At 35.8% G+C, this 72,089-nt stretch overlaps 2 protein-coding genes and 3 long non-coding RNA genes across 7 annotated transcripts; 3 read left to right on the top strand and 2 right to left on the bottom strand.

Annotated features, from left to right (window-relative positions):
- Window positions 1-25,478: 25,478 nt before the first annotated feature.
- Window positions 25,479-28,409, bottom strand: LOC7461517 (cytochrome P450 734A1). The gene is made up of 4 exons (XM_002301840.4): window positions 27,733-28,409; window positions 26,909-27,153; window positions 26,445-26,814; window positions 25,479-26,128 (listed from the first exon to the last, which is right to left on the bottom strand). Exons 1-4 carry the CDS (start codon window positions 28,240-28,242, stop codon window positions 25,709-25,711), a joined length of 1,545 nt encoding a protein of 514 aa, XP_002301876.1. The 5' UTR covers window positions 28,243-28,409; the 3' UTR covers window positions 25,479-25,708.
- A 10,892-nt stretch (window positions 28,410-39,301) lies between these two features.
- LOC112326527 (uncharacterized) lies at window positions 39,302-44,553 on the top strand. The gene is made up of 3 exons (XR_002980206.2): window positions 39,302-39,586; window positions 40,947-41,003; window positions 44,221-44,553. It is a non-coding gene; the product is annotated as an uncharacterized LOC112326527 (long non-coding RNA).
- Window positions 44,554-47,360: 2,807 nt separating this feature from the next.
- On the bottom strand, window positions 47,361-51,533 carry LOC112326526 (uncharacterized). 3 transcript variants are annotated; one of them, XR_002980203.2, is made up of 6 exons: window positions 51,239-51,533; window positions 50,687-51,022; window positions 49,854-49,959; window positions 48,609-48,671; window positions 48,477-48,532; window positions 47,361-47,626 (listed from the first exon to the last, which is right to left on the bottom strand). It is a non-coding gene; the product is annotated as an uncharacterized LOC112326526 (long non-coding RNA). The 3 variants fall into 3 exon arrangements; XR_002980202.2 differs by lacking the exon at window positions 48,609-48,671 and having other exon boundaries at window positions 51,239-51,531; XR_002980205.2 differs by lacking the exons at window positions 48,477-48,532; window positions 48,609-48,671 and having other exon boundaries at window positions 51,239-51,530.
- A 1,829-nt stretch (window positions 51,534-53,362) lies between these two features.
- Window positions 53,363-54,283, top strand: LOC127904963 (uncharacterized). Its single transcript, XR_008058448.1, has 2 exons — window positions 53,363-53,463; window positions 53,587-54,283. It is a non-coding gene; the product is annotated as an uncharacterized LOC127904963 (long non-coding RNA).
- A 9,881-nt stretch (window positions 54,284-64,164) lies between these two features.
- LOC112323662 (uncharacterized) lies at window positions 64,165-71,105 on the top strand. Its single transcript, XM_052450404.1, is given in 3 exon segments — window positions 64,165-67,463; window positions 67,672-69,990; window positions 69,992-71,105. Coding segments are annotated over 3 exon segments (6,732 nt in total).
- The last annotated feature ends 984 nt before the right edge of the window (window positions 71,106-72,089 follow it).

The following is a 72,089-nucleotide window of genomic DNA, read 5'->3' as shown; positions in this document are numbered from 1 at the left end:
AGGAAAGTTAAACGCTTATTGACATTCTTTTGGAATTTAAAGGGGCAGGTCTCCCACAAAAATAAATCAGTGTTTGAGTTTCAAATTAGACAGGTCACCCGAGATAATAAGACTAATTTCAAAGAAGTTGAACGCTTGCTGAAATTCTTTAGGAATTTTAATGGGCAGGTCATCTGTGAAAACAAACCAGTGTGAGTGTGTATGGGCAGGTCACTTGTGAAAATAGACCAGTATTTGAATTTCAAAGTGAACAGGTCGCCCATAAAAATAGATTAGTCCGAGTGTGTGTGGGCAGGTCGCATGTGAGAATAGACTAGTTTTTAAACTTCAAGAAGGGCAAACCACCCATGATAATGAGATGATTTTCTTTTAAAATAGCAAAGTCTTTGGATGAGTGGATCACCAAGCATGCCGAGTAAACACTTTTCTTTACATGCTTAATATGCAAAACATTGATAAGGTTTTGATTTGTAAGCATTGTAAAGAGGAGGAATCTGTTGCTATCCAATTTTTAACCCAATCTTTGATACATTTTTTTTAAAAAAAACAAAAAATAGTAAAACACAACAACAACCCAAAAAATATGTTTTTGACATCTTTCCGTCATTTGCAACGATTTTCTCCTCTACGTTCAGTTGTTAATGTGCTTTTTAAGTCGACATTGAAGTTACTCTTTTTCAAAAAAAATCAAAATACAAAAAATAAGAAAAATCAAAATATATTAGGGACTAAATATGAAAAGAAAGAAGTTGAAGGATCAATTTATTTATTGGATTGCTTGGACACCAAGTTTGCTTAGGAACCAAACAATTAAAAATAACAAAATAGAGGGTGGTTACACACAAAATTTAGGGGGGCAGAAATTTAGGTGAAGGAGAAAATTAGTTAAAGCAAAAATTACACACCAAAGCACTCCCCTACCTTCCAGCTCTCAGCCAAAAAAAAAAAAAACTAAGAAAAAGCCAAACAAAAAATATAAACACACAAAAAACGGGACAGCTATCTCCTTCAAGCAAAAGAATTGCAAAAGAATTAACCCTTCTCCTCCACCATGCACAACCATCCTCTGCATTCAACATCTTTGGTTCCACCGTGATCTGCTCCATCAGTAGCTCTCTCCTCAGTTGCACAACAGAAGCAGCACTGGTTTTAGCACCATTTACACCATCAACAACAAACTCCCGTAGCCCCTCTCAGCAGTAGAGGCATGCCAGCAAGCTACAGTACTGTGAGCAGCAGAAGGCTTTCTCTCAAAAAAACTTTGACCGTGAGCAACGTCTCACAACCATACGAGCAGCGTAATCTTCAGCAGTAGCAATAAAAGATCTTTCAACAGCAGCCATGAAAGTTTCTCCATCACAGCAGCACCAGAAGCATTCTTCCTCATAGTCGTGGTTTTCCTCAGCAGCAGCAGCACCGTAGGCTCCTTCCAGCCAGACTAGTAGCTTCTGGTAGCAGCACCGTGAGCCTCTCAAGTGAAACTTCTTTCATCTCACAGCAGGTTCCACCGTAAGGCACCGTGAGCAGCAACTTCATCCTCCACAGCAAACTGCAACCGAAATGCCACTCAAGGCCAGTCATCGTGAGCAGCTCCTCATCAATTAATTCTTGTCTGCAACTGCACCAGCAGGCAGTGAAGATCTTCCTTCGTCTTCGTGCAGCGAACATAGCAGCTTTAACTGTGAACGACACAGCCAACATCCCTCACCAGCCGTTATTCCATATCATAGCTCCACCGCCTCTCTTTCTCCCTTCTCCAGCAGCTACAGCAAGCCACCAAGGACAGTAGTGCCACAAGCCTCCACCATGAATCGCCAGCAACCGCCATGATTTCAGTCTTTGCACCTGCCACCATGGACCTCTTCTCAACGTAGGAGAGCTCCCCCTACAGAGATCCAGATATCCGTTTGTGGCACTGCTAGTGTGGGAACCAAGAGGAGATGTATTAGTTTCATATGCTGTAAAACGTTCTCCCACCAGTAACAGCACCAAAAAGTAGTAGTAGAGAGAAGCGTCTCAAAAATAGGAGCAGATATCGAACTTCAATATAGCAGAGCTCCCTCTACAGAGGTGCGTTTCTAAATCTTCTAGTGGACATATTAGTTTCATACATGGTAAAACTTTCTCTCACCAGTAGCAGCACCTAAACGAAATAGTAGGGAGAAGAGACAGGCCTGGTCTGAAAAACAAGTGTAGCAGAGCTCCCTTTACAAATGTCTGTTTTTGGCTCTGCTAGTGAAGAATCTAAGAGAGGATGTATTATTTTCAGACCATCTATAATTCTCCACTACCAGTGTTAGCATTAAAACGCAGTAGTAGGGAGAAGAGACAAACCAAGACTGAAAAACAAGAAGAAGACTAAAACTTCAACAGAGCAGAGCTACAAGCATCTGTTTGCTGCACCGTTAGTGAGGAATTAAATAAGAGACAAGGGAGTTTCATATTCACCAGGTGCTCCTCCTCCAGCAGAGACAACGCGTGATTATACACGTCAGCAGTGGCGGTGCTTAATGATGATTTGTGATTGATTGAGCTATTAGGATAAAAATTATCAATTTATTTTTATTGCACACAACCAAGTCTTTTAAAAATACAAAATAAATTGTATTGTTTAATACTTTCATAGAAAAATTCAAAATACGTATTTGCATGTATTTTAGGATTTAATAACCAGTTTATTAAATTCATAAGAATTTAGCCAATATTTCAATAAATCATTTTTAAATTCATGAGAATTAATGGTTAAAAATTATGGTATAGAACGTTGGACCTATAAGTGAGGCTGGTATTTGAAATATCAGAGTTAACCGGAAAATTCTCAAAGTTATCCTAAATATTCATCAATTTTAATTTGGAGTATTTTTCACCATAATACACAAATTATGAAGAACATTTTCCTAAGAATTTATGTGGGTACATGAATCCATAATAAATTCTTAAACACTGAATTTATTCATATGAGTAAATCTCAATCCTAAACTACAAATAGACCACCGACCAAAAAACCATCAAAACCTCTGAAACCACATCAAATCACAAAGCAGCTTACCTTAAGTAGGATGCACTAGAGGTGCTAATACCTTCCCTAACTACAATCAGTCTCTTACCCTCAAATCTCTGACAAGACCAATACACCCAGGTTCCCTAGCGACCCTAAACCAAACAACTAGGTGACGACTCCCTCGACCCCTTTGACGTTGCGCGTCCACGTGCGATAAGAATTATCTTCAAAATCATTGGAAGTTGAACCCTTTATACAAACCTTACTATTATAGGTCTTTTTAACCTGTCATACTGTTCAGTATAAAAGATATATCCATTGACAAAAATACTTATTATAACACTAGACCTTATTTTTAGGACCCAAATATAAGAATTTCAATCTACCAACATTGGCTCCCATGTTGAACACCTGATTAAATTTAACAGCCATTAATGGTTGATGAAAAAAGATAGGAGTTAATCAAATCTAAACTTAGGAGTTGCAAATTTATTAAATACTAACATGTGTTTTAAGTCACATGGTAAATTGTTCATCTTGTAATTGAAAATTTTAAGATTCACTAACATTTGAATTTTGAGATAACAATAATTGATAATATTGCCTACAAGAAAGTTAAATGAATTTAGATTTTAAGAGAATATAAGAGAAAATGGTTTAAAAATATATAATTGTAATACTTACTAAACAAAAGGTATCAATTCATCACAATTAAATAACATATAATTATATACTTGCCTGAATTCGATGTCTATCAAATATCTTCTTCTCGTTGCATTCTTCGATAATGGTCGTCTATGATGGCCAAATATTGACAAATTCCAAGTCGAAGACAGTCCACCATCATCATCATTTTTGAAATGAAGTTGATTCTTGTTTTCAAATAAGGCTCAAAATAATATGAGGTAAATGTTGAAATTTCTTCAACAATATAAGCTTTCATATCCAAGCCTTAATATGCACTTTGTTTTTAATATATTTCTTAAGGTTCATAAGAAATAGAACTCAGAGAGGGAAATTGACACTACTAATAGATGTAACTTGATGCTATCGGGTTGAGTGATCGGATTTGTGAAGGGGGTAGCCAGATTCGCTAATTATTTTTTATATAAGGGATGATGTTTTGAAAAAGAAGGAAGAAGAAAGAATAGGGGAAGAGAGAACTGTCTGGTTTTAATTTATGTAAATTGCCTGACAAAATTTTCCATCGGCATTGTTGTGTCATGTGAAATTGCCAATGAATTTTTTATTGTTTTTTATCCCATTGCAATTTCCATCAGAAATTAGCAATGGAAAATATTTCATCATTGTTTACATTGAAATTACCTATAAAATATTTTTCTTCGGCATCTTCATTGGAAATTACTGACAGAATATTTTATTTCGATGTTTCCGTTGTTTTTTGGAAATTTTCTTGTAGTGAATATGAAAAGCAATCATTAATGTAAACATCTAAATTTTAGTATTCAATTAATTAAATATGGGCTATTGTCTTAGCCATCCAATTTTTCTAGAAAGGTTAGATTTTTTTAAAAAAATCGATAGTCATATTAAAGGAAATTAACTTGAGAGGATCCTAAGGGGAGGGTCATACCGATCCTATATTGCTATTGATATAAGCAATGTTAATTTGTATAATATTTTTTCTCAATTAACATTTTAGAAAAAATTAATATCTTATTCATTAAAAGAGAATCTCGAATTAGCATGTAATTAAGAAAATATCGTTTATTATTTTCCTTAGCCATCCAATTTCTTAGAAGGGTTAGATTTAAAGAAAATGATAATCATATGGAAGGAGATATGAGAGGATACTAATCCTACATTAATATAGATACAAGTAATGTCAATTTTATAGGATGCTCTTCTTGAAATGACTTTTAAGAAAATCTTATTCATTTAATGAGAATCCCGAATCTTTTAAATATATCCTATAAATCCAATTGTTGAAATCTTTTTAAGGATTGATTGAGATAGATTTACTACTATTAGTGGAAATTTCAATTACTAAGAAAAGAATGGATATGGTAATACGAGAATTCGAATGACTTTCTATACTTGAAGTATTTTCTATATTATATGTACTCTCTCTAAAGAAGGTATCTACTGCGTGTATTTTGATAAATAATACTTCACAAGTTAAAAAGAAAATTGTTTTTTTTCTTAATAGCATGGCCACTTGGATCCACTTTCTTCTCTTCTTTAATTTTGCACTATGTGTTTTGAGTGCAAGATCAATTGAAGATCAGGCCGAACAAAATCTACCAACTATTGAAATCATCAATTCTTTGCCAGCAAACTCGGAACCAGTGCGATTTTACTGTGCTTCCAATAATATCAGCTTGGGTATGCACTCACTTTCTGTGGGTGAAGTCTTCCAATGGAAAGTTGTGGAAAAGGATACATATTACTGCGCAGCTGAATGGAAACAATATTTTGCAGCGTGGTATGGGTTTGAAGTACCTAGAGATGAGAATCATGGAACTGTGTATTCGTTGATGAAGGAAGATGGGATCTATCTTAGTTGGGATAAAGCCAATTGGGTGCTGCAAAATACATGGAAAGCAATATAGATGGACAATATTTTGAAATTTTGTGTTCGGTTTTATGGTAATTATCGGACGAGTGCATTAGTTTACAACGCAACTCTTTCATCTAACAATAAATTGATTGTTACCAACCCTAAGGGTATAGCTCAACTGGTCATGTCCTTAGTTTGCTCCTTAGAGGTCACTAGTTCGAGTCCCATAAACCTCAGGGCCACGGGAGGCTTACATGGTCGTTAACTTCAGGGCCCGTGAGATTAATCGAGGTGCGCGCAAGCTGACCCAGACACACACGTTAATAAAAAAAATTGATTGTTACTGATATTGGTTGTTTAATAATATTATAATACATTGCAGGTTGGATACAAATTGACCGGAGTAAAATAATTAAGTATTTCTCATCTCAATTGCACAATAAAATAATCAAAATATCATTAGATGTAAAAAATAAAAAACAAATTTAAACAAGTGTCAAGAGGTGTTTTTACGTTCTTAGAATGGTTTTTTCGTTATGATAATGTCAGCTTAGGAAAAATTTAGTATTTGACCAAATATAAAAAATAAAAAACAATTAAAAAGTATAGAGAAATGACCAAAATGCTCTTAAAAGTAAAAATTTTAAAATTGGAGTCAAAGGGCTTTTTTATCTTTTCATAATAGTTTTTTTATTATTATTAAGCCAGCTTAGGGGTAATTTGGTATTTCACTAAATATAAAAAATAATTAAGAAAAAGGTGGGGAGCGTGAAGCACACTCTCCGGTGTGTGGGAGGCACCCGATCCCTTTGGGCAGCGCATGCGACACGTCTCCGCATCAAAAAATGCCTTCCTGTTGTATCATTAGATGCGTCGCAGCGTCCTCTTCCTGTTGAAGTGATGTGTGTCGGCGTTGGTGGGCCTTTCTTTTTTCTTCCTTCTTTTCTCTCTCTTCCCTAAAAAATTATAGCATGGCCATCTTTGTTGTTGTTATTTCAACTTTAGTCCTTATTCATTTGATTTCTAATTTTTGTTCTTGTCCCTTTTAGAGAAATTTTACTTGTTTTCAATTTCATTCTTCCATCCTAATTTTGTATATATTATTTTTTTCTAATTTGGTCCTCATTCTTTTGATTATTTTTTGGGCCTTTTGTTGAATTGATTTTTCTATTCAATTTCACCCTTCAATCAACAATTTGTTTATATTTTTATTTTTATTTTGATCCTCATTCTTTCGATTGTTTTTTTATTCTTTTTATTCAATTAATCTTATGTTCAATTTCACCCTTTAATAAAAAAAAAATTATTTTGTATTTCAATTTTGATCCCCATTATTTTAATTGTTATTTTTTGTTTTGGGTCCTTTTGTGTAATTGATATTTTTTTTCCAAGTTAATCATTCAATATTTTATTGGTTGGGAATTAGGCTTCATGTTTTTTTTATAGGGTATTTTCGGTTTAATGCCCAAGGTCATGGGTTTGAAAAGTTAACGTAGGTTAACATTGCTTTTTGTTTTTTCTTATTTTCTTTTCAGCTTTGTGATTTCTTACATTTTCTTTTCGACCAAGTTATCTTGATCTCATGATCTGGGCCGTATATTTGGCGGGTTAACCCGGGTTGGCTCGCATCTTGTTCCTAAAGTTAAATTTATAGGTTTGTCATGTTAACTCAGATTAACTCGAAATGATTTTTTTGTCTTTTTTATTCCAATTATTTTGTCCTTCCATATTTAATGATTAATATTTTAATTATGTTGAAGCGCTATTGATGATGATGATTATTTATTTTCATTATTAATATAATTTTGTGATGTTCACTCCATAAATCTTTCTATAGCAATATTGTATTGTAAAATTGTTTGTGTTTTGCTTGGATAGGAAATATATGTTGTCGGATGAGCATAAGTTCACCCGAGATTGTAATAAATAAAAAATCCATGCTACTTAAGTAGTAAAATATTGGTTATCTTGTGTGCCCACATAATGATTATGTAGGGGGGTGTTACAAATACCCACCAAAAAAGGCCTTGACGGGTCAAGACCTACCAGGCCAAAATCCAAGGCAAATACCATCAAAACAGCCTGAGAACTATCGGGCCTGAAATCCAACTAAATACCTACCAAAATGAACCCCAATGGGACACGACTTACCAAGCTTGAAATCCAAGGAAAATACCAACCAAAATGGACCCCAACAAGCTAGGACCAACTTGGCTCAAGATCTAAGGCAAATACCCATTGCAACGAGCCTTGGTGGGCTAGAACTAACCGAACCCAAAAAAATTGTGGGCCTCGAAAGAATGATACAAACAAGCTTGAAATCCAAGGAAAATACCCACTAAAACAAGCCCCAACGAGTTGGGACCTATCATGCTTGAAACCCAAGGAAAATACCCATTCAAACAGGCTCTGACAAGCCGTGACCAAGCATACTTGAAATCCAAGGAAAATACCTACCAAAAATAGTCCCCAACAAGCTAGAACCAACTGAACAAGAAAACTAAGGCAAATACCAATCAAAACGAGCCCCAATAGGCAAATCCAACTAGGCCCGAAATCAAAGGCAAATACGCACCAAATCAGGTCCAGAAGGGCCAGGACTAATTGAGCCTAAAATCTAAGGCAAATACCCACTGAAACAGGCCATGACAAGCGAGGACCTACCCGAACTAAAATCCAACGCAAATACTAATCAAAACAGGTCGAGACCAAGCAGACCCAAAACCCAAGGCAAAATACCCATCAAAATAGGAACCGATGGGCTTGCGCATACCGGTCCTTAAAATAATGGCAAAATACCTAGTGAAACGGTCATCGATGGGTCGAGACAAATCAAGCTTGAAATCCAAAGTGAATGCCCACCGAAAAGGGCCCCGATAGGTCATGAGCAACCGACCCCAAACTCCAAGGTGAATACCCACCAAAATGTGCCCTAACTGGTCATGACCAACCAACCCTAAAAACCAAGGCCAATACCCACTAAAATGAAGCTTGAAGGCCAATATCCAGGATTGTACGTGTTGGAAATGGGATCATACTTATGATGGAGTTGTCCATTGAATGCTCCATCAACTGCATTAGCTTGTTCAATGTAATCTTTTGGCATTGTTGGGCACATATCTGAAGTATGTCCTTGTAAGGAGCATATGCTACAAACTTTTACTTGTTGTACATTTCCACAAGCCAAAGAATGCACAAGAGAAGTTAGATCATTAACTTTATTCTCAAGGTTAGATATATTTGCCTCATTTACTCGTTTGCTTGGGAAATCTCCACGAGTGCCAAATTGTGTCGAATTGGCTGTCATATTTGAGATCAATTGGCGTGCAGCCTCAAGTGTCTTATCTATCAATGCCCCTCCACTTGCCTCATCAATGATACTACAGTCAGTAGGCATCAGTCCTTTATAGAAATATTGAATGAGCAGCTGATCGGGTATCTGATAATGAGGGCATTGAATGCACAGTTGCTCAAATCTTTCCCAATACTCGGAAAGTGTCTCCCCATGAGATTGCTCAATTTTACATATTTATTTCCTTATGTTGGCAACACGAGATGCTGAGAAATACTTTTCAATGAAAATCTTCTTCATGCCATTCCAAGTCCCAATGGAACCTAGGAGAATAGAGAAAAGTCAGCATTTTCTGCCCCTTTTAAAGAGAAAGGGAAAGCTTTCAACTTAACTTGTTCTTCGTCAACTTCGTTCGGTTTCATGCCAACATAAACCATATGGAACTCTTTGAGATGAGTATAAGGATCTTCTCCAGCAAATCCATTGAATATTGGCAGTAGATGTATAAAACCACACTTGAGCTCGAAGTTGGCATTGTTGTCGATCTTTATGCACAATGGTTGATTCTCCACGTTAGGAGCAGCAAACTCCTTGAGTGTTTGTTGTCGTGCAACAACTATGGTGTTGACGCAAGCTTCCTTTCGTAACCTGCGTAAAGTGTTTTCTATTTCAAGATCTACCTGCAATTGTCTTTGGTTAGTAGAATGGGTTATAGGTATAAATTGTCAAGAAAACTAAAAAGAAACCTAAAACACAAGAGATTTAAAGTTGTGCAAATTGAATGAAAATCTTACGCTATAACACAAAAACTGCCAAAAAACCCTAGAAAACAACGGAATTTGGCCTCAATAGGATGGGGCTAGTGGCCAAAGGCCACTAGTCCTATTCAAAACATCGTTTCCCTTCAGGAAATAAAAGGTCGAGACCTAATTCCACCAAAAAATCAGTTTTGAACAGTAATTGTACCATACTGTACAGTACCATCGCAAGCAAAAAAAATATGTTTCTTTTTTTTCAACAAAATAAATAACAATCACAGCAAATAAAAATCACAGCACAAGAATCAACTAAAATCATTTCCCCCGCAACGGCGCTAAAATTTGTTGCGATGTCGCGGTCTCACAAATTAATTATCCTAGCTTAAATAAACAAGATAGTATAGAGCAAGCAAATGATCGATCCCACGAGGAAGGTTTAGTTCAGATTTTTATTCTATACGATATGCAATTGGGGGGGGAATTGTGAAGTTATTTATGTTATGCTATAGTAAATAGAAAGAAACAATCAATGTTAAATCAAAGAAAACTGAAATTTATCAAGAAAACAAACCTTGGTCACAAGTAAACGTCCACCTACAGAAATTGGAACTGATCATGGAAACAAAACATCAATTTATACTCTGAATATTTATCTTTTCTTACATTGATTAGTTAACAATTCCACTGTATAACTAAGCCTAACCATCAAACAACCACAATGTCTGCACTAGTAATTTAATTCAATAGCAGCCTTAAGAACTAGATAAGTTGATTAATTAAGAAATCATAATTGTTTGTAGTCCATGTTTGATTTGATCGAATGTTCTCCCTAAGATTAATAACGTTGATCTGGCACAATTATTAAACTTAGTTGCTTCACAAGTTCATATATCACAACTCTGGTTCTGATAGCAAACTTAGTAATAGATTGTTCACAATAATAACTTAGAGTCTGCTCTAGCAGTTAAAATAAACAATCCTAAGAAATAAGCATAGGAAAACAAACATATTCATTCATCATATAAATTGAAAAGAAGAGGTAAACTAAATCTCATAGTTCTTAAAATTCAAAGGTTTTCGTGTCCCTGCAACCAAGAAAAAGAATTTAGACTTGCATGTTTGTTGAACAACTAATCAAAAAGAAAGAAGAATGCATGACTTCAGGTTTATGGAGGAAAGGGGTGTTTTTTCTCTCTTGGCTGGTTGTCCCCTCTTCCTTTCTCTTTCTTTTTATATCCTAGGAAACCCTAATCCCTTTTCTACAAAATAGTCCTTTCCTAAGTAGACAATTTACATTTAAATAACTATTTTTCTAAAAAAGGAGAAATAGCCTTGAATAAAATCTTCAAGCTTTGACTTTTGACTTAGAGGAGCTAAATTACTGATGTAACACCCCACCTCACTAGCAAGATATTGTCCACTTTGGGCCTCCTAGTCTACCCAAATCCAGGGCTTCCACCCAGGTTCCCCTCACGGTTTTGTTCTTGGCAGCCACGCATGACCCCAAAACGCGTCTTACTAGTCAAGGTGAGCATGCATTTATAAGGCCCTGGCTTTGGACGCTCGCTTCCGATGTGGGATCTTACAATCCCCCCACCTTAAGACGAGCTGTCCTCGGCTCTGATACCAAATGTAACACCCCATCTCACTAGCAAGATATTGTCCGCTTTGGGCCTCCCAGTCCACCCAAATCTAGGGCTTCTACCCAGGTTCCTCTCACGGTTTTGTTCTTGGAAGCTACGCATGACCCTAGAACGCATCTTACTAGTCAAAGTGAGCATGCACTTATAAGGCCCTGGCTTTCGACACTCGCTTCCGATGTGGGATCTTACAGCTGAAATAAAGACTTGGATGTCGGTTTGGATGCTTTGGGATGTAATTTGAACTTGTTTCTTCACAAAACCTATATACTGGAAGAATTCATGTGTCATCTTAGAAAAATCATATCTCTAAAATTTGGTAGGCTGATAGGTCTTCAAGTCAGGAATCCAACAAAATTGAGTTTGCATCAATTGGACTTCTGTAGCTCAAGATATTCAAGTCGGAATGGTTGAAGGTCAACACTGGCAAAATGCGAGATTTGACTTTGAAGGCTGCGATTTCCATGCTCTTTCTTGTTTTATTTTTCTTGCCATATATGTATAGAAATTTATGGATGTTAGCTTTCTAATGCCACTAGAATCACTTCATTTCGATCTCTAGAGCTCAAGCTCTGCACAAAACATCGAGTGGAGGTCAAATCTACCAATTATTTCCAATTTACTTCTTTTTGAATTTTACATCCAAAAGTGCCTTCAAAACATAAAACCAAGAATATCAACGCATTTTATATATAAAACATAGGCAAAATACTAGGTTAATGTGGGTAAAACTATCAAATAATATGGTTGCATCAGTCTCTTCTATACCAGAAGGTCTCAATTTATCGACAACAACCTGTTACACTTCTATTAACCATTATCCAATCACACCCAGTCATCTTGGGTCTCAATTCCAACAATCAACATCAATGGAATCACAATCTCTCAATCATTAATATAATAGAAATGAAGTATTAAGTGACTCTAAATAAGTAAACACATATACATGTAGATTATAAGTACATGAAAAAAAAAATTAAGTTCATACATTCAATTTAAAAGATATTATTACAATTCAAGTCATGACAATTTCTTAAGATACAAAATACATAAGTATTCACCTAAACCTAGATAACTAAAGGATAGAAAGATTTGAAAATCACTCTTGTCGTGAGTGTAACGGATCTGGAACAAATATAACATTGAAATATAAATATAATGGAAAACACTATTAATATTGGTAATCAAGCAATTTATTCAAGACTAATATTCATTCATATTTCCTTACAATTTCTACTTAGTCATTTTTAGGATTTCTTTCTCATGAATTCACTAACATTTTCCATACCATTCTCAATCTCCAACCAATATCATATATTTATACTGAAGAACAATTCCTTCAAGAAAGTGTTGATACCAATTTATTGATATCATTAACCATCCTTCACTAGAAAGTTAATGATATTTTTGTTTTTATTTCTTCCCAAAACCTTGGGATGGTAATGCCGATACTACTAAATATCATTAGTATCATTAGTCTCCTTCACTAGGATTGTCACGGGTGCAACGTCGGGGCGACGACGAGCTATTTGTGCCTCCTAAAGAGGTATTGTGTTGTTGAGAAGGAAAAGGTTTTAGGTTTACTCAATAAATTATGATTATGGTTTAGGAGTCGTCACCTTGTAATATGGTTACTAAAAACCTATGGTCCGCGAGAGTCTAGGTAAGGGACTGGTTGTGCAATGGGAAGATGCATCACCCCTAGTGCATTATCAAACAGGTCATCTATCTTCGAGAATACTCTCACACCTTTCAACTGATCAAACAGGTCATCTATCCGTGGTAGCGGATACTTGTTCTTTACCGTCACTTTGTTCAGTTGACGATAATCGATACATAACCTGAATGTACCATCCTTCTTCTTTACAAATAACATCGGGGCTCCCTAAGGTGAATTGCTCGGCCGTATGAATCCTTTGTCCAACAACTCCTGAAGATGGATCTTCAATTCAGCTAGTTCTATAGGGGCCATTCTATAAGGGGACTGTGCTTTAGGGTTGACTCCTGGAAGAGTCTCAATGGAAACCTCAATTTCCCTTATGGGAGGTAGTCCTGGTAATTCCTCTGGAAACACGTCTGGGAATTCTTTTACAATAGGAATATTTGTTAATTCTATGCTCGCCTTCTTTAATTCTCTCACATGAGATAACAAGGCAGGGCATCCCTTTCTAATCAGTTTTCTGGCTGTCATGACCGAGATTATGGAGTTCGGAATCACCCTCCTCTCTCCCCTGAATACTACCCCATTTCCACTTACATCTTGGAGGTTTACAGTCTTTGTGAAACAATCTACTTGTGCTCTATGTCTACTCAACCAATCCATTCCCAGTATCAAGTCAAAATCATCTAATGCTAAAGGCATGAGATCCGCCCTTAGCTCTGCCCCCTTAATGTTTAGTATCACTCCCTTGTATACCTCATCAATGGTTATATTTTTCCCCAAAGGTGTACTAACTACCATACCCACATTCAATCTACTTGATAACACATTTAAATTTCTAATAATTTGGTGGGCCACAAAAGAATGACTGGCCCCAGGATCAATTAAAGAATAAACTTGTATTAAACTCAATTGTAGTGTACCTGCTACGACATCTGGCATTGCCCCCATATCTTCCTGGGTCATATGTTATATCCTGCCCCGAGTCCTTTCCTCCTGGAATTTGGGTTGGCCTTTATTGGCACTTGTCCCTGACTAAGTAGGTCGTATAGGTCGATCAACTGTCACTGACTGTTGCTGGCTTTGGGTAGCCATCCCCTGTCCCTGTACTCCTTCAGTGACTCTATATGGACATTCTTTCTTTATATGACCTGTTTCTCCACAATGGAAACAACCTCTTCCCAAATACTAGCAATCCCTCAATCGATGCCCTTCCCCTCTACAAATATAGCATCTTCCTGGTGTGGTTGAACAATCCTCAGGGTGTTTCTGATTACATCTCATGCATATCGGGTAAACAAGTCCTCTTTGCTCTATGGACCCCCTTATAACACTTGCCCCTTTGCGAGTCTGACCTCCCACGAATCCCCCATCATTAACTCATCTAACTCCTCCTGAACTCCCACCATGAACAAAACTCCCCCTTTTTCTCGGTAATGGCCCGAATGATGACCCACTCTTTCCTTTCTTCGGAGGAGGATTCCTCCCTATAGGAGGTGTGAAATCCCTTCTTTTGAATCCCGTGGTCTGACTCTGTTCACTTGTTGGCCTTGGTGTGTCATTCATTACTCTTTCTATACCCTAAGCAGCTCGCACTAACTCTCGAACCGACTGAAACTGCATAGCCACCAAAATTAATTTCAGCTCCTGCCTGAGTCCATCCCAAAACCGTTCCACTCGATGATGCTCAGTGGAAAGATGGGTGGTGGCAAAGATAGATAAATCCTGGAACCTCCTTTCATACTCTAGGACAATCATATTCCCCTGTTTCAGATCTAGGAACTCCTGCTCTTTCTCTTTTTGGTGCTGCCAGGAGTAATACCATTCCTCGAATTCTTCTCCTGCCCTTCTTTCTCTAATGGTCTCCTACCAGGAGTGGGCACTCTTCGTTAACAGCTGGGTCGCACAATCTACCCGGGTTTCCTCTAGCACCTACATCTGATCTATAACCCTTTCTACCTTCCTCAACCAATGCCCTGCTACTTTGGCATCTTCTTCCCCTGAATAGGTCGTGCAACCCATTTCTCGCATGCCTTTCACCTATTGAACCAGGGTGATTACTCTTTCTGCCCGAGGAGTGGAATTGGATGCACCTGCGCCCATCCCTGTTGCTACTGCCTTGACCAATTGCTCGAGAAATATGGGGTCTAAATAGGGATTCGAGGTAACCGTCGATGTCACTGGTGGTGGCCTGTCTTCTGATCCTTGGCCACCCGGTGTTTTAGCCGGCGACACTTCTGTCCGAGAAGTGACATGGTCAACCTGATGTCCCCCTGAATCTCCCCTCTCTGAATGGGACGATGCCACAGATTGATGGGAGGCAGTGTCCATTAATGGATCCCCTTCTGTTTCATTTCCAGAAAGTGAGTCATACTCTCTTCTATGCACGAGGGACGGAATAGCCCTTGCGGCTTGCCGTGTATGAGCCATCCTGCAACATTTTTCCAAAATCACATTAGTATTTCAATCCCTAAAACAGCAACCAAATGCTCTGATACCAACTATAACAACCCTAATTTTACTATTAGTTTATCCGTTAATCTTTCCCCCTATAAAAGGGTAGATGAAGCATATATTTTTTTTTACTCGTCGAAATTTCTCCCCTATTCTGGGAGATCCTAAGTTATCGACATTGTACCCTGCACACATTTAGAATCACATCTCATCCACAATCACATCCATGTTTAGTACAATCAACTGCATAATTCATTCCAGATTATGCTCAGTACCATATTCATTCCCAAACTCCATCTTACATCACACATATAAGTTAATAATTAAAAGAGCCAATTTGAGCACAAAGATTTCATATATATATATATATATATATATATATAACACAACACAGTTTAATATTCTAACATAATCTAGTACATTCTAATATCCCAAGCATAGGTTGATACATTTAATATTTTAGAAACAAAATATTATGAATAGAATATTCTATACAGGTTACATGTTTACTGCATGACAAAATTTCACCATAAATCCCTAAGTTCCTAACTTATACAAAAAGGGATCAAAGAACTTAAAATCTATTCCTGACGTGAATGGGAGGGACCTGCAAAAATATAATTTTCCATATAATTAAAAATAAATGATTAAAATACAAGCAATTTACAGAAGAAAAATTAAACAGCATATCTATCTACTTAAATCATATGAGATTCTAAATACAACCATAAACCCTTTTTAATGGTTATACAAAAATTTGTTTCTGTTAACTACTTCTTCCCCTTCCACATCGAAAGACTATTGCCGACACCAATGACCTCCATTAGTGTCTTTAGTTACCCATCCCAGGAACAACTAATCAGTTTCATGAAAATACTGACACAAATGTAACCGTTTATGTCATTAACTATTTTTAAAACTAAAATAGTTAATCACTGATCCATATTACCTTGGGAGGTTCTCAGATATGCCGATGTCCAGAATTATTGACATCATTAGCTTTCACCTCAGAAAGCTAATCAAGTTTATAAATTTTATCAATATCAACGTCACTCGTCGATATCATTAACTATTCTGAAACCGAATAGTTAATCAAGTTTATAAATTTTGCCGATATCATTAACTATTATGAACCCGAATAGTTAATCAAGGTTTATATTTCTCCTCCCATGTACCGGTAATGCCGATGTTAACCAGCTTGGTTAACATCATTAGCCTCCCATATCAGGGACAAACAAATCAAATTCGAGATTCGTTGTTACTGTTCATTTCCTCCAAAAGAACCCATAAACTAAATCTAGTCCTCAATTTCTATTTATTTATTTTGTCATTTTACCTTTCCTTTCCCCCTTTTCTTTTCCTCATCAATAAGCACCAAATTTTTATAGTTCAATAGTTAGTTAAAAATAATTATTAACTAGAGGAGATATAGGCACCCAGTACTTACCTGCTGTAGACGCTCGACTTGCGTTCCCCTATTGTTGTTGTACTCCTCCCGCGGTTCCTCCTGAAACCACAAACATCCATCATTATTCCATATTAGTCCACATATCACACGCAACAACAACAATGGAAATAATATTCATTTCTCTTTTATCAATCTTTTCTTTCTCACTTACATTCCTCATTATTATCCTTTAACTTTTCAGCTCATTAGTAGTCCAAGTTAACATCATAAATTCAATTTTGATCATAGTTTATTCTTTTTTTTTTTTAAGATCAAGACACACTTTATGAAGGGCAAGAAAACAAATTCTATCCGTAATATGGCTAAATTTCACCGTTTTATCAACTTGGTCAAATCTGCCAACAGGGGTGGCAGCTTGACCTCTCCTCAGTTTTTTATTTGTATCTGGAGTTCCAGGACTCCAAATTAGGCGGGGTCAGACTCGTTGGAAAGCTAACACTCCTGGCTACAACTTCTATGGGGGGACCCTCCCTGAATTCGGTAGTTTTCATGTCCAAATTCCCCCATTAAACAGGGCAACAAATCTGCCTTGTTTTGCTAATGGAGAAAGTATCTCCAATTCTTCTTCAATCTCTGCTTCCTCATCAATCACAGCAATGCCTTCCATTTATTCATGGCAACCCATCTCATTTATTTCCCCTTAAGGTCATTTGCACTAAGTTAATTAATTAAGCAAATCATAAGTTCTCATTCCCTCTCTACAGAATCATAAGTAACCCAGCCGAGAACATGCCGAAGGGAACCAAGAGTTCCCTTCCTTTCTTTTATGCACTCATTTCTTCTTCTTCTTTAAGGGACTTAGATTATTCTAGTCCATTTAATCTCACTCATTTCTGCATTTTCCCAACATTCTATATTAAAGAACCCTAATTCCCAATTCAAGAAAATCATGAACTTCTAATCAAATTGAAGTTAATTTCATAGAAATTGGAATTAGAACTCTGATTAGTACTTAAAAGTGTATTTTTATCAAGGTTTTATATCATCATTTTGCACTTGAAGTATCAATAACTCCTTAACTAAAGCATGTTTTATAATAACATATCTAATAATATAAGATACCTTTAATATATGGTAAATGTTCATCTTAAATACAAGCCTATCACATAAATGAAAGAATTGATTGATGAGTTTAAGTACTGAAATTGAAAGGACAAAGAGATGGCCAAACTTAGAAAAGAGATGTTGGTGCAGTCCAAACTGGAACATTGTTCGGTAATCGGGTCATATCTTGAGCTGTAGATCTTGGATATAGGTCTACTTTATATGGATGGAAAGGTAAGACATAGGCCTACAACTTTCATGCAGAGTCCAAGATTTAACAAGGCCGTTTTCAAGTCCAAATTGTAGCAACAACGAAGAAGTCCGAATCTGTCTTGCAGCTCAGACACTGTTCAGTGTTCAGCCCATATCTCGAGTTCTAGAAGTCCAAATGATCTCAAATTTTTACCCTGGAAAGATGAGACAATTTCCTAGAACTTGCATTTAAGTCTGTTCAAATTATGACGTTATTAATGGCATTTTTAGCAGACAAGAAGATAAGAATTGTCACCAAGTCAAGATGTGGCCACCCATTCATCAATTAGTCAACAAATCAATAGTTTTGAATTTTGGCCTATAAAAGGAGGCATTTGCCATGTATTTAGGCATCTTGGTGTTCAGATCAAGATCATGCTCTTGCTCTCTCTTTTGTAATACTTAAGTTTTGTTTATGCCTTTCATTTCCTTTTCTTTACTTAGTTAACTTCTTTCTCATTTATGTTCTTATCTTGTTTATTTATGTTTCTTTCTTTCATTATGTTTAGTTAAGTTAATTATGTCAAGGTGAAAAGGGTACACTAATGGTGTAAGAATAAGTATAATATAAACTTAACATGGACCTTAATGTTGGATACTAACATGCTTTATATTTGTTATCTTATTCACTTTTAATACTTTGCTTGTTAAATGGTTAATCTAGATTTATGTTGTATAACACTTGGTACAACAAATACTTGGCACTTTCATAGCCCATACTGTATGGTATAACCGACACCTGAGCTATGAAAGGAACTTGATTTGTTGTTAACATAAGTTATAATCATGAATGTCTGACAACATTTACAAGTATTAACATTATTCGAATAAGATAACTAATGTAATCATGTTAACAATTTATAATCTGATTGGAACCTCCTTTATGTGTGGTTTCCAATTGAATAAAAAGAGTTTATACTATAATTGTTTGAAATACCATTAATGGATCCTCTAACCTTGACATTTGTTGTTATCATTGTTTAATCCTTACGTTAATCTTCCATCTTAAAGTTCTCATCAACTTCTTCTTCTTCTTCATCTTTATTATTATCATTATTAATAGTATTTTTGGTATCATTATTATTATTACTACTATTACTATTACTATTACTATTATTATTATTATTATTATTACTACTACTACTACTACTACTACTACTACTACTACTATTATTATTATTATTGTTATTGTTATTGTTATTGTTATTGTTATTGTTATTATTGTTACTATTGTTGTTGTATTATTGTTGTTTATAATTTATACAATTAACCTTCCTGTGGTTCGACCCCGGTCTTGCCGGGTTATTTATTACTTCGACACTCATGCACTTGGGAGAAGACATCAATCTTTTGGTCGTGTCAAACTCCTTACTTGGATGGAATCTAAACTTTACTTCACAAATTTTAGAAGAATCTTAGCCTTCTTCCCCTTGTATATAGCCGGCCACTCTTCCCCCTCTTTTCTTCACCAATTCTTCACTTTTCTTCTTGTTAAATTTCCACCCGATTGTGTTCCTCCAAGGCTTACTTGGGTTTACTAATTTTAGGTGTTTACTCCTAGTTTTGATGAAGGAAAAATCAAAAATTCTCCCCCCCTCCTTGTTATCAGCCGGCCATAGATGAGAGAAGGGATGGGTATTTATAGTCCTAGCTCTTCTTAATTCCATTTTGACCCCATCTTTCTCCCTTTTTTTATTTCAGCCCCCCCTTTTTTGTATTATAACAACATTTTGAATTATTATAAACCTCCCCCTCTTTGTATACTTTATTCTCGGGCTTCACAATTTTTATCAAGGTTTTATATCATCATTTTGCACTTGAAGTATCAATAACTCCTTAACTAGAGCATATTTTATAATAACAAATCTGATAATATAAGATACCTTTAATTTATGGTAAATGTTCATTTTAAATGCAGGCCTATCACATAAATCAAAGGATTGATTGATGAGTTTAACTACTGAAATTGAGAAGACAAAGAGAGGGCTAAGCTTAGAAAAGAGATGCTGGTTGAATTCAAATTGGAACACCATTCGGTTATTGGATCATAATTGAAGCTGTAGAACTTGGATTTAGGTCTGGTTTATATGGGTAGAAAGCTAAGATATAGGTCTAAAACTTTTATGAAGAGTCCAATATTTAAAAGGACCGTTTTCAAGTTCAAATTATAGCAACAACAAAGAAGTCAAAATCTGTCATGCAGCCCATACACTATTCAGTGTTCAGCCCATATCTCGAGTTCTAGAAGTCCAAATGACCTCATTCTTGTTTTATTGGAAAGTTGAGACAATTTACCAGAACTTTCATGGATACTATCTGTTCAAATTCTGATGTTAGCAATGACGTGTGCTGCAGACAAGAAGATAAGGATTGTTACCAAGTCAAGAGGTGGCCACCCACTCAACAATTAGTCATCAAATCAATAGTTTTGAATTTTGGCCTATAAAATAAGGCATTTGCCATGCATTTAGTCATCTTGGTTTTCAGATCAAGATCTTGCTCTTGCTCTCTTTCTTTATATTTTGTAATGTTCAAGTTTTACTCCATGTTATATTTTCCTTAATCTCTTGTTTATGCTTTTCATTTCCGTTACTATACTTATATAATTATGTTCTTATCTTGTTTATCTATGTTTCTTTTATTCATAATGTTCAGCTAAGTTTATTATGTCAAGGTGAAAAGGTTACACTAATGGTGTAAGAATAAGTATAGTATAAACTCAACATGGACTTTAATGTTTGATACTAACATGTTTTGTATTTATTATCTTACTCACTGTTAATACCTTGTTTGTTAAATGGTTAGTCTAAATTTGTGTTGAACAACCCTTGGTACAACAACTACTTGGCACTTTCATAGCCCAACTGTATGGTATAACCGACATATGTGCTATGAAAGGAACTTGATTTGTTGTTAACATAAGTTATCACCATGAATACCTGACAACATTTACAAGTATTGACATTACTCAAATACGATAATTAATATAATCATGTTAATAAATTATAATCTGATTGGAACCTCCTTTGTGTGTGGTTTCCAGTTTAATAATAAAAGGAGTTTATATTATACTTATTTGAAATACCATTAGTGGATCCTCTAACCTTGACATTTGTTTTATCCTTATTTAATCCTTACATCAATATCACATTTCAAAAGTTCTCTTCAACTCCTTTTCATATATTGTTTATAATTTTATATAGTTCACCTCCCTGTGGTTCGACTCCGGTCTTGCCAGGTTATTTATTACTTCGACACTCTTGTACTTGGAATAAGACATCAATCTTTTGATCATGTCACTAGACCCTAAAAAAATTTTTGGTAAAGATTTTTTGATATTTTGGCCAAACCCTAATGGATAATCATAAACTGGTTACGATATCCATTTTGCATTTTAAAACATGAGAAAGATGCAAATTTTTTATGAAAATATGCTTGAAAAACATTTTAGTATATGGTTGTATACCTGAAAACAAAATATTTTTTTTCTTTTTTGACAAGGGAAATTAATTTAAAAGTTTTGAAATCTTTTTTAATGGTTTTTTTTTTGAAATATTTCAGAGAAAACCAGGTATTTTAATACTAGATTTGTATCTTATAGTGTAAAAATGCAACCTAATATTAAGCAAAATTGGTAGAAAAGCACACGAGAAAGTCAGAAATATTTTGAAATCCCCATTGGAAGTTTTTTTGGAATTTTTTTTTATTAATTTTTTTGGTTGGCTAGGCTAGAAACGGGTCCAGCCCACTAAATTTAGAAAAAAAGTGCCACTTGCATGTAGAATTTCTACATGCAAATGGCTATTTGGCATGTTTCAAAGTGGCAAAAGGAAGAGCAACCTTGCTTGGTCGGAGGTGAAGAGAGGCTGGGGGCATTCCAGGTGTTGCAGGGAAGATCTTTTATGGTGGTTGGAGGTGGTGGCATCGACGGAGGTGGGAGAAAAAAAGGGGGAAAGTGGGGTCAGCAGAGGAGAAGAAAAAACTGGAAAAAAATAGTTTTTTTGCCAACTTTGCACACTGATTTCTTCCTCTTTAGGAAATGGAATCCACTTCTATTTATAAGGTATGGAATAAGGGCATGTTATCTTTACTAGTGTCAAATCTTAGCTCCTGATTCGACCTGGAAGGATCCCAATTATTGGTTCAAAATTGCTATCATTGCCTGAAAAAGTGGACTGCTAAAAAAGTGATCGGGTTGGCTATGGGGCACATTTTTAAGGAGCAAAAGGAAGAGCAACCTTGCTTGGCTGGAGGTGAAGAGAGACTAGAGGCATTACTTGTGTTGCAGGGAAGACTTGAGAGTGGTTGGTGGTGGAAATGGTGGCTGAGGCGTGGCGGTGGAGCTAGCCAAATTGGTGACCGAGAGGGGGAAAAGTAGAAGAAAAATGGTAGAAAAACTGGGCAGAGATGGTTTTTTCTGAACCTTTTCTTCTGATTTCTTGATGTTCAGGCCATAACATCCACCCCTATTTTCAGGGGATGGAAGAAGGTAATCTTGTCTTCACTGGAGAAACATTTCAACCCTTGATTCGGCTAGAAGAATCTCAATCGTTGGTTCAACGTAGGCACCTTGAACTGTCAAATCTGACACATCAAGGTTGTTTGAGTTGTCCACTTTAGGCCGGCCTTGCGGCCTCTATGGTGTTAATCAGCCTGAACGGACCACATGAGGTTGTAGAAAAATGTTAGGGGATCATTTTGGTTTAGATGTTGTCAAATTTGGTAGCCATATAAAGTATTAAATGCACCTAAAAAGTAACCACTCAGACAACTTTTTCAGGAAAAATCGGCATAGACAATGAATAGTAATTGCGTCGTTTTATGCTTGAGTTAGGGATTTTGGTCAAAGTTCAATTTAGACCTCCATTTGTCAATTGTATTTAATTGCACCCCTAATTGACCCAAAACTTCTGTTTTGGTGCAATTTAGCCCCCTAGAAAACTTCCATTTTATCCCCGAATTTCGGGTCTTTTTCACTATGGTCCTTGGTCTTCAATTTCTTCAATTTAGCCCTTAATTGACCATCAAACTTTCAATTTCTTCAATTTCACCCCTAGTTTTTGTCAATTAAGCCCCTATAGTTCGACGCCTTTGCAAAATGGTCCTTGGCTGTGAAATTTTTTAATTTGACCCCAAAACTTTAATTTTCTTGTAATTTTGCCCATGATTTTCTTAATTAATAAAATATAATTAAGTCCTTACACTTAATTAAATTCTTCAATTGGACCCAAATTAATTCTTAAACTGAATTAAACTTCAATTTAGCCCCTTATTAAATCCAATTGGCATATTAAAAATTTATTACATCATTGGACTTATTTCTCATGCAGATTCGTCCAATAATCATTTAATTTGACATTGAATCTGCATTGTTTCTCCTTTTTTGGGCATAATGGGGTACAATTAGGCCTTGAATTTCCTCTAAAATTGCAGCTTGATTTTTATGTATTTTTAAAATCCTTCTTCACTTGCTTTCTCCACAATCACCAGCTTTTATTTTATTTTTTATTTTTATTTTGAAAAGAAAAATATATAATTTTGGGGAATAACCTAGATATGGGTTATGACAGGGACCAACTAATTAAATTTATTGTGAATGTCGATATCAATACAACCTCTTGATATCATTAACTATTCCTAACCCGAAATAGCTAATCAAGTCCCAACAATACTTTGAAATATCCTCGGAAATGTTGATGTCAAGAACCATTGACATCATTAGCCTCCATGCCAGGAATAGCTAATCAAGTTGCATGGAAATGCTGATATCGATGTAGCCCATCGATATCATTAACTTTTCCTAACCCGGAATAATTAATCAAGTTCAATATCCCTCATGTTACGAGATGATCATATTGATGTTAGTAAACCCTATTGACATCACTAGCTTCTAGTTCTCGGAACTGACTAATCGAATCCAGGAAAATATTGATATTAATGGAACCCATTTGTATGATTAACTATTCCCCGCCAGAATAGTTAATCATGTGTGTTTTCATTTCTCATTTATTTCATTAGATGCTTTCCTTTTGGCAACATTTATATATATAGTCTAAAAATGAAACAAGCTTTCATAATTATGTACATTTAAGAAAGATATGGGTGTAGAACACCTACCTGCTGTAGAAGCTCGGCTCGCGCTCCCTTCTTCTTCTTGTTGTTGTTCTTGTTCTTGTTCTTGTTCTTATGCCCCTTCTATGATCCCTCCTGAATCTACATGTATACCACATCATTTCTTACTTAGTTACATTTCTCACAACAACAACAACAACAATAATAATAACGACAATGTTGACTTCTTTTTAACAATTATTTCCTTTACATTTATGTTTCCCATTATATCTCTTTAGATCATTACTCTTTATTAAATTATAATTATCATCTCCAATTCGGTTTTGAATACGGCTTATATCCTTTGAACCCTAAGACATGGAACCACACATTTCCCAAGTGAAAGAAGTTTGATTCTTCCCTTAATGCAACTAAGTTTCCCCATTTTGTCAATTGGTTGAATCTACCAGTAGAGGTGACAACTCGACCTCTTCTCAAATATTTATCTATATCTGGAGTTCCAAAGCTCCAAATTAAAAGAGGTTGGATTCGTTGGAAAGCCAACATCCCTGGCTATAACTTCTATGCAGAACCCTTCCCTGAATTATATCATTTTTAGGCCCGAATCCTCTCTAGAATCAAGGTTATGAATCTGTCTAGTTTTCATCAACCGTTTTTTAGATGAACTTTCCATTATCCCCATTTTTCTTTTTCTCTCAAGACACCCATTCCTTTGTTTTTTCTACATTTTGCGACTCTTCCTAAGCCGAACCATAAGCTATACTCGTTGTTAATAATTTCATTTCCATCTCATGTAACACACGCATTTGACTCACAAAGTTTCCTATTATCAAGTTCTCATGTTTTTCCTATTAGTAAGCTTCCTACTCCAACTAATTCATGCATCACATATAACATGCCAAACATTGTCCTCCCTCCCCTCAATCTATTCTTAGCCGAACTTGGCCTAAGAGGATTAAGGGTCCCCTTTTCCTTTCTATGCAATGATTTGTCTCATTTACTCATTGTTCACATCATAACACATATTACAAGGTTTATCGGGTACAAATTCAGAATTTCTTTTCCTTCCATTCAACCCTCACATGGTCGGCCACTCATGTCCCTTGGGCGTTGATTTTTCTCTGATAATTTTGCATGATTTTTATGTTAAAAAAAACTTATAGTAGTTTAATTAACTTTATTCTAACAAATTCTGCAATTCCCTCAATTTTCACTCAATAACCTTAATTTACAAAATCTGAAATTGATGCACAATTAGTAATCAAATTTCAAATTGAATTTCACAATTAGGTCTAGGTTGTGTAGTAATGCAGTGGTTTATAGTAGTAAATATATTTATATATTAGATGCTTGTCTTCAATCGAAATCGAAAGTACACACTTAAGAATACTGCAACTCCGGTGATTTACAAGCCACGACATTACCAAGTTCATCCTAAACGATGTTCTGAGCTTATGTAACAATAAAATTCGATCCGTATTATTAAGATAATACATGATCCAAATATCCTTTCTTCAACATACCAGATCCACCAGCTGATCGATGTTTAATTTAAGATTTTCCTAAAAAGGATCTGCGCTCCATATTGAGGCTGAACGGTTAGAAATTCGGCCGGAGCATGAACATATTTTGGGGATACCACAAACGAAAATTGTCTAATGATCACAGCTAGAACAAGTTTGATCTCAACAAGGGCTAATTTCTGTCCAACACACGTTCTAGGGCCTAAACCCCATGGGAAAAAGGAGCTTGAATGCTTCCGAGGCTCGCAAAACCTTAGAGGATTGAACTTGTCAGCGTCTTCTCCCCAGACCTTTGTGTCATGGTGAGCTGCAATCACGGCTAAAATGAGTGGTGTGTTAGCAGGAATGTGGAGGCCCTGAAGCTTAACATCTTTGCATGTCTCCCTCACCAACATTGTGACCGGAGTGTAAAGTCGAATTGCTTCGTGTAGTATCATATTTATCTGTTCAGACAATGAGAACCAACAACAGACTAATAAGAGAATGAATGTTTCAAAAACAAACCATTGGACAAATCCAGAGCTTCGTAAATATTGTTCATAAAAAGGAAATTATATATATGTATCACCCTTTGGAGTAGTTAACATTGGATAATTCCATCATTTTGCTCCCCTCTTAATTAGGAAATTATATATATGTATCACTCTTTAGAGTAGTTAACATTGGATAATTCCATCATTTTGCTCCCCTCTTAATTATATAAGATTCAATTAGCAAATTAATTAAGAGCGGTGCATTATAGTACGAAATTGAACTCACAATCTTAAGTTCACCAAGAATATCTGCAGTTGGATGCTCCTTGTCTTTGCAAACAGCAACTACTTCTTCACGGGCCTTGATTTGCCATTCTTGATGGATTGCTAGAAGGATAAATGTCCAAGTTAAGACAGTAGCGCTTGTCTCCTTTCCTGCGAAGTAAAATGTCTTGCATTCGTCTATAATTTCCTCAACCTCCAATTTCTCTTCTTCACCATCATGATTCTTATAGGAAGAAGTTAACAAGCTAAGTAAGTTTCGAGATTTCTCCTCTCTCCTGTTGTTAGCAGCCTCCTCAATTAGCTTCTCTATTGATCCGCGAATTTCCTGGTCTAGTCTCCACTGCTCTTTATTCTTTTCTGTTGGCAAAAACCTGTGTCATCAATCATCATTAACAACCTGACAATTAATCATTAGAAACCATCTCATGATTAATTAATATTTTGGTTTGTTTCTTGGTATTTAACCTGAACCCTGGAATAGGGACATGCGAGTAATACAGGGAGGCAAGGTGCATTTGCTTTTCTTGTAGCTCAAAAATACGCTTTCCTTCTTCAAAACTACTTCCAAAAATTGTCCTGGAAACAATATCTGCTGAGAGGTTTTGTATTTCTTTGTGCACATCCATCTCGAATTCTTCTCTTCCTGCTCTTTTTCCCTCCCAATTCTCAAGCATGTCCGTTATGCTAGCCACAATTTTTGGCACCCACCCCTGTTGAAAGGAAAAGAAAGATCAGGTCGTTGTGTCCATGGCAAATTACTTATTTTGGCTTGTCACTTTGAAGTTTGAACTTTGACCAGCGAGCTCATTCAATTATCTCGCATGATTATAAACCTTCGATTATTGCCCATTGTGATTTGAAGCAATCGGCATAACAAGGCATATTATACAATGGTTTCTAATAATTTCAGTGGTCCAAGAGAGGACAGAAAAGTTTAACGGTCCAATTTTCCTCATCTTTCCAAACAGATTCTTCTTCTAAATTAGGGTACGTTTGGTTTTGTTGAAAATCAAAGCACACTAATGCTTTACCTATCAATCCGCTATAAACTTTGATATAGTCAGGCTTTGCTTCTGTTTGAAAAAATCTCAACTTTTAAAAGCAAGAAATTACCTATCAAAGTTATAAAAAACTTCAACGCAGAGCCCTGGTAAGATTTGTTTTTTAAAAAAGTTGTAATTTCTTAAACTTGGATAAATAAAAATATGATCAGTATTATTTGCCAGTAAAAAAAAGCTCAAGTAGACCTTTTTTTTTTTTTTTCCTAAACTGAAAGAAAGATGGGTCACCTTAACTTGCTCCATGTTCAAGGCCAAGCTACTGATCCTCCTGTGAACAGCCCACTTCTCACCCGTGAGCTCCATAAGTCCCTTGTCTCCCAAGAGCTGCTTTGTCACAGGGTCGAACTTCATCCTCTCAAATGGTCCGCCAGTATTTATCAGAACCTCTTTAATTGTGGCTGGGTCGGATAGAACCAACCTGGGCTTGGCTCCAAACCAGTATAAGTAGGTCTTACCGTGCATTTTAGACCACACGCTGTAAGTTGGAAAAACACGATGAAGAATATTGTGGTGAAATGGTGGAGCTATTGGCTTTGATAGAGCTTCTTTCACTAATCGACGCCTCTCAGCCGTGTTACCAAATATGGGACGGTAGCCAGGGCCACCTATGCCTTGTTTGTAGAAGTGGTGTTGGATTTTGTAAGGAACCCATAATATTGAGTAGACAAATTTGGTCAGGACAGCTACCAGAATAACCAAGATGGTTGTAGAAACCGAAACTAATATGAGATCATACATGGTGTTGATGGGACCTCAGAAGAGAGAGCTTAGGTAATATTGCTGAATCTTTTGATGAAGATCTCTACAGGGAGAGTGTTGATAATTAAGTCCATGTTCACTGCTTGGTTAATGCTTGCTCAATCAATCCACGCCATTCCTTTTTGAGATCCCCTAGGTAGCGGATGCCAGTGGCTTTATCTTTCTTTAATTTTCTTTGTTTATAGATTAATGCGTGCCATAAGACCGTACACCTCAGCAATCAGAACGTGATTTGGGGAGTTTTACAGATGGCCAAGTGCATCTTTTCTGAGCCAAAAATCATTTAAATACTAAGCACGGGAGAGAATCTTGTTCGATAATAATCAGCATGTGATTTGTGTAAGATAAACAAAAGGATGAATACAAAAGATGTTTTTGTTATGGCTAACACACTTAAGCCATGTAGTTTCCATTATATTTATAGATGTACAATGAAACTGCAATACGTATAATAATAAAACTAATCTGAGCATAATAAGGATGTAAATAGATATATGAAAGTCACTCTAAATAGCAGGATTATTTTGAATTGACAACAGAATGGATAGGATGAAGAATTGGTGCAGATGCTCCAGGATTTTCTGCTGAAGATTCTGATAGTCTAACACCCCCACTCAAACTTAAGCCATGTAGTTTCCATTATATTTATAGATGTACAATGAAACTGCAATGCGTATAATAATGAAACTAATCTGAGCGCGCATAATAAGGAAGTAAACAGATATACAAAAGTCACTCTAAATAGCAGGATTATTTTGAATTGACAACAGAATGGATAGGATGAAGAATTGGTGCAGATGCTCGTGGATTTTCTACTGAAGATTCTGATAGTCTAACACCCCCCTCGAATTAATGGGGTTTTGACAGACGATTAATTTGCTCGTGAGATATTGAAACCGTTGTGCAGTTTGCACTTTGGTGAAGACATCCGCTATTTGATTGACATTGGAGACATGTTGGACTTTAACATCATTGTTGCAAACTTTCTCTCGAATAAAATGGTAGTCAATTTCCACATGCTTCGTCCTTGCATGGAACACCGAATTTGAAGCAAGTGCAATGGCCCCAATGTTATCGCACCATATAGTCGGTGTGTGTACGAGACCAATAGCCAATTCTTTGAAGAGCATTCTAAGCCAGTAGACTTCAGCCGTAATGAGTGCCATTGAACGATATTCTGCTTCTATACTCGAACAGGAGACCACATTATGTTTCTTGGAGCTCCAAGAAACTAGGTTGTGGCCAAGAAAAACACCATAGCCACTAGTAGAACTTCTGTCATCTAGGTTGCCAGCCTAATCTGAGTCGCAGTAAGCGTGTAATTGTAGAGGAGATGGTGTATAGAACAAGCCATGGTTAACAGTGCCCTTTAAGTAGTGAAGGACTCGTTTCATGGCTTGCCAGTGTGGAGTTCCTGGCTAATGCATATACTAACATAGCTGGTTGACAGCATAAGAAATATCAGGACGAGTGATGGTGCAGTATTGAAGTGCCCGAATGATTTGGCAATAAGTAGAAAGGATCATAGATGAGTTCGCCTTCTGTACTGGACAGTTTGGTAGTGGCTACTGTAGGTGATGCAAGTGGTTTAACACCAGCCATGTGAGACTTGTCTAAGAGATCACAAATGTATTTTGTTTGACGTAAATGCAATCCTTCGAAACTTCTATCAGCCTCCACACCTAAAAAATAAGACAAAGAACCAAGATCCTTGACATGAAAAATGCTTTACAAATGATGAATGAGCTAGTGTAGAAATAGCTGAAGTATCAGAACCGGTCACCAAAATATCATCGACATAGATCAATACAAAAATTTTGATTTTTGCAGTATGCAGAACAAAAAGAGAGTAGTCATTAATGGATTCCTGGAAACCAAGCTCAAGAAGCTGTTGTGACAACCTGCGAAACCAGGCTCTTGGGCTTGTTTGTGACCATAAAAAGACTTGTGTAGTTTGCAAACATAATCCGGTTTGGTGTCATCAACAAACCCTTTCGGTTGTTCCATGAAAACTTCTTCCTCTAGAAACCCATGGAGAAATGCATTCGACACATCTAATTGTCAGACGGGCCAGTGAAAATGAACTGCAATTGCAAAATAAGATGAATGGTAGTTGGCTTAATCACGGGGGGGGGGGAAGTTTCATGGTAGTCCACCCACTCCTTTGATCATAGCTTTTGGCCACAAGTCTGGCCTTAAAATGTTCAATACTGTCATCTGGTCTTTTCTTAACTTTGTATACCCATTTATTCCTGACAATGTGTTTATCAAGCGGGCGAGGACAGAGGGACCAAGTGCCATTTATCATCAAAGCATCAAATTCCCTTCCCATGGCAGCACACCATTGTGGATCCGAAACTGCCTGAGTGTAGGATGTTGGCTCAGGAGTATTGAAGACTGTAGAAAAGGCTCGTAAAGGATGTCGAGTATTGTAGAACAATTTATAATCAGGAAAAGATTTGGGGCTAGAATGACCTGTCCTTGACCGGGTTTGAATGTGAGTGAATGTTGGCTGGACAATGGGATTGGGGGAGGTATTATCGGGGTCTTGCGGCAAAAGTGGAGAAGGAGATATTGATGAAGTGTCAATATCTATGTCAGTGGGATTTTCAGAATTTAAAATGGGAGGAGGAGGAGAATTATAATTGGATGCAGTAGCTGAGTAGGAGTGGGCAGAGTTTGATGCCGCAAGATTTAAAATTTCAGTTGAGTGGAAAGAAGGATTAGCTTGAGAAGTTATAGCTGCAGAAACGTTAGATAATAAAGTACTAGATATAACTGAACTGGGAATTATCAGAGGTTTACCTGCAGCAGGAGTCGTACTTCGAGATGTGGTGTGGTTGGCTAGTTCCTGAGCTAGAAAAGACTGCTCATCGAATATGACATGTCGGGATATGTATACCCGTTTAGTTCTTAAGTCAAGACACCGATATCCTTTTTGACAGTTAGAATAGCCTAGGAAGAGACATTTTTTACTTCGGAAGGCCAGCTTATGTTCAGTATAAGGCGGGAGAAGTGGATAGCAAGCGCATCAAAAAACATGTAAGTCCTTATAAAATGGCTCGGTTTTATGAAGTAAAAAGTAAGGCGTTTTATTATCTAAGACTTTTGAAGGTAATCTATTTATTAAGAACACTGAAGTGAGGAACGCATCAACCCAATATTGGGGAGATAGACTTGATTGGGCTAGAAGTGTTAGTCCCATTTCTTGGATGTGCCTATGTTTTCTCTCGGCAATCCCATTTTGTTGAGAAGTGTGTGGGCAAGTCAATCTATGGTATATCCCTTGTGTAGTTAGAAAATTTTAAAACTGGTTGGAAGTAAGCCACCATTATCAGTTTAGATTTGTTTGATTGAGGTAGAGAAAAAATTTTCAGCAATGGTTTTAAACTGAACAAAAGTTCTGAACACATCAGATTTTCTTTGCAAAGGATATAACCAAGAATATCGTGAATAATCATCAACAAAAAAAACATAGAAGGAACAACCACCTGTGGATTGTATAGGGGAAACCCATACATTAGAATTGATTAAAGCAAGAGGAATAGAAGATTGACGACTAGATGCTGGGAAAGGTAGTTTCTTAGCTTTGCCAAGTTGACAAGCTGAGCAAAAATCTACTTTATTTGAAGGACTGGTGACATAGAGTTTATTGGAATGGAATAAATTATCAAAAACAGAAGTAGCAGGATGTCATAGTTTGGAGTGCCAAGTGTCTGCAGTAGCTCGAACTCCTACTGTTGCCGAAAGACATATGAGATTTTGAAGGGAATTTTGGCACCCAGCTAGTGGATACAGCCCGGTATCAACCACACCTCGAAATAGGATTTTTCCTATCAGGATCTCCTTTACGAGAAAATCAGTAGCAGTTAATATAAAGTAACAATTGTTATCTAAACAAAATTGATTGATAGAGATAAGATTGGTGGCTTCTTGTGGGCAATAGAAAATGTTGTTTAGATGAAAATTGGATTTGCCAAGGTTAAATGTTGTAGAACCAGTATGTAGAATTTGCAGACCTGAACCATTTCCTACAATCACAGTGCCGGAGTCATGATAGGAGTTCTGATGAGTGAGATTTGATGCATTTGATGTAATATGGGCATTGGCACCACTATCCATGTACCAAACTTGATGATAAGTGTGGCATTAGCTTCAGCCACCATAGTTGCGAGATCTTGAGGAGGGAACTGACCCTGATATGAATAATCAAAATGATCAAAACAATCAATAATAGAATGACCAATTTTACCACAAATTTGACAAACCAGGCGGTTGGATGGAAGTTGAGGAGGAGTTGATCTGGTCTGCTAGTATGGCCGAGAAGCAGATGAAACTGTAGGCTATATTTTTGTGGAAGGTAGAGGAAGGCCTTTCTTTTTGCCATAGATAGGAGCTGATGCGAACCTCGTGATCACATGGTCCCTTAGATTTGTGGGCAGCAAAGGCAAAATGAGTATGATCAGTGTCGCAAGAAGAGTGATTGAAATCCAGAAGATTTTCATAGCCCAATAATTCGGCTTGAAAGTCTTCAAAAGTGAAATTAATGTCACGGGATGCAAAATTAAAGGAGGTGACAAATGGTGTATATGTAGATGACAGGCCACTCAGAAGAAAGGAGATCAAGTCTTGATCGTCCACAGGCTTACCAGCCGCTACTAATTGATCTGCAAGATGTTTAGCATTTTCAAGATACTCAAAACAAGATTTGGTACCTTGAGTCAATGTTTGTAATTGGCGTTTAAGATGAGAAATGTGAGAGCGAGATCGAGAAGAAAAACGAGTCTGCAGGGCAGTCCAGACTTGCTGAGATGTTTCCATTCCATAAACAGTGGAAACAAGTTTTTCAGAAAGAGATGCAAGGATCCATCCAAGGAGACAAACATCTTTCTTCTGCCAAACAACATAGGCAGAATTTAATGAACCAGAGACAAGATGTTTTGGAGGACAGACTTCAGTGTCATCAATGAAGCCAACTAAGTCGTGTCCTCGGGGGAGATTAAGGAATTGCATTTTCCAAGCCAAATAATTTTGAGAGCCATCTAGCTTAACGGAAATAGTGGTTGTAGATGGTGGAAGAATAGGGGCAGGGGTGGGGGTGTCATTGGTGCTGGCCATATGGATGATGTGGAAACAGGAGAAAGGATCGTATAAAAAAGCATGAGCTTGTAGTCAGTCTGATACCATGTAAGATAAACAAAAGGCTGAATACACAAGATTGCTTTGTTATGGCTAACACACTTAAGCCATGTAGTTTCCATTATATTTATAGTTGTACAATGAAACTGCAATGCGTATAATAATGAAACTAATCTGAGCATAATAAGGAAGTAAACAGATATACGGAAGTCACTCTAAATAGCAGGATTATTTTGAATTGACAACAAAATGGATAGGATGAAGAATTGGTGCAGATGCTCCTAGATTTTCTGTTGAAGATTCTGATAGTCTAACAATTTGGGGAGCGATAGTTTTTTTACCTGCGGCGTAACGTGATTCGGGGAGTAATAGTTTTTTTTAGCGGAATGGATTATTTTTTTCAATTTTAAAAAATATATAAATATATTATAAAGTTAAAAATTTAATGCATGTCAGATAAAAATAATTTTAAAATACTAAAATATTGAAATATTGGACAACATATTATTTTTTAAAAAAATATTGAGAATGCACCATATTGGATTGACCTCGGATAATCATGAAAATGCGGCATATTGGCTTGCACGATTGGATCCTTAGTTTTTTTTTATAATTGGGATAGACGACATGTCGTCCGTCTCAAATTGTTTTGAAAAAAAATGAAACAACGCGTAATGTGACACCCTCCATAAATACATGTAATCATTCCTTAGTTTCTCATGACTTTTACAACTTTTAGAGAGATATTTTAAAAATCTACTGAAATATTGGCAGTCTTCTTTGTACCGGGAGATCCCAAGTTATCGACTAAGAACTGTTATACTTCATTATTAAACCAATTCTCATTTCATTTATTGTCCAACTATCCTGGACTTATCTCATGACATCCATCACATTTCATTATGGTTCATGGTATGCATACAATTTTCAATATAAACTTTCAAATCTTCATAAGATTTAGGAAATACAAACACATAATAATTATATGAGACACAATAACATAAGTATACATGATTAAGTTAAATTTATAATGCATAAACCTCATGATAATTAACACTTAAGCATTGGACCATTACAATGCATAAGGGGTATTTAATATAAGTTTTGAACAAAATTATCAAGAGATTACTATACATATCTAACATCCCACTCGAGGTTAGGTTATGAGTTACCTGTAAATAATTTATAAATATCAATTAACTCAATAACATGCAATTTACATTAAAAAAAAATTATACAAAAGAAGTATTGTCTTTAAGTTATATCTCATCATTGTTAATTATACCAATTTATTTATCAACACAATCTCTCTTTTTATCTATGTTGTTCACTTGTCATATCGAGATTTCTTGTATGACATAAGTTTAATAAATCATATTTTTTCCTAACAATTTGTTTTCTAAAACTCAATCTTTCCCCATATTATCTAGCACTAGATTTTTTTTTATTTTCCTATGTAATGATATTATTTCAGTTCCTGGGAAACTAACTCATTCCCCCATTACCAGATATTAATTTCAATTTCCAGAAATCTAGTCTCATCTCTCAATGTCGGGCGCTAGTTCCAATACCTAGGAAAAACTAATCCTTTATGCCTTTTACCGTCATTAGTCTCATCATCAAGAAACTAATTCCTTCACCCATTATTGGGCATTAGTCTCATCGTTGGAAAGCTAATCCCTCCGCCTATTATAGGGCATCAGTCCCATCATTAAGATAATTTGGGTATTAATTTCCCCATTACCAGGTATTAATTTCAATTTCCAGAAATCTAGTCTCATCTAATTCCTTTACTATAAACTATAATTTAAGTATGGAATATCAGGGTATTTCCAACATAATACAATGATAGTTAATGGAGAAAATGACAAGGTGTATTACACATATCTGTTGCTGGAGCTCGAGTAGTATCTCCTTGTTGTGGCATAGCTCTCATGGCCTCTCATGTATCAACAAGTATACCACATTGCAGGCTCATCTTACATAATATTAATTTAAGTTTACTTTCATCAATTTAGCTCTTTTCTTCAATTAAATTCTTGTTTTACTAATATTTTCAACTTGTATTTAACATTAAGGTTTGCATTTTCTTATATTATTTTGCATTCAAAATATATTTCTCAAACATATGGAATGTATTAAATCCAAATCATTTTCTTTTCAATTATTCCAATTTCTAACTTTTCATCAATGATCTCTAATGTCCAATATTTTGTCAACAATGTTTTATGTCTTGCCTTTTATTAAACACTTGTGAGCACTAAATTCAACTCATCAATATCATAGAAATTTTGCATATGCCTCCTCCCAGACACACCAACAAGAATTCATACATCAACACTCAACTTAAATGGTCATAATCCAACTTAAACATACTAACGATAATCATATTATACATAATTAAAATTTCAACACCAAAACACGTCTAAATTCCAAAACTTCCCCAATTACATCAACATGGTTGGCCGCCCATGGTTTAAAAATTCATGGTTGGCCTTAAATTTGTCAATTAAAATACTAATAATACCACTACTACTATAAAATTCCCCAAAAGTTTTAATCAATCCAAAAATTTACACCACTAAGTTTTAAACAACATAATCTCACATTTTCCTGTTCTTCCAAAACATGTCAACAATACTCATAAATAAAACAACCCAATTTACTTTAATCATATTAAAATAGCTAACACACCAATTCATAACACAACAATTAACACAATTCTAGCATATGCACTTTGATCCCTTATTGGCCGGCCATTGAACCCTTGAAAACACTAGGATATTTTTCATTATTTCTTTCCTATTTAACACCCAACACAACCTAATATAACTCAATTTGATCAATTCATAGTCAATTATATTTTCCTTGAAATTCCACTATGAACCCTAACATTAATCTCATGATTTCTATCTCAATTGTTATTAGTTTCATATGAAATTGTTAGATTAGGTTTTGAACTCCTTACCAAACATTAAATAGTCTTTGAATCCCAACTAGTCAAAAATTTATGGATCCCTCTTTAAAAACTCTTGTTTTCATGATTGTGCATTGATTTCCCCTTGGTTTCCTTCACTTTTCTATCTTGTTTAGGTACTTAAAGATGTGGTGGTGAGTGTTTCTCTTAACCCCCCTTTAATTCCGTATATTATTTTGTGCTTTCTCTAAGAATTTTGAATAAAAAACTCAATATTTGTCCCCCTTCCTCTTTTGTTCCAATTGTTGCCAACTTGAGGGGGGGGGGGGAGATGGCTTTTACATGTTTTTTTTTATTATTTACATTTTAATCTCTTTTTTATACATAATCTTAATTTGTCCCAAAATTTCTAATTTATTCTCTCCCTTTTACTTGGTGTCACACACCCCTCTCCTTTTCTTTTCTTTTTTTATACTTGACATTAATTCTCAATTTCCTTAATTTATTTTATTTTATCTCTGGGTTAAAATTTTAATATTTCAAGACATCTAGCTGGGAGTTTACACGTCATCTGATTTACCCAAATTCCAGCCACTACGGTTGCTGGAAAATCGGGGCTTCAGTTTTTTACCTAAAACTCATTTTTCAACCCATTTCTGACCCAAAACATCGTAGGAACAGTAATAAATCTATCTATGACCTCAAAAAACCACCTCAAAAATTGAAATAAAGCCAAATCCAAAAATCAATCTAAGCTCAGATTTATTTATTTTTATGAACTTTAAAGGTACAAAAACACCTAATATGAAAAACCGAGGCTTAAGTTTTTTACCTAACACTCATTTTTCAACCCGTTTCTGACCCAAAACATCGTAGGAACAGTAATAAATCTATCTATGACCTCAAAAAACCACCTCAAAAATTAAAATCAAGTCAAATCCAAAAATCAATCTAAGCTCAGATCTATTTTTCATGAACTTTAAAGATACAAAAACATCTAATATGAAATCTTCTCATCAAATGGAACTATTTGACACAAATATAGTCCATTTTGGTAGTCTAAATCGGTGTCAACGACACTTTTCTCTCTCTACCATTGGAATCCGACAACCTCTTTCTCTCTTTTCTCAACCAGGGACTAAAAAATAACAAAATAAAATTTTCTGACAAAATTGAATTGAAAAAATATTGAGGTACTGAAATTGTATATTTTGCGTGATTTTAAAGTTTAAGGACCAAAGTGCATCTTTTGAGAAACTTATGGCATGCCACCTATATATGGTGCCTTTTTCATTTCGGTCCCTCTTCTTTCTATCCCATCTTTTCATGAGAAATCAAAATTAATTGGTCTTCAATTAGGATCAAATCGCCAGAAAAAATGTTGGAGGACTAAATTAAAAAAACATAAAATTTTGCACAACTCATCCACAATAATTTGTGAGAGGATAATCAATGAAGTCTTGCGTAGTGAATAATCCATGCCTTTTAGAGTAAAACTTAATTATAGATGGCTAAGTTTCTAAGCCAAAAATCATATAAAAAGTAAGCAACGGAGAGAATCTTGTTGGAAAATAATTGTTTTTCTTCTGTAAGATTTACGGGCATCGGATCTTTGTCTTCTAAAAAATAAAGAATCATATATATAAATAGTAAGCACGAGAGAGAATCTTGTTGGAAAATAATTGTTTTTCTTCTGCAAGACTTACGGAAATCTCGGATCTTTGTCTTCCAAAAAATAAAAAATACAAAAAATTGAGAGTCTATACTGAAGGATGATGGTCTCCACTATATAAAATTTTCATATCACAAACATAATTAATGTCCCTTCAACCACACATCACACTTATTTTGGCTAGTAGTAGAACATATAATTAGCTGAATGTGTCAAGAATAGCTGAATGTGTAAAGACTAGTGAATGATGAAAAATGCTTTCTGTTTTCTTTTTTTTCTTCTTCTTCTAACTAGATGATATGTTAAAACCAGCAGGAATTTTTGCATGTATAAGGGTATCTAATCTATATTTTTTTTAAAAGGAGCTCTTACGATAAAAAAAGAGAGACAGCTCTTGACGTGCATTGCCATATTCCGTGTCTTGAGAAAAATTAGGTAAGACGAAACCTACATATGACTCGACTCAAATGACTAATTAAATTGACAACAAAAATCACTGGCGAGTACCATGCATCTATCAAAAACCTTATTTATAAAAATTCAATGAGTCTTCCATAGACCAACCAATCAAGTTCTCATGTCTTAAGAAATACCAAATCTTGGAACTTAAAAGTTTTGGTATGTGGAAAGAAAAGAATTTCTTTATGTACAATCGTTCACGTTTTGTAATTATTTTATATACAGGAGCATCAAATAATATAGCTAACAATCTTCAATTGGAAATCCTACGTAAAAGGTGTTGGGTTTTGAAATGCATTCACATAGTGAAACAAAAATTACTTGAAAATCAAATATTTTTTTTCATAACTTTTTTATGATAGAGGGATTGTTATGCCTTTGAGAACTAGCTCTTTTCTTTTGTATTTTTCAGGTATTTTGTACTCCACTATTTACTTTACAGAAAATAAGAGGCATAACATTTTTTTTAAAGGAAAATCTAGAAACCCTGTAAATAAATAAAATATCAATTTTTCTCCTGAATAATATCACACATATTATGTAAAGACCTAAAAAAAAGATAATAACTGGTGATGAAAAATTAGTTGAATTATATGTGAGCTAATTAGTTAAATAATTAGATAGAAAAGAAGAATAAAACTAAACAAGTGGAAGGTAGATAAAGACCAAATAAGTAACAAAATAAATAAATATGGAGAGACCAAATTGAAATTTTACCTATTGTGGAAATATGAAAAATGAAGTGGGACTAATTGATTTAAAAGAATGAAGGATTGATTAATTAATGGTAAACTTATAAAGATGAACAAGTCTTGGGGACTTAAATTAGAAATTGCAAAGAGAGAGGAGTATAAATACCCCTCTTTTCTCTCCCAAATTGATGGAAAAAAGAGAGCAGAAAGGGATGGAGAGTTCTTAACCTTCAACCCCATTTTTCTCTATACAAACACCAAAAAGAGATATAAATAAGGTGATTAGGAAGAAGAGTGAGCATTTGTATAGAAGAAATTGAGTGAACTTGGAGACTTACACTACTAGGAAGTTAAAACCACAAGAATATTGGAGAAAAGAAAACGAATAGAAGTGCAAGGAACTCCAAATCTTGAATATTATGTTAGTTCATCCATCTTAACAAGGTAAGCAAGCTATTACTAACCCAAGATTAAGTTATTAATTGTTACATGCATGTTGAGAATGCTTAGTGTAAACTAAGAGCTAGAGTTTTGCTAATTATTATGGAAAGTTTATGTTTATGAACATGAGATGTTTGTGAAAATGTTAGAATGATGAGTAGAGTATTAAACATGAAGAATTGAAAAAGAAATCCACTTCCCCTTTTAGTTTAAGTTTCGGCCAAGAAAGGGATAAAATGATGGGAGTGGATTTCTTGTATTGTGATAAAAATTAAATTGAGTAAAGTGAGGAAATCTCAAACATGAATATGAAAAGTCAAGGAATTGAAAAGAAAAATACACAATCCATGTTTCTCCCCACTTGATAAATTGGTAACCATGGCTGAATTGTTGGCAATATTATTAGTTATGCCCTTGAAACTATGTCAATGTGACTTGATAATAAGAGTTAGGAAAAAAAAAACCATTTATGTTGAGTAAGTAAGAATTAAGGAAGGTAGGTTAAATGTGTTAGTTTCTTAATAAGAAATCATTGTAAGAAAATTCATTTTAAGAAATAAAACTCAAGGTGTGCTGCTGAAATTGTATGTGTTAGTGATGAGTTATATGTGCAAAAATTTGAATGATTGATGGGAAATACTAGCAGCAAATGAGAAATGCTCTAACTAATCATGCAAGTGTCCTTGTTTAATTTGTGTACTTGAAAAGTAACATGAATGATAATAATTTTTAGTGTTGACAACTTGGAAGATGTTGGTGTCTAAGTTCTAGAAATGGATGGTGAATGGCTGGAAAATGCAATTTGCAAATCTGGATAGCCTTGTTATGAAATCTATGACTGAGTTTAGACTAGAAATTTATAGAATTTGGAATGTGCTCTTTCATGAAAGTTGTAAATATATGTGTTAAGTTTCCATTTCAAAACCTATTTTGATATGTTCCTTAATAAAAAATGTGCACATGAATGTTAAAGTTCATTAGAAATTGACCTTACTTGATTTGGATCTACGAAACCCCAATTATGGTTGAAAAACCACGAAAAAGTCAAACTGTGAATTGAAAAATAGATACCCCAATTATGGTTGAAAAACCACGAAAAAGTCAAACTGTGAATTGAAAAATAGATTTACATGAATGTGTGAACTATATTTTATATGGGATTTTGAATGAAGAATTATGAAAATGAAACTAAGGATACACACATGTATATGTTTATTCATGGAAATGTAAGTGTATGTATATGCAAGAATTTGAGACACTCTTTCTACTAATAAGTATATGAAATGAATTAAATGAACATTCTATTGAAATTTCTTGTTGTAAACAAGAATATTAATTGAGAATTGAACTCCCTTTGATACAGGAAAGGGTGTTAGCATCGTGCAGCAGTCAAGTACTAGCTCTCGACAGCAGGCCCCAAGTAGGTAACCTATGCCTCAGGAAACATTGTTTAACATTATATCTTTTATTATGGTATTGCTGAATTAAATTTGAAAAATACTCGAGCATCAATAAGGAATTGAGAGTAAATGATATCGGGATGAGATATCAGGTAAATGTTGGCTTTTACAAGAAAAGCTGAAATTACATAATGATAGGCATTCGATTGGGAATGCTGGAATTGATGATATCCAAAGAAGATATCGAATGGATGTTGGCTTTGATAAGAAAAGCCAGAATTAAATAACGATAGGCATTCGGTTGGGAATGCAGGAATCGATGATATCCAAAAGAGATATTGGATGGATGTTAGCTTTTACAAGAAAAGTTTAAATTAAATAACGATGGACATTCAGCTGGGAATGCCAGAATGAATGATATCCAAATGAGATGCCGGAAAGATAATGGCTTATATAAAAAGATCTATAATGAACAATATGGGACACTCGATTAGAGTATTAGAATTATTGGCAATTAGTCTAGAGAATTGTCAGATTATGTGGTAATCAAAAAAGATTACTGAAAAGGATAGCATCCGAGGGAAGGATCGTTGATGGAATAATTGATAAATAAGTTAAATAGAATAAATAATTGTCCGGTCTGGGTAGTCAGAATGATGTGAATTATAGATGAGAAATTAGCTGAACATGAAAATGTAGTAATTGTATTGCCACACATCAAATAAGTAGACAATACGCTTATAAAAATAAAATTAATTGAATGGTTATGAAAGAATCCTTATAGTTTGTGTTGTGTGTATATATATATATATATATAGTAAAACTATTTTTGAACTATGTTAGGCAGATGCCATTTTTTATATAGAAACTATTGAAACTAAAAGTAGTGTTACAATGATAAGTAAATATCATGTTTTCTTATATGATAGATGTTAATATAAGTTAAGACATGTTAATAACAAACTTTTCTAAATATAAACATTGAAGTCCATGTTGAGTTTATATTATACTTATTCTAACACCATTAGTGAAACCTTTTCACCTTTATATAATAAACTTAGCTAAACATTATGAATAAGAGAAACATAAATAAACTAGTTAAGAACATAGTTATGATGAAAGTTAAATAAGTATAGTAAATGAAATGAAAAACATAAACAAGAGATTAATATAACATAAAATAAAACTTGAACATTACAAAATACAAAGAAAGAGAGTGATCTTGATCTGAACACCAAGATGTCTAAATGTATTGCAAATGCCTGCTTTTATAGGCTAAAATTCGGAACTATTGATTTGATGACTAATTATTGAGTGGGTGACCACCTCTTGACTTGGTGACAACCATTATCTTTTTGTCTGAACAAAACGTCATTGCTAACATCATAATTTGAATAGATCGTCTTCATGAAAGTTATGGGCATTTGTCTCAGCTTTCCAACAAAATAAGAATGAGTTCATTTGGACTTCTAGAACTCGTGATATGGGCTGAACACTGAATAGTGTCAAGGCTATAGGACAGATTCTAACTTCTCTTTTGTTGCTACAATTTGAACTTGCAAACAACCGTTTTGAATCTTGGACTCCTCATAAAAGTTTTAGGCCTATATCTTAGCTTTCCATCCATATAAACCAAACCTAAATCCAAGTTCTACAGCTCCAGTTATGATCCAATAACTGAATGATGTTCCAGTTTGAATTGAACCAACATCTCTTCTTTAAGCTTAGCCCTCTCTTTGTCTTCTCAATTTCAATAGTCAAACAAATCAATCAAACCTTTGAACTGTGAAACATGCCTGTATTTGAAATGAGCATTTACCATAAATTAACGATATCTTATATTATCGTACTTGTTATTATAAAACATACTTAAGTTAGGGAATTTAATGACATTTTAAGTGCAATATGATGATATAAAATCTTGATAAAAATGCACTTTTAAGTACTAATCACCCCCCAACCAGCTTATTACTGATCCCTAGTAATTAAAGCGTCAAAGTAGAAAAACAATGTACAAAATCCAAAAAGCAATGCATTCATCATTCATCTTCCATTAATCTATCTAAATAAATAAACTCTCATTAGATTTATTTATCTGCTTCATACTTCTTAAACAAGATATTAATAAATCTTTCTTTTGTACTCAATATATCAACACATAGTTATGGGGCTTTGCTTGGATGAAAACATAATTTTGTTGTAATGTTTTTCTAAGGTTAACTTTCTTGGGCTGGGATTTATTATCTTTTTTTTCTTTTATTTTTTTTTATTTTTTTATTCTATTTTTTTTAATATATATACATATAACTTAAAATACAATGCATCTTTAACCCATGTAATGAGCTTTAGGCTAATGACTCCTAGACCAGTTGGTTTTAGGGTATTATGTTTTGAGACACCCCTACGAGCTTAGTAACTCTGGTTGCAGATACTGATACGTAGATAGTACAATGTTTGATTCCCTTAGGCTTTTCTCCTCAACCCATGTAACAAGCACTGGGCCAATAGCTTCCAAGTTAGTTGACTTTAGGGTATTAGGTGTTAAAACACCCATTCGGGCTTAATTGCTTAGGTTAAGGAGGCTACGAAACCAAACTTATCTACGTTTTTATTATCATCAATATTATATTTAATTTTTTTTTTTTACAAATTATATCTTATCCCTTTCCCTTAGTTGTTACCTTTAACAAAAGAACATAATTAATGTAATAATCCAATGTGCAACCCACAATCATATGTTATAGTGTGTGTGTGAAAATGAAGGTTTAAGAATACTTGTTAAATGAGTATATGAGCAAAATCAAGTGATAACAATGTGAGAGTTTGTAAACCTTAATATTTCAAGAAGTGTTATGATAGACCTTGATAAAAATGTTTACTAAGATGCGTCTCAAGAGTCAATAAAATTCCTCCTTACTCTGTCATCCTAACAATAACAGTTTTTTCAAATGGTTTTAATAACAACAAAAGGTTAGTTTTTTTTTAACTTACGACTACTACCCTCTCCCCCCAACCAAAATGAGACGTTGTCCTCAATGTTTTAAGGTAGAAATGTAGAGTATAGAAGACATCACCTAAAGCAGCGACTACTGATAAGCTTGAAACACACTTAAACAAATATAAGAGATAACAAAACAAAAAAATATTATGCTATTAATAAAACCAAAAGGCACAAGTTTTTACAAAGTAAGGTTCAAATCCAATCTAAACTTTTTATGGCTTTCCTTGTTTGACCAGTTTATTCGACTCATGGAGGAATCAATTACAGGAATGAAAGATAGTCTATTCGACTCATGGAGGAATCAATTACAGGAGTGAAAGATTGCAATTGATCAATCAGTTGTTCAGCAATAGCAACAGAGATTATGATTTGTCGTGCCGAAGATGTTAGAAAATTCTGTTCCACAACATGATCAAGAAAAGACAATAAATTATCATAAAAACCATTAACATTTTGCAAACCTATAGGTTTCTGGTGAATGTTTAGTTGGGCCCAAGAGAAAATACAAAATATCTCTTATAATGTGCCCAGACCACCTGTAAGGCAATGAAGGCGTCAGCATGATCAAACATTGCATTCATTCATTTAGACATTGTGGAGACCTGTAGTTCCTCTCCAACTGTTTTTTCGATGATATCCACTTTGGCTAAAGCTTTGGGAATGATACCCAAAACTTGACTACCTCCTAAAAATGCAACAGTTGACACACTCCTCATTAACCCAAGGCTGCCTTTCCCATACACTAAATGAATCTTTCTCTCAGCTAGTACCCGATCAAGATGATTTACTGATTCTAAAAACTCATTTTCTTTCCCAGGACTGGATTCACCAAAAACACAAATATTTTTTATTTGATGACTTGAGGAACCTGCCATTTCTACACACTTCTATATCTGTTGAATGTATGGGTTGAGTAGAAATGAAGGGAAGGAAGAGAAGATTTTATAGATGAGAAATTGAAAATGTAATCACACCACCTATATGTAGGCCAGCTGGAGTCTCACTCACTCTCTCACTCTCTCTTTTCAGAACATGTGTATGTACAAATAGTTGTGATTGTGGCTCATATCTTCCCTTGGTTTTACGTCCAAGAATGGCTTTAACGCAATCTATGGGTCGGGGATAAGCTTCCCATCCAGTTTTCTTAAAAACTGACAAACATGGTCTTTTTTAGTTAGATTCCCAAGACTAAGTCGATCATGTTTTTTTATGAAAATAGGGTCATAAATCATGAATTACACGATGCATATCTCCACTAGGATGCGTCTCAAGAGTTAATAGAAGATTATCTAAAGACTCCTTACTCAGGCCATCCTTAATGAAATGTATTTTATCTTCACGGTTTATAGATACCATTCCTAAAGAACGACATTGTGCATTACAAGTCCATCTGGCAAATTGGTGACAGACTTACAGTCGTTTTGCATGATGTTTCTTTGCAAAAGTGCTTTTACTTGTCCCAGGCATGTATGAAATAAAAGAATTTGAAGACTCACTTGATAATTGGACCTTTGCTTCAATCATCCAATGAATATCTTTAGGAATTCCATGGTTCATTAATAACCTTAATTTTTCACACCTAGCACGGTAAATTTTTACATGAAAATACTTTTTTAGTTTTTCAAGAGTGGTGTCCATTTTTTTAGATGAGAAATGGAAAAGAGATGCAAAGAAAAGAGAAGGAATAAAGAATTGAACAAATATATACACAGATATGAAAGAACCGACATAAGAGTCACGAAGTTCCGTTATCTGCCATTTGACCAAGGTTGGAGAAAGACTAGGAAAACAAGAGTCGCACCAAAAAGAAACACAAAAACAATGTGAGGAAAAAAAATCAACCTTTATATACAGGATCATTCAAACCAATGGATTCATTTTAACTAGGAAAACTATCAAAGTAAGCTTTCAAACGATGTCCATTTACCTTAAAAACATTGTCATTCTTTGGATTCTCAATATCAAAGGCCCTATAAGGATACACATGTTTCACAATAAATAGACCACTCCATCTTGATCTTAGCTTTCCAGGAAATAAATGGAGTCGAGAATTATAAAGCAAAACTTTTTGACCAACATCAAAGGTTTTTCTCAAGATTCTCTTGTCATGAAACTCTTTGATTCTTGCTTTATGAATTTTTGAATTCTCATATGCATCATTTCTTATTTCTTTTAGCTCATTTATTTGTAACTTACGCAGCTGGCTAGCATCATCAAGGTTTGAATTGAAAGCTTTGATAGCCCAATAAGCTTTATATTCAAGTTCCACAAGCAAGTGACAAGATTTTCCATAAACCAACCTATAAGATGACATACCTAATGATATTTTAAAAGCAGTTCGATAAGCCTAAAGTGCATCATTAAGTTTTAAAGACCAGTCCTTCTGATTAGGGTTCACCATTTTTTCCAAGATTTGTTTGATCTCCCTATTAGCAAGTTCTACTTGTTCACTTGTCTGAGGGTAATAAAGGGTGGCAACTTTGTGTGTGATTCCATATTTCTTCATTAAAGACTCAAATGGCTTGTTGCAGAAATATGTTCCACCATCACTTATCATGGCCCGAAGGATTCCAAACCGACTCAAAATATTTTCTTTCAAAAACTTGATCATTGTTTTATGATCATTGTTTCGACTTGGAATTGCCTCTATCCATTTTGAAACATAATCCACTGCGACTAATATGTACACAAAACCAAATGATGGAGGAAATGGACCCATGAAATCTATACCTCAACAGTCAAAGATTTCAATCACAAGAATAGGATTTAAAGGCATCCTGTGACGTTTTGAAATCGATCCTAACTTTTGACAATTTTCACAAGTTTTGTAGAATGCATGCGTGTCCTTAAACATGGTGGGCCAATAATATCCACATTGTAAGATTTTTGCAGTCATCTTCTTTGATGAGAAATGACCCCCACATGCCTCAGAATAACAAAATTTAATGACACTACTTACATTATTGTCGGGAATGCATCTTTGAAAATATTTGATCAGGAAAATATTTGAATAAGCAAGGGTCATCCCAATAAAAGTTCTTTACTTCGTTCAAAAACTATCTTTTGTCTTGGGTACTCCAATGAGTTGGCAAATCTCCTGTTGCAAGAAAATTAACAATATTAGCAAACCAAGGCATTGTATGTAACACCCTGTAATTTAGTACATTCATAAAAGAACTTTGAGCCTTAACTTTTAAAAAAATGGGTATTTTTTTTTTCATCCACCGAACTTATCCGAGAGTTGCCGAAATTTCCATTGAAATTTCGGCAGAGTTTCCTTTATACCTGGAGGTCCCAAGTTATCGACAATCATCCTGTATAGTTATACTCATTTCTCAATCATATCATAATCATGTAGAACCTTAACAACACATCATTCATGGTACATGCCTCACATTTCGCATGCTCATTTCTTTCCTATTAACACACATAATTCATAACAATTGCAAGTAAACAAACTAAGATTACAAATACAGAATAATACATTTTTATGTCCGACACTTAATGTAAAAGGAGTACTATTACATATTAAGTCATTTAGTTCCTTAAAGACAAAATACATTAATGTTCATCTTCTTATTCAATCATACAAAAGGAGACTAGAGGACCTAAAACGCTACTCTTGGCGTGAATCTGAAGGACCTGCAATTTCATAATGTATATAATAAATATAGCATAAAAGGAAAATCACACAATACATGCACAAGTAATTAAACATATATTCAACGATATGCAATCATAGTTCCTTGAAATTCTCATTTATCCTTCCATTATTACGTCTTTATTCATCCTTCCTAGAATCATTCAACATTTTCATTTTGTGTCTTGTTTCACCTCACGAGCGCATTTAATCCATTATAATATCTACCATGTGATTTCTCTCCCTCTTACTCTATCTCTTTATATCAATTTCAATCCCAACATCTATTATACCCATTATGGCTTTTCCATATAAGTTGTCAAACTCGTCATGATTTCGGTCCAATTTTAGTTTATAAATATATTCAACTTACAAATTTCTTGTGCCCATTTCGACACATTCCAATGTTTCTTTAGATTTTCAGTAAAATCTCTCATTATCATGGAACCTGCAATCATTTTCACAATATTCACATCCGATCCATCTTCAAATAATATGAATACCATACATACATCATTCTATTTAATTCATCAACCTAATCTCATTTGACCACTATAATTAAGGCCAAATTTCATTATCTATCACTATTATTGGCATTTTATTACACTAGTATAATTATCACCAAATTCTTATCATGCCAGCAACAACACGAAACCTTACTACAACATATTTACATTATTAGTCATAATTTCTTTGACATCCTCCATGTGCGCAGGACATGATTCTCAAATTATATCAATTACAATTCATTAATTAATTCAAAATACATTTTATATATATATATATATATATATATATATATATATATATATATATATATAGCATTGCATTCCTTAAGTGTATAACACCTACCATGGTTAATGAACTTCTATTCTCACGTCCCAAGCGATACGATATTTGCCTCCATCCTTCACAAGAATTAGATCTTCATCAGTTTCTCTCTTTTTTTTTTCTTCAATAATCCATAACATAAACATAAATTACCATTTTTGTTTAACAATTAGGTATCGTCCAACATTCCATTTATAATCTGACAAGTCAGTCATCCTGACAATATTAACACCACACAAGTAAGTTTAACTCAAGTTGTATATTCCGGTCATTAGAAAACAAAACTAATGCCACTAGCCCATCACCGGGTTACTAGTTCCTCCGCCCATCTTATTCCATAATTTCCAATCAATATCCGCCTCTTCAAGGCCGAATGAATAATCCTATCAAGATGTCAATCCCCATTTCATTAATATTTTTAATTATTCCCTATCGAAAATATCATTATAATACCTCTCCCCTAAAACTTGGAAGGGAATGCTGACACTAATAAATTTTCATTAGTGTTATTAGTCTCCCATATCAGGATCGGCTAATCAAGTTCATTGTAAACATCAAAATTAATACCACTGATTGATGTTGTCGACTATTTCTAACATGAAATAGCCAATCAGATTTTTCTTTCCATAATATCTAGGAATACTTCCGGAAATATTGATGTCAAGATTCTTGACACCATTAGCTTTCACTTCAGGAATAGCTAGTCAGGTTTCATGTGACCGGTCGATATCATTAACTATTCTCACCCAAATAGTTAATCAAATTCAGTATCCCTCATTTTCAGGGATGATTATGCTGATGGATGATTATGCCGATGTTAGTAAACCTTACTAACATCATTAGCCTCCGCATTCGGGACCGGCTAATCAAGTTTCGTGTGATTGCCGATATTGACAGCACCGGTCAATATCATTAACTATTCTCACCCGAATAGTTAATCAAGTTTAGCATCCCTCATTTTCAGGGATGATTATGCCGATGTTAGCAAACCTTACTAACATCATTAGCCTCCGCATTCGGGACCGGCTAATCAAGTTTCGTGTGATTGCCGATATTGACAGCACCGGTCAATATCATTAACTATTCTCACCTGAATAGTTAATCAAGTTCAGTATCCCTCGTTTTCAGGGATGATTATGCCGATGTTAGCAAACCTTACTAACATCATTAGCCTCCGCATTCGGGACCGGCTAATCAAGTTCGAGGAATGATCATCAACGAAGTCTATTAGTGTAATCCATATTCTTAACCCAGTCAAGTACTCAAATCCATTTTTAATTTCTCGTTTATTTCACTTTATCCTCTCTCTTTGTGGTTTCACTCATAGACGCAAAGACCAAGAATTTAATAAGTTAGTAAATTAATGCTACGTAAAAAGTGTAGGTATAGAACACCTACCAGCTGTAGAAGCTCAACTCGCTCTTCCTTGTTGTTGTGCCCCTCTTGCAGTCCCTCCTTAAGCTCCTACTAAACGAGCTCCTGAGAAGTCGAGTGAATGCTTCTCCTACATTTTTAATATAACATCCTGAATCATTATTGAATCTTCCTGATTTATTCATAATATTCATAAATTCACAAAATCGAATACTTTCGTAAACAATTTCCATGAATGTATTTTATTTTCTTACTTGTCATTTAAATTCATTTACATTAGAATTTATTTACACTAACATTAAACGCCCATTTAATTCAATTTTTCATCGATGATCTTCAATGTCCAAAGGGCATGACTTTTAATCACCGATTTTCTTTTGTCCTAAGACATTTAATCTATCACCAAACAATGTAATTTAACTTAAATTTCATCAATGACTACACATGCCAAATTTTTCCAAAAGCACACTCAAAATGATTCCTTATATCATAATTCAACTTACAACATGATTTCCCATTCTAACACAACCAAAGTATTAGTCAATCACTATTCTTTATAGAATTTAACTATATCATCACTTATCAACACATCAAACATGACTCAAACATAACACAAACACAACCATCATCATTAAACCCATTGCCATTATCCTTAGTCCCAAAACATACTTTTTATGCTAAACCTCATATTCTCATTCAATATTTCTCAAACCAAACTTAAAACATCATTCTGTAAATTTAGAATTCAATAAATCCAAACGGTGGAATTATACATCATTATCATTAGAATAACATATCCAAAATTAACATACATCCAACGGTTAAACCTCCCGATATCAGAACAATACTGGACTGACCTGAAATTTGGAGACCTGTTGTTCGGGAAGTATAATTTCTGGTAGGAGTGTTCTTTTCCGATCCAAACCGTTCAAAATTTATATAACATCTGGATGAATAACATATCCAAAATCCAGACCAATCCAACGGTGAAACAATGATATAACGGCCGACGAACAAAGCTGTCTTGAAGGGTGATTTTCCAGAAATGTTCCTCCGGTGACAGACCTCAAACGAAGTCTGCTATTTGCAATCCCTCCGATCAGAATGTAGGTGACATTGAGTATAATAACATATCCAAAAATAAATCTAATCCAACGGTGCAAAGTCAAAATATGGCTGCCGAAGTTCCTGCCCTGTTGCAATCCCAAAACCCATAGTTTCAAATCAATTTATTCCTTCTATTTTTCAGCAAATCAAGCCATTATCATGCAATTAATCTTGAAATTCACATGAACAATTACTCCCCCAAAATGTTTACATGAACCCTAGAATTTTAAACTTGGAGGTTTTCTTCTCCTCATGCAAGAACAAGAGAGAAAAACGAAATTACTAAAGGGTATGTTGCTTACCTTTGCTACTTTAACTTATTTCAATGAATTCTTGCAAAAATTTACAAAAATCATGTCCTCCTCTTCCAATTTCCAGCTTCTTCTCTTTGTTTCTCTCAAGCTCTATAACTCTCTAAGTTGTCATTTAATTTGTTTTCTTGGATATAATCCTCCTAAGCACACTCCCTTTTGATTTAGCTTGAAGAAATGAAGAGAAAATGAAGAAAATGGGACAAAACAAATGGTCTCCCTCCTGTTTTTCCATTTGCAGAGGACGTGCTCTGTTTTTAAAGAGAGGAGAGGAGAGTATTTGTTTTGATAAAATTACAAAAATGCCCTTATTAATGCCCCTATGTCATCTTCTTCAATTTACCCGATTTTCAGTGCTCTCGTAAATCCTTCCCAAACTCCGATTGACACGAAATTTGAACCTAATATAAAATAATATGTCTGGAGATTTCTTATAAAATTTCAGCCCGATCCAACGGTCGGATTGAGATATATCATCGATACCGTAAAACTAGACAATCAATGTCTTTTACGCTAAAATCTGAATTTCATGCATTAATTTATTTACTTAGATCCTCGTGACATTTCCCCTTAATTTATACTCAATAAATTCAATATTACCACATTTATCATTAATTTGTCAAAATACGTGTTTTGACCGGGGTTTACATATCTTCTGGTTTTTTTTTTCTTATTCTTTTTTTTATTTACGGGGGTTTACATTGTAGAAAAAGAAAGTAAAGATTTGTCAGGAAAGTAATCATTGATTTGTGTGATGTTAGATGTGGAATCTATTGTCAATCCTGACAAATGATCAACGATAACATTTTCGGTGCCTTTCTTGTCCTTAATTATGATATCAAATTCTTGAAGTAACAAAATCCACCGCACCAATCTAGCCTTAGAATCCTTCTTAGAAAGAAGATATTTCAATGCTGCATGATCACTAAAAACAACAACAGGTGAGCCAACAAGATAAGACCTGAATTTTTCACATGCAAATACTACTGCAAGTAATTCTTTTTCAGTGGTAGTGTAATTCATTTGAGCACTATTTAAAGTTTTACTTGCATAGTAAATCACATAAGGTTTCTTATCTTTTCTTTGTCCCAAGACAGCACCCATGACATAATCACTAGCATCACACATTATTTCAAAATGTAATGACCAATCAGGAGGTTGAATGACAGGAGCAGAAGTAAGCAAGTTTTTAAGTTTAACATAGGCTTCTTCACAATATTCAGTCCATTCAAAAATATTATCCTTTGTCAGAAGGTTACTCAATGGCTTAGATATTACACTAAAATCTTTAATGAACCTTCTATAAAAACTAGCATGTCCTAAAAATGATCTAACATCTTTAACAGATTTTGGTGTTGGTAAGTTGACAATTAACTCGATTTTAGATTTGTCAACCTCAATTCCTATTGATGAAACAATGTGACCAAGTACAATGTCGTTTGTTACCATAAAATGACATTTTTCCCAATTCAGCACAAGATTCTTCTCTTCACACCTGTTCAAAACTTTTTCCAAGTTAGTTAAACAATCATCAAATGAATTACCAAAAACAAAAAAATCATCCATAAAAATATCAAGAAAATGTTCAACCATATCACTGAATATGCTAAGCATGCATCTTTGAAACGTGGTTGGTGCATTACATAATCCAAAAGGCATCCTTCGATATGCAAAAGTACCAAATGGACATGTGAAAGTAGTTTTCTCTTGATCTTCCAATGCAATTTCAATTTGGTTGTAACCTGAATAGCCATCTAGAAAACAATAAAATTGATGACCTGCAACTCTTTCAAGGATTTGATCCATAAAAGATAAAGGAAAATGATCTTTTCTAGTAATTGAATTAAGTTTCCTATAGTCAATGCACATGCGCCAACCAGTAATAGACCTAGTTGGAATTAACTCATTCTTCTCATTTGTTATCACGGTGACTCCAGACTTTTTAGGTACAACTTTGGTAGGTGATTAGTACTTAAAAATACATTTTTATCAAGGTTTTATATCATTATTTTGCACTTGAAGTATCAATAACTCCTCAACTAGAGCATGTTTTATAATAACAAGTTTGATAATATAAGATACCTTTAATTTATGGTAAATGCTCATTTTAAATGCAGGTTTATCATACAAATCAAAGGATTGATTGATGAGTTTAACTACTGAAATTAAGAAGACAAAGAGAAGTGATTATTACTTAAAAGTGCATTTTTATCAAGGTTTTATATCATTATTTTGCACTTGAAGTATCAATAACTCCTTAACTAAAGCATGTTTTATAATAACAAGTCTGATATTATAAGATACCTTTAATTTATGGTAAATGTTCATCTTCAATGCAGGCCTATCACATAAATCAAAGGATTGATTGATGAGTTTAACTACTGAAATTGAGAAGACAAAGAAAGGGCTAAGCTTAGAAAAGACATGTTGGTTCAGTCCAAACTGGAACACCATTCGGTTATTGGATCATAACTGCAGCTGTAGAACTTGGATTTAGGTTTGATTTATATGTATGGAAAGCTAATACATAGGCCTAAAACTTTCATGAAGAGTCCAAGATTCAAAAGGACCGTTTTCAAGTTCAAATTATAGCAACAATAGAGAAGTCAGAATCTGTCCTACATCCCAGACACTATTCAGTGTTCAACCCATATCTCGAGTTCTAGAAGTCCAAATGCACCGATTCTTATTTTGTTGGAAAACTGAGACAATTTCCCAAAACTTTCATGAAGACTATCTACTCAAATGCTGATGTGAGCAATGACGTTTTCTGCAGACAAGAAGATAAGGATAGTTACCAAGTCAAGAGGTGGCCACCCACTCAACAATTAGTCATCAAATCAATAGTTCCGAATTTTGGCCTATAAAAAGTGGCATTTGATATGCATTTAGGCATCTTGGTTTTCAGATCAAGATCATGCTCTTTATTTCATATTATATTTTTTTAATCTTTTGTTTATGCTTTTCATTTCCTTTACTATACTTATGTTCTTATGTTGTTTATTTATGTTTTTCTTCTTCATTATGTTTAGCTAAGTTTATTATGTCAAGGTGAAAAGGTTACACTAACGGTGTAAGAATAAGTATAGTGTAAACTCAACATGGACTTTAATGTTTGATACTAACATGTTTTGTTTTTTTTATCTTATTCACTCTCAATACTTTGCTTGTTAAATGGTTAATCTAGATTTATGTTGTATAACCCTTGGTACAACAAATACTTGATCCTTTCATAACCAACTATATGGTATAACCAACACCTGTGTTATGAAAGGAACTTGATTTGTTATTAACATAAATTAAAATCATGAATACCTCACAACATTTACAAGTATTAACATTATTCAAATAAGATAACTAATGTAATCATGTTAACAATTTATAATCCAATTTGAACCTCCTTTGTGTGTGGTTTCCAGTTGAATAATAAAAAGAGTTTATATTATACTTATTTGAAATACCATTAGTGGATCCTGTAACCTTGACAATTGTTTTATCCTTGTTTAATACTTACATCAATATCTCATAAAATTCTCATAAACTCTTGTTTTATTAAATATATATATTATTTGTAATTTATATAGTTCACCTCCTTGTGGTTCGACCCTAGTCTTGTCGGGTTATTTATTACTTCGACACTCCTGCACTTGGGATAAGACATCAATCTTTTGATCGTGTCAAGTTTTTGGCGCCGTTGCCGGAGAGGTAAATTCTTGTATAAATTATAATATTTATTTTATTTTCTCTTTTCACTTTTCATTTTATCTAACTTTTGTTTCTTTTTTTTATTTTGTTTTCTTCCTTTTATTCTCTTCCTACACGTGCATGAGAGTTTGGTCACGTACATTAAGTGGTAGACTTTGGAGGGTATCCTCATCATTTTTAGAAAATATGGCCGAAGAAGATAACCAGTTGCTTCATAATGAGAATAACCATGTTAGAACACTTAGAGACCACATGAATCCCACAAGAACAAGTGCACCCTCATGCATAGTTTTCCGCTCCGATGCATCTCATTTTAATTTTAAGGCAGACATTATTCAACTTTTACCTTCTTTTCATGGTTTAGATCTAGAAAATCCATACTTGCATTTGAGAGAATTTGAAAAGGTCTGTAACACTTATAATAACTCAAATTGTAGCACGAACACCATCAGATTAAAACTTTTTCCTTTTTCTTTAAAAGATAAAGCTAAAACATTGTTACAAAATTTGAGACCAGGATCCATTCGTGTTTGGGATGAAATGCAACATCAATTTTTAAAAAAGTTTTTCCCTTCTAATAGAACAAACTCTTTCAAAAGACAAATCACCACTTTAACTCAAAAACCAGGAGAAACATTTTACCAATGTTGGGATAGGTATCGAGACTTGCTTAATACTTGCCCTCATCATGGTTTTGAAACATGGAGATTGGTTTCACATTTTTATGAAGGGTTAACACCTAAATATAAACAAATGGTGGAATTGATGTGCAATGAAACTTTTGAAGATAAAGACCCTAATGAAGCAATGGAGTATCTAGACTTGCTAGCTGAAAATGCTCAAAATTAGGACACTACAGGCACTTGTGAGGCACCAGGTAAAACTCAACCTCATACATTTAGTGGAGGTATGTACAACCTTAGGGAAGATCATGACCTCCAAGCCAAGTTTGCATCTTTAGCTAGAAAAGTTGAGGCACTAGAATTGAAAAAGAGTGGTCAATTAAAATCTGTTTAAGACATTGTGTGTCGAATCTGTGAAACCAATGAACACTCAACCAATGACTGTCCAAATTTGTCTTCTTTCAAGGAATGCCTCCATGAACAAGCCCATACTTTGAACACTTTCCAAAGGCCCAATCAAAACCCATACTCGCAAATATACAACCCTGGTTGGAGAAATCACCCAAATTTTAGTTGGAAAGTGATAACAATAATGTATAAACTTCACAGCCACCGTTTCAAGCACATCATAATTTCCAAAATTTTCATAGATATGTACCTCCTTATGCTCCCCTTCCTAGAAGAAATCTTGAGGAAACATTGCATGCATTCATTGAAAAGCAAAAGGCAATCAACACTCAACTTGCTCAAACCATGATAGATTTTAAAGATACTCTTGCAAAATTCACATAAACTCTCAGTTTTCAGGAGAAAGGTAAGTTTCCATCTTAACCACAACAAAATCCCAAAGGGCAATATAATGCAATGCAAGTAGTTCTGGAAGCCAACACATGGATCAATTCCAATCAATCATTACTCTTCACAGTGGTAAGGTTATTGAAACACCCATTCTTGAACCTTATGAGAAAGATGATGAGTCAATATCTGAGGGTAAGAAAGGGGTTAAACCTGAACATTGCAAAGAAACCAGTACTTCCATTTTCTCATGCCATGACCAAACAAAGGGAAGTTAATCACGATTCTAAAATCTTTGAAATTTTCAAATATGAAGAAATCAAGGACGAAAAAGGCACAAAAAATATTGTTGCGCATCATTTGTCAAAATTAACAATAGATTCGACATCTAACATCACACCAATTAATGATTACTTTCCTGATGAATCTTTACTTTCTCTTAGTTCAATACCTTGGTCTGCTAATATTGACAATTTTCTTGCTTCAGGATTTTTGCCAGCTCATTTGGATACCCGAGACAAAAGAAAGTTTTTGAGCAACATGTATAACTTTTATTGGGATGACCCTTCCTTATTCAAATATTGTCCTAATCAAATATATCAAAGATGCATTCTTGACAATGAGGTAAGTAGTGTTATGAATTTTTATCATTACGAGGCATGTAGGGGTCATTTCTCATTAAGAAAGATAACTGCAAAAATCTTACAAAGTGGATTTTAATGGTCCATCATGTTCAAGGGCTCACAAGCATTCTGCAAAACCTGTGAAAATTGTCAAAAGGTGGGATTTATTTCAAAACATAGAGAGTCTTTAGATAATCTTCTATTGACTCTTAAGTCTCTTTATAGTGGAGATGTGCATCATGCAATTCATGATTTATGGCCCCATTTTCATAAAGAACATGCTCATCATAGTCTTGGGAAGCTGACTAAAAAAGACCCTGTTTGCCAGGTTTTAAGAAAACTGGATGGGAAGCCTATCCTCGACCCATATAGGGCGTTTAAACCGTTCTTGGATGTAAAATCAAGGGAAAATGGGAGCCACAATCACAACTACTTGTACATACATATGTTTTTTAAAAACAAAATAGAGAGAGAGACTCCAGCTGGCCTACATGTAGGTGGTATGATTGCATTTTCAATTTCTCATCTATAAAATCTTCTCTTCCTTCCCTTCCTTCATTTCTACTCAACTCACACATTCAACAAATATAGAAGTGTGTAGAAATGGCAGGTTCCTCAAGTCATCACATAAGAAATATTTGTGTTTTCGGTGGATCCAGTCCTGGAAAAGAAAAGGAGTTTTTAGAATCAGCAAATCATCTTGGTCAGGTACTAGCTGAGAGAAAGATTCATTTAGTGTATGGGGAAGGCAACCTTGGGTTAATGCGGGGTGTGTTAATAGCTGTATTTTTAGGAGGCAGTCAAGTTTTGGAGGTCGTCCCCAAAGCTTTAGCAAAAGGCGACATCATTGGAAAAACAATTGAAGAGGAACTACATGTCTCCACAATGTCTGATAGAATGAATGCAATGTTTAACCATGCGGACGCCTTCATTGCCTTACCAGGTGGTCTGGGCACATTGGAAGAGATCTTTCATATTTCCTCTTGGGCCCAACTGCACATTCACCATAAACTTATAGGTTTGTTAATGCTAATGGTTTTTATGATAATTTGTTGTCTTTTCTTGATCAAGCTGTGAAACAGAAATTTGTAACATCTTTGGCATGACAAATCATAATCTATGCTACTACTTGTTGTTACTCAATTTTGGACTCCACGTGCTGGAGACGGTGTATACCTCTTTTGAACAGAGTGTAGGAGTTTAGCTCATATTCGCCAGAAGATTGACAAAAGCACAGAAAGAAATATTTTGTTTTTTTAACCTTGTTTGAGCTGTTTTCTGCTTTTTTTTTTATCCTTCCCCTTTTCTACCAAAATCATCAGGTTTTTCTTAGGTTGATCAGGAGTCTTCATAATGCTAAATTCGTTCTTTTTTATCTGGTCTTTAAGGTTGAATAAATCCATCAGAATTTGCACTAAAAAAATAGTTCTGCTGCTGTCGTAATTTTTTGTTTCAACTTAGGCTCTAATTCTGACTCAGTTTCGTACGATATCTGACCATCCTAGGTATATTCTGTCACTCATTACATGTTGAAAAATTGACGTACACCTTTATTAGGTCCTAGGGATCATTTTTCTTAGAGCAGATTCTCAGTCAGATTTGGATGCTCAGTATTGTCAGATCAAGAACCTTTTTGACCAACTAGATTACTACCAGTTTCTGTTATGTAAATTTTTTTTATCTCACTTCGACTCCTTCATCAAAGTTATAGTGCTAGACACGTAGATGAATTTGAGCTTTTGAATCACTCGATTTCGATTTCAGAGGCTCAAGATGTTCCCGTTTGAATATCTAACGTGAAGGCAGAGAATTCTGCCGCGAGAAGGATATTGACCCGAGTCTGCACTAAAAAAACTCTATTTTTGGCCTAGTTTTTGTGATTTTTGTTCTTAGTTCATACTCTCAGTCATATCAGAATTCTCGGCATTCATCAGTTTTTGAGTTAGACCCGGAGATCCCTTTCGACCAACCAAATTACTGCTAGATTCTGTTCTGTAAAAAGATTTTATCTCACTTCGACTTCTTCATCAAAGTTTTATTCCTAGAAGCTTAGATGAATTTGGGCTTTTGAATCACTTGATTTCGATATCAGAAGCTCAAGATATTCCCATTTGAATATCTAACGTGAGGGCAGAAAATTCTGCCGCAGGAAGGATATAGCCCAAGTTCGCGGGACTGATTCGAAGGATTTTTTTTGGACCAAGGACTGAATTGAAAAGTGTTAAAATGAGGGATTTGAATTGAAGAATGATATTGAAAGCTGGAGAGGGGGGCTGGATCATCATAAATGACTGGATTTTCTCCACGCCAAATAAGGAAAATGAGACTTTGCAGCTGCACCCTCCATCTGATTTCTTTCCTTTTTTCGCTGCAAATTCCTGTTGTTTTTCCTTTATCATCATGCCTGATTTTTGGAGCTGCAACCACGTTTTTTCTTGCCTCATTTCAAAGGGAGCAGCTGGCCCTATGGAAGGAAAGAAAAGAGCCACACCCTCCTCTAAAACTGGAAAGAAATCAGACGTAAAGCACCAACACAAAATCAGAATATTGCAGTTTCCTTTTGCGTTTTTTTACTGCAAATCAGTAGGGATTTGCGTCCTAGGATTAATGCATTGAATCCTTCCTAAATAGAGACATATTTAGACTATATATAAGCCCTTCTAATGACCTAACGGGAGGACAGAAAGAGAGCAGAAAAATAGCAAAAGAGAGCAGAAAACACAGAAAAAAGAGACCAAAGAAAAAAAAAACGCAAGAGAGGCAGAGTAAAAAAAACACACAGTAAATAGAGGGATTTTCTTTATTGCATTCGGGTGCTATTGTGAAGAAAGAGGAGAGCAAAAAGACAAGACGGAGAGGGAGATTTGCTGTTAAATCTTGACAGCAACGTGCGGTTGGTTTTCCATTTCATCTTCTGCAGAAAAAAAAACGTTAAGACCTGCAGCCCATAGCTGAATTATTTCATCCACTTCAGTATCTCTATTTTCGTTCGTCAGTTACCAATATACAAGGAGCTGCAGGTATAAGTCCCAATCTCTACTCCTTTGTTATTTTTATACGAGACATTCGGTTGTAAATTTGTTTTCTTCCCTCTGAATAATTGGTTTCTATTTAGTAAAGCCAACGCTTGCCCATTATTGATTTCATGATGTTGAGTTCAGCTGCTGTCCATGTAAAAAGGGTGTGTCTTTCATGTTTAGAAATTTCTACATATAGGGATTTTCCTTTTGTTTTCCTTACACCCGCTAGAGAAGAAATCAGCCGGCCCTTTTTTTTTTAGTGATTGCTCCCAGTTTTATTTTTGTTCTTGCTGTCTGCGCATTGAGTTGGCTTTGATTTTTATTTTTTTTACTTAAAGCTTATTATAAATCTTAGAATCTATATCTGACGGCTGTTTTAGCTTTTATTGCGATTTTCTTTTGTGTTTAATTGTGATGCTAGGTGTTTTCGATAAAAAAATTTACAAGTTTTCTTGTGTGTTGCATACGGCCAATACCCTTACATGTTTTAGAACGTTTTTTATGTACAAAAATATTGGAAGTTTTAAAAATGTGTTTTCGCATGGATTTCTTAAACACCAAAAAAATTGTTTTCTTGCATTTCTGGATTTTACAACATGTTTGTAAAACTCCAAAGGGTATTGGTCAATATTCCAAAAAATACAAAAATCTTATTTTGGGGGGAATTCATCTATTATTCACCGCTAATGTTTGGATAAAGAAATCCTTAAAGGACGAATATCCAAAATATTATTGGGAGTAATAAATCCGCACAAATCCTTGAAAGAAGCCTTGATTATAATCGAGGACATTTCAATTTTTTACTCCACGGTTTACGAGCCGTGAGAGTATAAAACACTAAGACAAAAAAATAGGTTTTTAAAGCACCCCAGATTTCTAAATTTTTGTCCCTCCTCCTTGCGATTTACGAGTCGCAAACTCTTGAAAAACTAAGGGGAAAATGAGCTTTTAAAGCACATGGAACTTCCTTGGATTTCTATCCTAATAATTTTAGTTTGAATCAAAACCTAGAAAACTGATGGGATTAGAAAACACCAACACCATAGCAATTATAAGACAAACCAAACACCAAACAACTTACCTTAGGTAGGGCGTACTAGGGGTGTTAATAACTTCCATTTACGCAACCAGTCCCTTGCCTTAGAATCTCTGAAAGACCAGTTAGGTTTCCTAGTGACCATAATACTAGGTGGCGACTCCTTTACACAAAACAAAAGACCCCGAAACCAATCGAGGGTCGCCGCGCTCCGTTCGCGAGGGTGCGACAGGATGGCGACTCCGCTGGGGACCCTAGGACTAAGCTTGCTAATTTGTTTGTTTATGCTATGTATTGTTGGTTTTTGTTTTTTGTTTTTTTTTTTATACTTTGTTTAAAAGCTTTAGCATGCATCTTTACATTCTGTCATACATGATATAGTCATTCATCACTTTATGATTATTATCTTTTTGAGGGCACACACATTAAACTTTAAGTTAAGTGGGGAACTAGCAGCTTGCCTTATGACTTGAGTCAAGGTTTAAGTTTGTGTAAGCCCCAACTCTTTGCTGAGTGTTTAGACTGATAGTGATTGGTACATGTGACATCCCACTATCTGCTGAACCCCTATATTGCCTTTATGAGGGCGATCACTAGGACAGCAAGAGACCCTTTTTTTAGAGACCAAGTAGTAAACCTACCCTATGTCTCACGTAAAGGAACTAGAACCTATCCTTAGGGTGTATAATCCATAATATCTTTTGCATCAAAACAAGTCTAACCCCCAAGGCATTTTGAATTGCAGGACGAAGGAGACTGCCTTAGAAGCGATGCTAAGAAACTGTCACCAATCAAGAACCTGAATTGCATTATGAATGAGGTGAACAAGTTAACGACTCACTTTCAGAATGTGGATAAGGATGCATTTTTTAATAAATACGGACGTTTGATGGAAATTGCAAGGGTAGAAGTTTTAAGCCCAGCTGTGCGAGCCATAGTTCATTTTTGGGATCCAGACTACCGGTGTTTTTCTTTTGGAAGCATAGACCTATGTCCCACTATGGAGGAATATGGGATGTTGACTGAGTTTCCAAACAATCTGTATCGGATTTATTTGCCTTTGAGATCTGACAAAATCATCCCTGAACTGTCAAAACTGCTCAGAATCTCCAACTTGGAAAAGTTTTTGGAAAAGAATGCTACCGGTCTGAAATGGAGGATGCTAGAAATTGAACTGGAAAAGAAGTCAAGATTAGAAAAAGAGAGATTGATTGCCTTGGGCATATTTGGCCTTGTGTTGTTCCCAAGTCAGACGGGTTTAGTGAGTTTGGAGGCCGCTGCTGCTTATGTAGAGTATGAGAATACACAAATCAATCCAGTGGCTGCTATTTTAGCTGAAACCATCTTGATGCTTAATCATTGTAGGAGGACCGGAAAAGGGGCAATGAGATGTTGCACGCAGTTGTTGTATATCTGGATGGTTAGCCATATCGAAACAAAAAAAACCTGTCTTCAATAATTTTTGGTGGTTCACCCAAAGACCCCTGAAGTTAGTAGAAGAAGAAGAATGGGGAGATCTAGACAACCAAGGTTGGGTTGACAAATTAGAAGGTTTGCCTAATAGTGATTTTAAGTGGAGAGCACCATGGGTAACGACAGTGGAAGTCCTAATGAGTTGTGGACAAAGACGTTGGGTGCCATTGGTAGGGATTACAGGTTATGTGAGTTATGCTCCTGCCCTAGTGGTAAGGCAACTTGGGGGCATGCAGTTTGTTCCAAGGACTATGGGAATTGCTCAATTCTTTGGTTTGTTCAAAGATTCCATTGCACAAGAAGTTTTAGAGATCATCAAACAAGATTGGAAGCATTTGGTTTTGGTTGAGATAGAAGGTTTAAAGGATCCAAGTGCAAGTGAAGGATATGCAAGATGGAGAGACTTAGCTGCTTCAGCCATGCCTTGTGTAGAAGCCAAATCTCCCCAAACTATAGAAGAGCCTGTTAAGAGGAAAAGGGTCAATAATGAAGAGGAGTTGAGAAGACAAGTGGAAAAACTTCGGACAGAGTTGAGCAAAAGCAGAAAAGACAAGGCAATGTTGGAAGAAATGATGCTAAAAGAAGATAAAAGGAGAGCATTTCTAGATGAGCAAATACAATCTAGAGATGCGCGAATAACAAAGATTGAGTTAAAGCTGGGTGAAGAGAAGATTGCTAGGGAAAGGAGTGAGAAGGAGCTAAAAGGGATGAGTTTGGATTGGATGCAAAGTTACTCTGAACTTGAAGCAATGGAGATTGACTTTAACGATTGCCAAGGAAGTGCAGAATATTTCCAAGAAAAATTTGCACAAGTCCAGTTCGAATTGATGGATAGGATTGGGAAGTATGAGGATTTGAATAAGAAATATATGGAGTTGGAAAGCCGTTTGATGGGGATTGCAAAAGAAGGAAATAAAAGGAAAGGTTTTGAGGCTGTTGAAACAGAATTAGCGGTTAAGAAGAATGAGATAAAAGTTATGAGGATAAAACTTGACAAGGAACGTGAAAAAGTGAAGTATTTGGACAAGAAGCTAGCAGCAATGGAAAAACACAAGGATCAAATCGACGCCAACAACACTGCTTTGAACAGAACCAATATGTTGCTCATAGAAAAGATGACCAAGACAGATGCGCAAATGGATGAAGCTACTGCACATGCTCGAATTATTAGAATTAATGCACGGAATGTGGGAGGGGACATCATTCGCTATCGCCGAAGCCTAGCTGAAACCGATGCCTTTCTAGGGAAGATTGAGAACCGTGGTTTTGCCTTCTTACCTTTGGCTAGAGAGTTTGTGGAGGAAAGGGATTAATAAATTTTGTATTTCCTTTTTATTTATTAATGTAATAAACTTATCAAGCATTAATGAAAAGGGCGTTGACCCATCTTCTTATGCAAAATCTGTCTCTTGGTGAATATGGTTCAAGCAAACGACTTGAAAGGCAGTACTCCTAGCAATGTGACAAAAGAACCTATGTTTATAAGGTGGTGGCTATTATTCGTTCATAAGAAGGTTGCATCCATACCCAATATACAAAGCATTCTCAATCATGCATTTTCTCATACATCTATACACGCATCCGCAGACTAAGAAACATAGGTCCCCCTTCTAGAATCCACAACACTCGACAAAGAAAAAGGATGGAAAACGAAGAAAGGTCACAACCAGAAGCTCAGTATCAAAGGGAACTTGAAGGAGTTCGGAATGATGTGGCGCACCTGACCAGTTTGCTTGAGCAAATGTTGAGAGCCAAAGATGGAGAGGGAACGTCTACTCAACCTGATGAAGCACCACCAGCAGCTCAAATCCCTGTCGCACCTATAAACGTGGGGGCAAATACACCACATAAGCAGCATCCTAATCCCACTCGGCCCATCCAAATCCCTATTACAATGGATTTAACAAACGAGGATCCACAGGACGTCAGATTCTCTGATCATGTTGGGTATGATAAATGGACTGCGCTAGAAGAGAGGCTAAGGGCAGTTGAAGGAAATGATTTATTTGACCCAATTAGGGCCGCTGAAGTATGTTTGGTACCTAACATCATAATTCCAAAGAAGTTCAGAGTGCCGGAGTTTGTTAAGTATACCGGAATGGAATGCCCAAAGACCCATCTTCGTTCCTACTATAACAAGATGGCAGAAGTTATCCACGATGATAAATTGCTAATTTACTTCTTCCAAGATAGCTTGACAGGATCGGCCCTCAGCTGGTATATGAGGCTGGACAACGTTAGGATCAAGAAATGGACAGATCTGGCAGATGCTTTCTTAAAACAATACAAGTTCAATATTGAGATTGCTCCTGATAGGACCAGTCTGATTACCATGGAGAAAGGAACTCAAGAGTCCGTGAGGGCTTATGCTCAAAGGTGGCGAGACCAAGCTATCAATGTACAACCTTCACTAATAGAGACGGAGATGGTAACACTGTTTGCCAATACTTTTAGGGCCCCATACTATGAACATCTTATGGGTAGCTCAGCCCAGCATTTCTATGATGCTGTGCGAATTGCTGAAAGGATTGAGCAAGGAATCCGAAGTGGGAGAATTACGGAACCTATAGAGAAGAGGGGTTTTGTTGGGAAGAAGAAGGAAATTGAGGTAAATAACCTAGAAGACAGTTATAAAGGGAAAGGCAAAAACTACCAAAACTACCAAACACCTACCTCCCAAATCACTAGCATCAACTTTTCCAAACCCTCCGTCCTAAACCATCCCCATCAAACAAAATTCCCCACCAATAACCAAAACAATTACCAAAGGAGAGACAACCGACAATTAGAAGAACAATTACCACCTTTGCCAATAACCCTAAAGGAGTTATATGCCAAGTTGCTAAGTATTGGGCAGATAGCTCCCCTACCATTACCTCCTATGCAACCGCCTTTCCCTACCTGGTACAACCCCGAGTTGACTTGTGAATACCATGCTGGTAATACGGGTCACAACATCGAAAACTGCGTAGCTTTTAAGAAGAGGGTATCGCAGCTGATCAAAATTGGATGGGTCACTTTTGAAGATTCGCCTAATGTGAATTCGAACCCTCTACCCAAACATGCTGTAGGTGGTAATGGAGTGAATACTATGGAGTTCGGTAGCAAAGAGAAGGTGCTAAGGGTGACCATGGCAAGGCTGTATGAAATGTTGGTACAATCTGGACATTTGGAGAAACCATCTGAACATTGCATAAGGGAAGATGATTTTTGCCCATTCCATAAAAAGAAAGGGCATCACATTGATGAATGCATTGAATTTCATCAAAAGGTTGTGAGAATGCTGACTTTAGGAGAGTTAAGGATTGAGGCTGTAAAAGATAATGAAGAGATAGAGATGATAGAGAATCGAGGGAAATATAGAGTCCAATCAACAGCTAATGGGCTCTCAAAATTGGTATTAACTAAGCCCTCATATGCAAACAAAGTAGACTATGGAGCGATGCCCGGAGATTATGGTTATACCTCGAATATCGAAACTCCTTTGTCATTGTTCCGAAATGAGATAAGTGGGCTAACTCGGAGTGGTCGTTGTTTCACACCTGAAGAACTAGAGAAGCAAAGAAAGGCTAAAGGCAAGGAGGTATTGGACCTCGATAAAGAGCTTGAGGTAAATAAACCTGTGACTGAGGAAGAAACAAATGAGTTATTGAAATTGATGAAGCATAGTGAGTATTCTATAGTGGATCAGTTGAAGAAGACCCCTGCCAAGATCTCCATCATGTCATTAATACTTAGCTCTGAGCCGCATCGTAATGCTTTGCAAAAAGTACTGAATGAGGCCTACGTACCCCAAGATATTGAACAAAAAACTATGGAGCATCTAGTAGGGAGGATTCATGCTGCCAATTACTTATATTTCACGGAAGATGAACTTGATGCTGAAGGAACGGGACATAACAAGCCCTTATATGTCACGATCTGATGCAAAGATTGTCTTATTGGTAAAATTCTCATCGATAACGGCTCAGCCCTTAATGTGTTACCAAGGCATATGCTGGATGAAATGCCAGTAGATCCCTCACATATGCAACCCAGTGTGATGACGGCTAGATCGTACGATGGCTCGCCAAGGCAAGTGATAGGGACAATTGAGGTCGAACTAGCTGTGGGTCCACAAGTCTTTCTAGTAACCCTTCAAGTGATGGATATCCACCCTTCCTATAGTATGTTGTTAGGAAGGCCATGGATACATTCTGCGGGAGCTGTCACCTCCTCGCTGCATCAATGTTTGAAGTACATTGCCAATGGTGTTCTGGTTACTGTTAAGGCCGAGGAGACTATATCAATGGTAAGAAATGTGGTGGTTCCATTCATTGAAGCCGAAGATTGTAAGGATGGAAACTTTCATGCATTTGAAGTTGTGAATACCGAGTGGGTGCCCGAGAACACTGTGGTGAGGAAACAAGAAATCTCAGAGGCCACCAAAATGGCCGCTAAAAGCTTTTTGAAGCACAAGATTCCTTGCCCAAATGACATCAAGAAAGGAAGACTTGAATGGATTGATATAATCAAGCTAAAAGCTGCAGAACAGAGGTTTGGGCTTGGATATAAGCCCAAGAAAGAGGATTACAAGCGAACTGCTGGTGCAATAAGGGAGAAAAGAATGGCTAGGATTGAAGGAAGGAAGCTTGAAGAAGAAAGCCTAGCCATCCCTCCAATCAGGATTTCTTTTCCAAAGGCCGCATATGTGATGCAACCTGATAAGGGACATGGAAACCTTCTTCAGAAGCTTTTTTCAATGAACATAAACACTTTGGAGGAAGATCAAGTCGAGGACATTGCTAAGAAGATTGAATCCGGAAGAAGGGATGAAGAGCTACCGCAATTAACCATCTACACTCTAGAAGAATTTACAGCCAAGACTTTCGTTCGAAAGCTAGCCGAAGGAGAGAAGTTCCAGAATTGGGAGACCCAAGAAGCTCCATTGGTTCTCAAAATGTAATCAACAATGATTGTTGGATTATAATTTTATCTATGTTGTTTGCCTTTTTTCTATTTGTTTTATTCATTGACAATCGAAGCTCAAGATGTCAATTGGATTTTATTTTTGTTTTTTAGCCAATCTTTTCCTTTTAATAAGATCATGCATTTTCAAAATTCATCTTGATGTCGTACTGTGCACTTACACAACACTTCCTGCTTTCAGGAACCCTGAAAGCGGATCCTCCACAACAACACCTACACTTTACATTGAGAATGAATGGCCAAACTTTAAAGAATACATAGTAGCTGTAGAAGATGAGGAATGGGAGGAGAAAAACATAGGGGAATTCACAAAATTAATAGAACAGCATGAACAGGCTTGGAGGCCCGCTAAAGAGGAACTTGAAACCATAAATGTGGGTAATGAAGAAATTAAGAGAGAGCTGAAAATAGGGACTTTGATCACCCCTGAAGAGAAGGAAGAATTGATTGCACTGCTCCGAGATTACGTAGATGTCTTTGCTTGGTCCTATGAGGATATGCCTGGTTTGGATACGGATATCGTAGTACATAGGATACCATTGGTTGAAGGATGCAAACCGATTAAGCAGAAGTTGAGGAGAACTCATCCGGAGGTCTTAATCAAAGTAAAAGCAGAAATTGAAAAACAATGGAACGCTGGTTTTTTGGAAGTAGTCAAGTATCCACAATGGGTGTCAAACATAGTGGTGGTACCCAAAAAGGAAGGTAAAATCAGAGTTTGTGTGGACTTTAGGGACTTAAACCAGGCTAGCCCTAAGGATAATTTCCCTCTACCACACATAGATATGTTAGTTGATAATGCAGCACGCAGCTCCACATATTCCTTTATGGATGGATTTTCGGGCTACAATCATATAAAAATGGCACAAGAGGATAAAGAGAAGACAACCTTTGTAACACCATGGGGAACATTTTGCTACAAAGTCATGCCATTTGGTTTAAAGAATGTTGGGGCCACCTACCAAAGGGCTATGGTGACTTTGTTTCATGACATGATGCACAAAGAGATTGAAGTATATGTGGATGACATGATTGCTAAATCTAGAGAGGGAGAGAATCATGTCCAAATATTGAAGAAATTGTTTGAAAGACTAAGGAAATATAAGTTGAGACTTAACCCAGCGAAGTGTTCGTTCGGAGTGAAATCTGGGAAGTTGTTGGGATTTGTGGTGAGTGACAAAGGGATAGAAGTGGATCCCGACAAAGTAAAGGCTATTCAATCTATGCCACCTCCCAAGACTGAGAAGGATGTGAGAGGTTTCTTAGGAAGGTTGAATTACATTGCTCGGTTTATATCCCAATTAACCACGACTTGTGACCCGATCTTTCGTTTGCTAAGGAAGAAGAACCCTGGAATTTGGAATGAAGAGTGCGAAGAGGCTTTTGAGAAAATCAAGCAGTACTTGTTGAGTCCACCCCTGCTTGTTCCTCCTGTACCAGAAAGGCCATTGATATTGTACCTAACAGTAACAGAAACAGCAATGGGATGTGTGCTTGGGCAACACGATGAAACCGGAAGGAAGGAAAGGGCCATTTATTACCTGAGCAAGAAGTTCACGGAATGTGAGTCTAGGTATACTGTGATTGAGAAGCTGTGTTGCGCACTGACATGGGCTGCAAAGAGATTACGTCAGTATATGTTGTATCACACTACGTGGTTAATTTCCAAATTAGACCCGTTGAGGTACATTTGTGAAAAGCCCTATTTATCGAGCCGAATTGCAAGATGGCAAGTTCTATTGGCTGAGTATGACATAGTATATATGACAAGGAAAGCCGTAAAAGGGAGTATTATTGCCGATCACCTGGCTGACCATGCTATGGAAGATTATGAATCATTAGACTTTGAATTTCCCGATGAAGATGTGCTTGCAATCGAGGAAGAGAAATCAGATTGGTGGATTATGTGCTTTGATGGTGCTATAAATGTATGTGGTAACGGAGCGGGTGCAGTGATAATCTCTCCTGATAAGAAGCAATATCCGGTTTCAGTTAAGCTACAGTTCGGGTGCACCAACAACACGGCTGAGTATGAAGCTTGCATTCTCGGTTTAGAGGTTGCATTGGAGCTAAACATCAGAAAGATAGATGTGTATGAAGACTCAATGCTGATCATTTGCCAAGTAAAAGGAGAATGGCAAACCAAGGAAGAGAAGTTAAGGCTTTACCAAGAATACCTATCTAAATTGGCTGGAGAATTTGAGGAAATAGAGTTCACCCATCTAGGAAGGGAAGGAAACCAGTTTGCAGATGCTTTGGCTACACTAGCATCTATGGCCAAAATAGACTTTGGGCACAAGGTACAACCAGTACACATCAATATCAGAAATAACCCAGCTCATTGTTGCTCAGTCGAAAGAGAAGTGGATGGAAACCCTTGGTACTATGATGTCAAGAATTTCATCCAAAACCAGGCATATCCCATGGGGGCATCCAAAATCGACAAGAAAACCTTGAGGAGGTTGGCAATGGATTTTTATCTTGATCGACAAGAAATCATCCGACGGGACTTTGTTGAGATGTTTGGATGAATTTGAGGCAAAAAGCGCGTTACGAGAAGTCCATGAAGGGATTTGCTCAACCCATGCTAATGGACACGTGATGGCTAGGAAGATACAAAGAGCCGGTTACTTCTGGATGACATTAGAAAAGGATTGCATCGACTATGTCCGAAAATGTCATAAGTGCCAAGTATACAGTGACAAAATCAATGCCCCTCCAGCTCCTCTATTTAACTTGACATCTCCATGGCCCTTCGCGATGTGGGGAATTGATGTGATTGGGCCTGTAAACCCAAAAGCCAGCAATGGTCATAGGTTTATTCTCGTGGCTATCAACTACTTTACAAAATGGGTAGAAGCCGGGTCATTTGCTCATGTGACGCAAAAAGTAGTGAAGAAATTTATTGAGAGAGATCTGATTTGTCGATATGGTCCACCAGAAAAGATTATAACTGATAATGCCCAGAATTTCAATGGCAAGATGATAATAGAACTCTGCGCTAAATGGAAAATCAAGCATTCCAACTCTTCGCCGTATAGACCAAAGATGAATGGTGCGGTACAAGCTGCTAACAAGAATGTCAAAAAGATTATTCAGAAGATGGTAGTCACCTATAAGGATTGGCATGAGATGTTTCCATTTGCCCTTCATGCGTATCGCATCGCAGTCCGAACCTCAACAGGAGCCACCCCGTACACATTGGTATATGGAATGGAGGCGGTTATGCCTTTAGAAGTGGAAATCCCCTCATTGAGAGTACTGGTAGACTCTGAGCTGGAAGAGGTAAAATGGGCAAAAGTTAGATATGAACAGCTGAATCTGATCAGTGAAAAGAGGATAGCCGCAATCTGTCATCATCAACTTTACCAAAGAAGGATGGCCAAATCATACGACAAAAAGGTTCGACCTCGAGGATTCCACGAAGGAGATCTTGTACTGAAAAAAATATTGCCTTTACCAGGAGAAGATCAGAGTAAATGGGCACCGAACTATGAGGGCCCTTACGTGGTGAAGAAAGCATTCTCGGGAGGAGCTTTGCTGTTATCTAGAATGGATGGAGAAGATCTAGTTAGGCCAGTGAATTCTAACTCTGTAAGGAAATATTACGCTTGATGTATTTCGTAATCTCCCAATCAATAAAATAAAGTTTGGCCATGAATTTTCTCTGTAAAAAACCTTTCTTCATAAAAAGCATGATCTCATAGCATTTGAAATCTTTTACTTAAACAAACTCTTTTCTTACACATGACTAAGGAAACGACTCCATCAATTGGAGGGAACCAAATCAAATCTAAACTTGGCATATTTATGCACACCACACTGAGGGCAAGAAGTGTACGAAGTGCACATAGGGGTCCATAGTGAACCAAAGCCCAAAGGGGTATATCATAAAAACTTCTAAAAAAGCATCTTTTATGAGAATTGCCAATTGCATTGAAAGTTTCAGTTTTCATGAACAAAACCAAATCTTTTGAGTTTTCCTTTTAAAATAATAATAAAAGACAATACTCAATGGAGCAAGAAAGGGCCCCATAAGGAACCAAAGATCTCTTCACCAAGAGGATAGGAAGTATAGCGTGTGGAGCATATTCTGTTTCAAGAGGACGAGTCGGACAAACAAATGGAAACAAGAGCTCAATAAGTCTACAACACAAAGGGGGACCTATGTTTCCAAAATAGGTAACAAAAAAAACATGCATGCTATATTGTCATAACACTAACCTGGCAGGAGAAGGTGTGAGAAGGCCAAAATAGTTCCAAGTTTTTGGGAAAACTGCTGAGGTCCAAAATCTCAGGTCAACGGAACTACGAAAAAGGATAGGAATTGTGAACCAGCACTGCTTTATTTCCTCGAGGTAAGATGTTTTCTTTTGAAGTTTAAGATGGGCAGGTCACCCGATATTGAGACCATTCCTTAGAAAAGCGTGGAGTTTTCTAAAGAATTTTAAGAGGGGCCGGTTATCTGATATTGAAACCGTTTCTTAGAAAAGCATGGAGTTTTCTAAGAATCTTAAGATGGGCAGGTCACCCGATATTGAGACCATTCCTTAGAAAAGCGTGGAGTTTTCTAAAGAATTTTAAGAGGGGCCGGTTACC

The sequence above is a fragment of the Populus trichocarpa genome, chromosome 2, assembly GCF_000002775.5.
Source record: "Populus trichocarpa isolate Nisqually-1 chromosome 2, P.trichocarpa_v4.1, whole genome shotgun sequence".
In the NCBI taxonomy this organism is placed as follows: Eukaryota; Viridiplantae; Streptophyta; class Magnoliopsida; order Malpighiales; family Salicaceae; genus Populus; species Populus trichocarpa.
The sequence above is the reverse complement of the archived record's forward strand: the minus strand, read 5'-3'. Positions and strand labels throughout refer to the sequence as shown.

Excerpts from the sequence above, each read along its gene's own strand:
- LOC7461517 (XM_002301840.4), bottom strand. The coding sequence starts at position 28,242 with ATGTATGATCTCATATTAGTTTCGGTTTCTACAACCATCTTGGTTATT. Across the intron at positions 27,154-27,732 it reads TGAACATGGAGCAAGTTAAG|GGGTGGGTGCCAAAAATTGT; the intron begins GTGACCCATCTT and ends TCCTTTCAACAG. Across the intron at positions 26,129-26,444 it reads TTCTTGGTGAACTTAAGATT|ATAAATATGATACTACACGA; the intron begins GTGAGTTCAATT and ends TTGTCTGAACAG.